The sequence below is a fragment of the Anas acuta genome, chromosome Z (genome assembly GCF_963932015.1).
Source record: "Anas acuta chromosome Z, bAnaAcu1.1, whole genome shotgun sequence".
Taxonomy (NCBI): Eukaryota; Metazoa; Chordata; class Aves; order Anseriformes; family Anatidae; genus Anas; species Anas acuta.
In genome coordinates, this window is record NC_089017.1 from 10,949,317 (window position 1) to 11,015,914 (window position 66,598).

Consider the following 66,598-nt stretch of genomic DNA (forward strand, 5'->3'; position numbering starts at 1 on the left):
GGGATCAGATAACAAAATAATTGAGGGCTACCTTTCCCTCCTTACACTAATTAGGTAAAAACTTGTGAGCTACTGCATTTTGAGACTGCATTTTATGATTCGGTATATAGACTACAAAAAGATATTATTCTGAGGGTTGTTTTAGACAATTCATACTCGCTACTTTTCTTAAGAAAAAAGCAGGCTGAATTCTCCCTACTCTCCCTTATCTTCCTAGCTTCCCTTGAGTTAATGACCATTATCTTATTCCCAAAAGAAGAAATTGAGATATTTTCTAATATCCAGTAATCTAAAGTTTTTCCTTCTGTCTTTCATACAGGTTGCTTCATCCCTACCTTTACAAATACAGACAGCTATTTTTGGTAGGTGATTTTTTCAAGTATGTTCTGTGTCATGTATGGTGCTAATAGGGTATATATCTGCTGACTGTCGTGCTTCTGACTGAGGACTAAAGCTACAGAAATAACTGCTTAGCATAGTCTATGTCTGAAATACTGTAAAAGAACCTTTTCATTCTCACAGAAGCTGGACCTGAAATATTATGATTTAGTCATCTCTTACCTAATTATGATGTATGGAAAAAAAAAGGGGGGGGGGAAACAATTTTTCATTAGTTCGGTCTATTATCTGAAACACCAGAACAATCCTCTTACTTCCTGCTTTTTACCAAAAACCTAAGAATAATCAAAGGGTATGTCTAGACTGTCCTCAAACCAGAGAACATGCTGCGGTTCTCTCTTTTACAGTGCATCCATGTTTTTTTGCTTGGAAGTCATAGAGTGGAGGGAAGTGACACAAATAGGAATGCATGGAAAATCCACCTGGCCTCTGGAGCTGGAAGTGCTCTGCCACTGACTCATGCTGTCATGAGTCACAGTGGCACTTGTGTGTGAAAACCTCATGTTTGTATGTACAGACCAACTCTACAGACATTTTCTGGTCTCTGCTTTCAGGAAATGTTTTCACTGATTGTTGCTGTAGGTTCCCCCCATCTTCTTCCCCACACCGTGGTTCAACTCCTAATCAATTTTCCCGACTGATGCTGCTTGAATCTGCTTGGAAAGCCAACGATGAGAAGAACAGCAGCATAGCTGGTGGTGAAGACTTCAGTGAACTGGGAAAGAAGTATCTAATAAAATGGAATAGCAAAAGGCTTTATCCTGTAAGAGCAATAGTGTTCTCAGTGCTAGTGGAGCTTGCCATTCAGCAAGGCTTGCAATTCAACACAACTTCAGTTTCATACTTGACCAGCTTTAAAAGTTGTTTATTGCTGTTCACATCATTGTTATGCCACATGAATTGTCTTTCATCTCCAGGTTCAGGTTTTGGATACATTTTCTTCTGGATATATTTCAAAGTCAGTAAGCCAAAGGCTTATAGTGTTGAAGAGGTTAGTCATAGCTTGGTCCAACTTCTGAACAATGATTAAGCTTATGATTTCTGAAATGTTTATGTGAGCTGTGTCTTGTATTGTTTATTGCTGTTGTTGACACTAACACGTATGGTCCAGATGACAGAATAAGATCTGCATTTGAGATTATGTGGTGTATTGTAAACTCAACTTTGCAGATGTACTTCTAACTAATCAAAGACAGAGGAATTGCTTTGAGTCACATGTTGGAAAGTTAATAGGGATGTTTAATGCAGCTCTTCCATTTCCAACTTGGAGAAGTTGACAGGCACAAATAACTTGAGGCTTAGTTAGACGTTTCTGAAGCTACTAACAGGCTCCTTTCTTTGGAAAACCTTGAGTGCAGCTGAAAGAGAACTCTACGGATTATTTACAAAATAAAATAGTAATTAATACCTGCTGGTGGGAGCAGACTTAATAAATACTGAGTGTTCTGAAAAGTGACCTAAACTAATTCCCTCACAAGAGTCCAATGAAATACAATAAATATGTGACTACTCCCATGTTGCAGCTGCGGAAAAAGATGCAGACTTTCATATCATGGGGACATAACTAAGCCTGGAGCCTTGTTACCAGAATTTCCCTCTCAGTCTGTGGGGAGAGCTAAATCCTTCCAGAACATTACTCAGTTCTGCAAAGGCTGAACTACAACCTTCTCCAAAGAGGAGCACTCTTCACCCCCTGTTGACTTCTGAGGGAACTGTGGTCTCAACCAAGTATGTTGCATTAGTGTTAAAAATGCTAGAGAGGTGGGATTTTAGCACTTGTTTAGGTGAATAAACTGGTGCTTAGGAGTTGGCATCAGACAAGCTAATCATTTTAAGTAAAAAGTGGTCGGAAAGCACAGGCAGGGCCAAAACATAGTGCTCCTGTATTGCATCACGTTCAGCCAAGAAGGCCTCAGGGCAGGAATGAAAATTTGAATCTGCTCTTGAATTTTCACTGCTTCTCATATGTCCACTTCATTCACACCTTCTGTTGGGACTGCCTTACTTGGCATTAGCTTTTACTTGCAACTTAATTTTACATTTTAAGTTTTACTTACATGATCACAACTGTCTTGTTAGCCAGCTGCTAACTGCACTGAATCAGAGCACAGTCTTATTAATGGCGTTGAAGTATCATTTCATCTGTGTCTATCATTTTTTAACAGTGTCAGGGTACTATTGTACCTTAGTTATTAATTGCAGATTTGGAGTCTTTCAAGCTAATCTGAATCTACTCTAGTAACCTTCATAATTTTGCTTAATTTGAAAAAGCTCGAGTAGTAGCTACATAACTCTAGGAAGCAAATAATTTAAGGATGAATGAGATGAGAATGGGACTGTTTTTCTCTGAGCAGTACCAACAAAGAAGTAAGTAGACTGGATTTGTGTAAAAGGTTAGGATTGGCAGTCTGGTGTGGTGATTGCATCATACTTGAGAGGTTTCCATCCCTAGTTTCCTGTACAGCTCATTTTTGTTCTAATCTGTCTATTTCAGGCGGCTGCTGGATGTCCTCTGCATAGGCAGGTGACTGGTGCCTGTCGCCCTATTTTTTTGCTATTTCCGTGGACAGGGAACTGTTGAGACTTCCTGTTATGCTAAGCTGGTTGTTCCACAAATTGCAGTTTCATTAGACTTTTCTGTCCTTTTATTGTCCTCTTGAAAATGATTTATCTGTGATAACATCTGATGTGATTTAGCACAAGGAACATTGTATCTTTATTACGTAAAATATCTAATCTCTTCAGCGGTACTAAGTGCTTTGCACAGGCAAAACTCTTCCTGTTTTCTACTTATCTTTCAGCTCTTTAGAAATGATATACTTTCAATGTCAATGCTTTTTTAATGAACAAAGTGGTCTGCACGCCTTTGTTCTGGTGTTAGAAGAGATAGTCCTTTTTATGATGGCATCCAATGTGAGTAATTTTTGTTTATAAACCACTTTGCTTTTCAATAAATTGCAAATGTGGTTTATACAGAAATAAACCACAGACTAATTACCTACAAATGTGGTGCAGCTTTGTTTCTTATGGTTTTCGTTATTACTGCAGTATTGATAAACCATTAACAAACAAAAAGAGCACTGTTTTTTCTTAATAGTTAACACAAGTTTTACATGTGTTTATGTGAAAAGAAGTAGGTGTTATGAATGATCAAACAAAATAAATCTCAGTAGCAAAAGCTCTCAAAAGCCAAATGTATACTTCTTGTCCACACTCAGGCATTTTGATTTATGAATATTTTAACATTGTTATTCAGAAATAACCAAATATCCCCAGGTGCTAATGTATTTATTAAATTTAGTTTCACCACAATAAACATAGAAAATAGAACTTCATTTGGATTTGATTTGTATTGTTTGAAATATGACCTTGTAAAACTGGATCACATTTCACCATTTATATTTACATATCTTCCCTCCAATATAAAATTGAATTATACAATCAGGCTACGTGAAACACGTTGTTTTAGTACCAAAGCATTTCTCTAATCTCTTTTGCTCTTTAGTATGATTCATTTTGTAAATATTTACAAGTTTGTTTCTACAAACAAGAATTTTAACTGAGGTAGGAAAGACAAACACAACAAAAGTAACAAATCAGGAAAGTATTTTTTCTTGGCTACAGAATGATTGGCTTCAGACTGATGAGTGTTGCAACATAGCAATTGCATAGAGGTGGGGGTTCCCTTTTCTCTTTCCCCACAACAGCTAACATTGTACTTGTGAGACTTTTGCATTGTTGTCAGCTCATCTTTACATTTAAACCCATTGTACACTACCTATTTGTAACTAGGCTGGAACAGCAGAGCTCTGATATTTCTCTGAACTTTCCATTGTTCAAATTCAAATACACTGACCTTTAAAGGACAGTTTGACCTCCTGTTTTGAGAGAAGCCTTATATAGTGATTTTTAAATCAATTTCTCTAGAAAAGGGTTTTATTTATTCAAAAATTTACATTTGATTTATACCCATATCATTTAATTTGCATTAAGACCTTTTTAATAAGAAGAATTTTCCTGCACAGTTTACTTATTGTATTAAAAAAATGGCTAAGAATGTCTAAGTGAGACAGAAACTGCATGAAAAATAAAAGGCCAAAGTCCTCTTAGAACTGCAGAAAGTATTTGCTGGCATGGGGAGAGCATGGAAACCTTTTGCTGAAATGGGGTTGTGGTTGAACAGAGCTAGGTGAATGTTGCTTATGAATATTGATTTGACTCAAAGGTGCAAGATTCATTCCTTTCCTCTCTTGCAAGCATTTTGTGTTGGACTCACCCTTTTTGTCATATAGGAAGTTTATGTAAACCTGTTTTGAAAGCTCTTCATTTGTTTGAAGATAGTGCAGTCAAAGGAAGGATGATGGTAAAATCAGATAAACCACACAACCAAACCCACTGAATATTTTTTGGTCAAGATACAGGGCATTGTCATTATTTAATGACCAAAAGGCATGATATAACTATCACTTATGTTTTAAAATGGAATAATTGACAAATAAAAATGGTATAAAGGCTAAAGTTTTTAAATAATATTTGTATGTGTGTGTGCCTGAAAGGAGAAAAAAACTCCTCCTGGACTGCACTGCAGTCATTTATTTGCTATGCATCCCTGCTTAGTAAACTACAGCCTTTTAATGCCAACTTCACAGAAGCCATCTCCATCTACCATGCTCTGTTCCACTAACAGCTTCTATGTCTCTGGAGGCACACCTGATGCAGTCTTTCTCTTCCACAAGTGGTTTAAGTTTCTGTAACACTAGTTTTACACTTTAGGTAAAACTTGCAGGAGCATTTAGTCTAATTTTTTCTTTGATAAATCTCCAGCCTAATTTTCTGAAGCTCCCTCTCTGCTGCTCCACCCAACCCTGAGTACAGAGCAGGTTTTGTAGTGCTGAATCTTCAAGCTTGGCAGTATGACTTTCTCAGCCAAGTGTCTTTGCTTGCATATGTTTTTCTTCTTGACAGTCTGCCGGAGACAGAGTCTGGGGCACAAAGTTAGGTTGTTTGTTTAGTTTAAGGCTGGTTATTTTATTTATTTGTTTAACTCAGCATTCTGTCTGACAAAATGAGAAGATGGTAGCGAGTGTTTTTTCAGGCAGCAACAGCTGCCCGATGTCACCTCTTAGGATGGTTAATTTTGTAAACAGGATCCCAGTTACTCTGATGCTGTGCACTAGGAGAGTTAAATATCTTCTGAAAGACTTGATGTACAATTGCAAACAGAGGTATCTGGGTTGCCATTAGCTCACTTGTAGTATAAAAGTAAGTCTCCTTCTATCTCTTCATCACTACCCTCTTCAGAATTGTTCCTTTCCTCCAGTGAAGAGGAAAATTCAGCTGTCTTTAGACCTTTTGCCAGGGAACGCATGGGTGAAATGCTGTGTAAACTAACAGATTCAGGAGATCATTACATTCAATCAGTCTCAGACCAAACAAACTGTAGGCTCTGGAAATTCAGCTAGACTTGCTTTGAACCCATAAATAGGTGAGCTTTTGGGTGAAAGCCTCAGATAGAAACATATTAGATTTAATGTTTGCCTAGAGGATCCTCCACATTATTGTTGGTTTAAGTACAGTTTAGGTACAGCTGATCCTCCTATAAAAATAGACTTAATGTCCTCTCTTTCAGCCCTATTATCTAGGATTTCTTGTTGATCTTTAAAGAAACGATCGCAGGATAGCTTCTAGGAGAGTGTTAAAGTGCTTTCCTAGTACGTGCTTTCTCAAGTACCTAGTATGTTCTTGAGCCCACTCAAAACAGTTACATTTCAGCACTTTGAGATTATTGATATTGTCTCAGCTCTGCCTGGAACATGGGTGATTTATTATTATTATTATTATTATTATTATTATTATTATTATTATTATTATTATTATTATTATTATTATTATTATTATTATTATTATTATTATTATTATTAATCTTATTTCATAACCACTTTATAGAGCATAAAGCTACAAATGCATTGCCATTAGTTTCAGAAGCTAAGATTTGCTGACCTGGGATATCTTCCTAGTGTTATGGTTCTCTGATAACTGGCATGGAACCAAATGTGACAGTATGGGAGGAAAGAAGTAAACATACACATTCTTTGTATGGAGAAACCCCTCGGGGATATACTTGAACTTAATTTTGTATAAACAGAAGTAGCTAAGAAGATAAAATAAGTGCAAAGAATACCACCTGCTTCCCAAGATATCGTACATTCCTAGGAGGCTTGGAAGCAGCAGAAAGCAGCAGGAAGACTACATTTAGGGTTACCTTGAAAGTGTCTATGTGGGGAATCTATCAAATTGTCCACAAAGGTGGAGCTGCTGAGGGAACAGGTGTGGAGGCACACTAGGAACAGAAAAAGAAAGACAAGCTCCAACACCACGTGGTGAAACAGAGGGAGCCTGTTTAGGTACAAAATAGGAAAATAGAGAGACGAGTATAGAGTTGGGTCAGTGAGATGAAAGATTGATCACTCTGGTCATTGTACTTGAATGTGTGGGCAGATAATGCAGCTCAAGTTTGTGGAAACAATCTGGAGGTAATCTCTGGCTATGCTATTTTCAATAAATGCCACCAAATATTCCATAGCTTTAGATTTGCCTTTCAGTGATGGAAAACTAGATGGTGGATGAATAAGTGAATACGACAGAAGAACATGGCAGAATAGATCACCTCTCCCTGCTCACATGAAAGCAGGCAACTCTCAAAACAGGCATGATGATCATTCCTAATACCCACTCTATGTTTTGTCCACTCTAAAGAGAAAACAGTGGTGGCATGGCTCATGTCCCTCAAAACACTGTTCATAAAAGTTACATGGCCACATTTAGGAGCAAAGAGAAGGATATGTTTGGCTTTCACATGCTTCTCTGTATGCTGACCAAAAAGGAAGACAATTGGAACTGATGATCAGTGAGGCCAAAGAAAGACAGGCAAGTTCTTCTCTTGCTCCTATCTTTTTTATTTTCCTGAGGACAAAACTCAATTCTAAGATCTGCCGAACATATCTTCATTTTCACATTCTGCTCTCTGAGTAGACACAGAAACATTACCGTAAATATGGAAGTCATGTACTGAAGAGTAATCTGCAAAGCCAGAAAAGGGAAGAATGTTGTAATGACTCAAGAAGGATCATTTTAGGAGGTTACTACAAGGATATTTTCATATTTCACAGTCAATATGAAAGGAAAAAATGTTACAGCTTTGTTTAGGTATAAACAGTTCTTTTGTTGAAATAAATAAAATTATCTCATTTTCTGTAGGCCAGATTAGTATTGTTTTCAAGCATCAAGTCTGAATAAACAGCAGACTGTTCTCATTCAGAGGTGAAATCATAAATTGTTTTCCCCCCTTAAATGTCCCCGGACTTTTTGAAATGACATCACCTGCGCATTCATCAAAGCTCAGTATTTGGCATATTTTTTTCTGGTTTGGCAAAAATCAAGCAATGACTTGAATATGGTCCAATTTGTAGAAGAAAATTACTTTAAAAAATACATGTGTTTTAAATTTGTTTTGGAGGCTTAGTAGCGCAAAAGTTTTTATGCCATTATTTCCATACTTCTTTCCCCCCTCTATTTTTTGGAACGTGGATTGTGTAGGATCAGAAATGTTTTCATATTGAGCAATCTGCAAACCAAGAGAATAAACTGTCCAGAAATATCCATGTTTTCCTGATAACCTTGTCTGAGGAAAAGCATGTTTGTCATGGCCATGCTGTGGTTTCTGCCCAGTGGGTAGGTTGGCTGTGCCACGAGTCTTCCTCTGAGAAGCTCTTGAAAAGAGCATGGCCAAAAGGTCTCTGTGAACACCCCTGAAGCTGGTGAGGGGTGCCACCCTTGGTGTTGAATTGGTCCTGGTTCATAGTGTTAGATTTTAGAGTGGAAGAGTGGCCGTGTACTAGCTAACCAGGCAAGGCCTATTCCCTGGTGTCATGCTAGGAGGAGTTTTCCCTCAGAGAAGCAGTAGACTCCTGCTGGATGTCCCTCTCTCTGCCCAGAGGAATCTCCCTCAGCTGACAGTGTTTGCAGGTAGGAGGCACAGCACCATCCCACCTTCTGGTGCCAATGATGGAAAGTATCAAACAATTAATTAGCATAAATAAATGTCAAGATTAACTTTTGGGTGCCAATTTAGCCTGATGTAGTCCAAACTTTGCTGCTAAGTTTTTCTTGGTAATTAGATAATAAACATAGGCTTTTATTTTTCCCAATTACTTTTTAGTTTGTGTAACATTGCACTGGACAATAGGAGACAGACTGTGGGCAAGTAACATTCCTGTATTAAAATAATTAAGGAGGCCAGGCTGGAATTATGTAATCTTCATTCCTCAAAACTGAGAGCTTGGTAAAATAATTAATTCTTTTCATAGCAGCTTTAGATTGGACCCAGAAGGCCAGCTTAGTGCTGGAGTTAATGAAAACAATATCATTGCTCTGTACTCCTGTTTAAAGTCAGCAGGCTAAAAGCTGTGGGTTCACTGGACCAGATTTTTCCTCTTGCTTACACTTTATAACATAATAGCTGCTGCAGTAGATTAGTGCAAAAGTCAAACTAGCCAACTATCATCCCCAGAAGTGCCTAGGACCTCATATTTAACAAGAGGATAGGGAACTGATCATGCTAGGAAAGGCCTTTCCTTCTGCAGTTTTTAGAGCTTTTAGAGTTTTTAGATAAATCCTGGGGCCAAGTTTGGGCTTTGTCAAGGTTCTGTCAGACAGTAAAATTTAATAGCAACCTACAGAGCTGCTTTTAGCATCTCAGTTACACCATGAACTTCACTGGGTTTGCTCCTGCTTCTAGAGAGAAATGCCTTGGCTGCATGTAACTGCAATGATAGCAGTTTGCTGTTGGGACAGCTGAACTAGCTTTAAATGAGCCAGTTCCTTGTCTAGAACTCAGAGTGGCCTTCACCATCACTTAAGTGTAAGAACACATGGATACAGTGCCATTAAATAACTGAAGAACCAAAACACTATTTTTGATAGAAGACTTTGGCACACATGGTGAGCTTTATATTTAGGTATTTTCTTACTCCATAGGCCTGTATATTCTTATATTGAGATCTGCATGTGCATTTGTGATAGTCTAAAGCACCTTTGCATTATAAAAAACAAGGCTTATTTCTGGCAGTGAATTAGCATTACGGCAACTTTGGTTGGTGCATGTTTTTCTTCTGCTTTTCTTCATTTTTCTTCATGTTAGGGAGGAGAAAAATCAACTTCAGGTATTTGACTTCCAAGAGGTCAAATTCCTTGTAGTTAATGGAAACACAAAAGGTCACAGGAGTGTGGGGATGAGGTGGGAGTGGCACAAAGCATCTTAGAGATAGTAGCTCATGGGTTCCTTTTGAATTAGACTTTCTTCATAGCAGATATGCCCAAGATGTTGCATTTGGGTGGGCAAATATCCAGGACAGACAACAGATCTCTGGTTGAATGATGACCTTTGACAAGAGACGGTTAACCCATGGGGAGAGTTATCTTCTTTATTAAAAAATGTCTGTCTGTCTTAATGGCTGAATGGGAAAAGGTGAAATGACATTTTGTTTTTGAGGATAAAAACCATGTACCTGATAACCTGGCTACATCTTTCACTTGTTTGTTGTTTAGATTCACTTTTATTTTAATAAGATTGAATTCTACATGAATACTATCCTCTAATTATATTTGCACAATATGAGGTTTCATTCTAGGGTGCTGTTGGACCGTGGTGTATTGGACTGTGTACATATGCAATGTATACCCAGCATGTACTGCTCGTTGTTTATCAATGCTCCATAAGAGTGGGGAGGTTGTATATCAGCTCCACAATAATGGAGAGCTCCACAGGAAGCTTTTGCACTGAAATATGCAGAGGTCAGACAGTACTTGCATATTGCAGTAAATATATAAAATAATTGGAAGAATTTATACATATACTTTCCTTTTGAATTTATCTTACATTCTAAAGAGAAACTGACTCATTATTTTAGAGTTGACATCAACAATTTGTTCTTTTGTTGTTGTTATTGTTATTTGTTTGTTTTATTATTTTTTTCTTTTAAGCATTATGTTCCTTATTTTAGAACTGGACACTAAGTGACATGGGCATTTGGAAAAGATTACTATAAGGAGGCAACTGGTCAATTTTAAACATACTAATCATGGTTATATTTTGTAAAAACAAACAATATGATTCTTGTTCTCAGTAGAAAATATGAAGAAAGTGCTAAGACATGTGCTGTCAGTGATTTCATAAACCCCAGATTAAATTTAAAAAATGAGAAGCACAAGGGGAACATGGAAAAAAGTAAGTGCATAATGAGCAAGAGGACACAGAAGCAGTGCTAACTGGCACTGCAGCTGCTGAGAAAAGCAGGCCAAGAAATAACTGGGAGCGAAAAAAAGGACATTTGGCAAATATGAATCCTGGTGTAGGATAAACAAGGATATGTGGCATGAAGCAGTTGTCAGAAGCTAGTCAGATGAATAAGAAGATATATGAAAGAACAGAAGAAGATAAATTAAAGGAGTAAAGGCTGTCTGTTAAAGGGAATCTCATAATAGAAAACTGAACCAGAAAGAAGAGAGTATTTAGAATACAGTGTGGTCCTGAAGTAAGAGCAACAATTAGATTATGAATTAAGTCTTCATTTCTTTTGCCCTTATTCTTTTTTATGTGTTTTTAAACCTGATTTATCCACTTAATAAAAATTGTTTTTATTTTTTAAATGAAACAGATGCTTTCAAAAGCAAAAATTTAGAAGTAACACAGTTTTTTTTTTTTCCTTTTTTTTTTTTTTCCCTGTAATAGTAGTAGACCTTTTATTTCATGTGTTAATTACTATCTTCTTTGAGATGTTCTGTCTTTGTTAATCTTTCAGTTCCATCTTTTGCCTCCTGACTTTGCCAGTCCCGTTGGGAGAATCCAGAGAAGTTTGGAGAAACAATTCAGATATTTTCTCATTTTTTTAAAAATTTTTTTTCCCCTTTAGAACTTAAAGTCTAATGAAGCACAGATGCAGTCTCTTTTATAAGGTTCTAATGTGAAATCAAAGTATAAATAAGGAAAACATCTAGTAAGTGGGGAAACTATGTACTTGTGTGACCATCACTGTCAGAAAGTTCTGCTTTTGAAAAGCATTCATGCATGCTAGCCTCTGATCACAGAATCATAGAATGACTCAGGTTAGAAGGGACCTTAAAGACCATGTAGTTCTACCCCCTCAACCCCATGGCAGGGATCAGGTTGCCCAGGACTTCATCCAAACTTGTCTTGAACACCTCCAGGGATAGGGCATCCACAGCTTCTCTGGACAACCTGTTTAAGTGTCTCATGACAAGCTGAGTAAAAAAATTTCCTCCTAACCTCTAATTTAAATTTCCCCTCTTTTACTTTAAAACCTTTTTGCCTTGTCTTATCATTATCTGCCTGAGCAAAAAGTTGCTCTCCATCTCTGCCATAAGCCCCCCTATAAATATTGAAAAGCTGCAATAGTGTCACCCTGGAGCCTTCTTTTCTCCAGGCTGAACATCCCCAGCTCTCTGAGCCTTCCTTCATAGGAGAGATACTCCAGACTTCCTCTGATCATCTTCGTGTCCCTCCTCTGAACCTGCTCTGACAGCTAAATGTCCTTCTTGAGCTGGAGGCCCCCAACAAGGATGCAGCACACCAGGTGGGGCCTCACAAGGACAGAGCAGAGGGGCACAATCCCCTCCCTCCACCTGCTGCCCACCCCTCTGTTGATGCAGCCCAGGACGCAGTTGGCCTTCTGGGCTTGCAAGCACACACTGCTGGCTCGTGTGGATCTTTTCATCCACCAGAACCCTCAAGTCCTTCTCTGCAGGGCTGCTCTCAATGAGTTCTTCCAGTCTGTGCTCATGTCTGGGAGTGCCCTGGTCGAGGTGCAGCACCTTGCACTTGGCATTGTTGAACCTCATGCAGTTCACATATGCCAAGTTCTCAAGCTTGTGCAGGTCCCTCTGGATGGCTTCCCTTCCTTCTGGCGTATTGACTGTACCACTCAGCTTGGTGTCATCTGCAAACTCAATCCCAGTGTCTGTGTCATTGATAAAGACATTAAACAGCACCGATCCCAGGACAGACCCCTGAGGGACATCACTAATCACCAGTCTCCACCTGGACACGGAGCCATTGACCACCACTCTCTGGGTGTGGCCTTCAAGCCAATTCCTTATGCACTGAATAGTCCACCCATCAAGTCCACGCCTCTCCAATTTGGAGAACAGGACAGCATGGGAGACTATGTCAAAGGCCTTTCTGGTAGATGATATTAGTCAATTTTCCCTTGCCAACTGATGCAGTCACTCCATCATAGAAGACCACCAGCTTGATCGGGCATGATTTACCTTGGTGAAGCTGTGCTGGCTGTCTTGGATCAATTCCTTGTCCTGCATGTGCCTTGACATTGCTGCCAGGAGGATCTGTTCCATAATCTTCCCAGGTACGGAGGTGAGCCTCACTGTTCTGTAGTTCCCTGGGTCCTCCTTTCTACCCTTACTAAAAGTGGGAGTGATGTTTCCCTTTTTCTGGTCACCAGGGACTTTTCCTGACTTTTCAACGGTGATGGGGGGAGGCTTGGCAACTCCATCAGCCAGTTCTGTCAGGATCCTGGGGTGTGTGTCCTCTGGCACCATAGACTTATACTTGTTTATTTTCATCAGGTGGTCTTGAACCTGCTCTTCTCTTACAGAGGGAAGAACTTCTCTTACAGTTCCTGCAGCCCTCCTCTATGGGTTCAGGAAATGTGAGATGTGGGAAGCCTGACTGTCAGTGAAGGCAGAGTCAAAGAAGTTGCTGAATTCCTCCAGCCTCCATGTCTGTTGTTACCAGTTCTCCCTTCTTGTATATCAGAGGGGATATCTGATATCTCTTTTAGTTTATCTCTTTCTTTTCTGCCCAAAGCACCTACAAAGTCCCTTCTTGTTATTCTTTTCATCCCTTTCCAGGCTCAGTGCCATCTGTGCCTTGGCTTTCCTGATCTCATCCCTGCACATCTGGACAGCATAATTTGATCTGGCTATCCTTCTCCCCTTTTCTCTAAGTGCCTACATAAGAAAAATCGTTTGAGAATAGCTGTGATATAGTAACTAGTAACTTACGTCCTGCCATAATTCAGTTCATAGAAAGGTGTCTTCCTCAACCAGTCTTTGTACCTTTGGTCACCCTGATGTGATCATTGATTGCAGTGCTGCTCCAGAATATTCAAGAAAAAAGAAATTGCTTAAATCTGTGTGAAAAGCACTAATGAAGAAGGTGGCTGCAGGTAGGCAGAATGAGAATGGTCCTCTACCCTCCCTAGGAGCTTTTCTGTAGTTAGTGACCAGCTGAGGATTTCATGCTTCTATTTCTGAAACATCCAAATTAACGGAGTAGTTTCAGTGTAGTTGCCTGAAAATTTCAGTCTAGAGAGATGTATATTCAGATTGCATAAGTTACAATAGAATGTTCTGCTTCTATTGCCACCAGAAATGGATATAGAACTCCTTACAGTTTAAAGAAGCCATAGGGATTAGAATGTAGTAATTCTCTGAGGAAACTTCAAACTAAACAAAACAAAATAGTGTGCAAGTCCTGTATATACCTTTGAGACTTCTAAAAACCATCTATCCCTCACAAAACTTACATATTCAAGTTATACTCCTCAACAGTGCATGGGTGTCAGGCTGAATCTTGAAAATCCAAATGAAGGAAAATATTTTAGTAACAGGCAGCTAGTTGAGCATTTGGACCACATCAGTATCCTGCCAGGAGCTTGGCAATGACAAAGAGCAGCAAAATCACTAACTCTTCATAGTAAATCGAGAAGGCACCAAAGTTGCCCAGCAGCTAGCAACCAAGGCAACATTACGTATAACCACACTAGCTAAAAGCTGAGAGGATGCCAATTATGTGGTATTATAACCACAGTATCCACAGTAGCTAATGAGTAAGACAGCAGCTGTAATGCAGCCTCAGATTGTGCTGGAGTCTTTTGATTGCCTGTTGGCATCAGCTATGAGAAAACCAAAGATATGGAATTTCTTAAACAGCCTGTTACCTGTATTGACTGTACAGCTGTGTAGATCTATATCTCTTGTCAGCCACTGAGGAATGGTGCCTACAACATATATAACTAGGGCTAAAACACTAAACTGTATGTGCACAAGTGTATCATGTAGATTTTAGTGTTTAAAGTCCAGCTTAACGTATTTAAGAGAAAATGGTTAGTTAAAATTTTCTTCCTCTCTATATTTGAATGACATAATTACTTCTGTTACAAGTAAACATAATGCATTCCAAAATATATCGCATAATGAATAACTAAAAAAAAAATCATTCATGTGATGTCCTCAGTATGGATGCTACTATAGAAGCTGTGTCTGGTAGAATTTCAGATAGAACTGCATCAAGATCACATTCTGAGAAATGTAATATCACACAGAAAAGTCAAAACTTCCCATCTATTTTTCTTCATTATTATTTTTTGTTTTCAAGATTCAGTGTCCAGTAACCTAGTTAACAACTGCAAATAGCACTTAAGCATAGAGAGAACTAGAAAGAAGTTACCGTCAGTCATTTGGCTTAACAGAATTTATACAAAATGATGAAATTTTGTCTGCTAATCTCTAGTAGGGGTTACTGAGATGTGGAGTATCTTTTCCCTGGGGTAGCCAAAGGAAAATAGGGAAGACTACAAGAAGAAGCTGGGAATTTTTTTTTGGATGAATATTTCATTCACTTAAAAATCAGATACAGTTTCAGTTGGAGCTACTTGACTTTATGCAACAGTTGGGGAATAATTTTGGTTGAAAGTCTTTTTTTTTTTTTTTTGGAAAAGCTATATTTCATTTCAAAATTTTCCAAATGAAATGTTTTACTGTTTCTCTTTGGAAAGACATTTTGTTTTGAAATTTGCTTCTAAAGTTTTAAACCTAAAAACCCCAAAAAGCTCTTTGATTTCCTTGTCAGAGAGGGAGCTTGCATAATTTTTTTTCCCTTCTATTTTGAGCTGCTTTAGATTTACTTTGAAATATTTTGTTCAGTTTGACCAGGAAAGGGAGAGGTCAGCTTGTCACACAGCTCAGCTTTTGAGGGGACTAGTGTGGATATTGTAATTGTTATAAAATATCATTATAAAGAACACAGTAAAGAAAAGAAAAAAAAATACTTTACCAGAAGTACAGAAGCTATTTTTATCTTGTGGAGTGTGACATTTGATTACGGCTATTTCATTGACTGTTTTTGTGTCTGGGAGTACTCTGTGACTGAAGGTGCACTTTCCTTACATAAAGCTGTAATGTCACGTTAAATGTGCATGCTGTAGTAAATACTTCATAATGCAATCTGCCAAGACTGATTGAAAAAGCAACGGTTCAAAATGAGGTTGAGAAAGTAATTCTGACCAGGATGTCCTATTTGCTGGTTAGAGTGCTCTGATTGAAACCGTCTGTGAAGCAACAGCCTTTGCGTGATAGGCCCAGACACAAATTAATAAGACGACAGCATGTTGACCTACTAAGCAAAAAGCACAACAGTCCAATAACTACAAACAGACACAGTTATTTTACTGCTTAGTTAAAAACTCCCCCTCTCCTGCCCAAATTGTTGTGCAGTGGCTTCTTCTGGCTGTATGTATATTCCCCTGTGAAAAGTTAAAACAGCTCAGGCACCTCCACCTGAAAATGACTTTTTGCTTTAACCCTGAGGTTACATTTTCTCATAGTTCATGAAAAAGGACCTTTTTTTTTTTTTTTTTTTTTTTTTTTTTTTTTTTTTTTTCTGGTTAGTTTTGTTTTTAAACCAGTTCAGTGGTTATATTATATAAACCAAACTTGATACAAATGAGCTTGATCCCAACGGTCATATCTTTAATGAGCATACACCAGTTTTCTTCTGTTGGAGACCTCCGATTGTTATTTTCCACCTCAGAAGTATGCCAAGCATTATGTTAGGGTTAACACATTGATCTTGTAACTTGAACAAAATTACCAAGATAGTTTAAGGACACTGTACCCCCAAAGTAGTATGGGAAATATACTTTTTATTAACTAACACAGAATCATTTACAGCACCAGAGTAGCTGGTAATTTGTTCTAGTGTGCCTATGGTAGAGGAACCTAATATTGCCTTTGTCTCTGCCTGAGACGTTATAAGCCTGCTGTTGGCTATATGGACACTCTGGCACTCTGGAGGTCACATGTTTGGCAATTTACTCCAGTGAACTTGAACAATGTTTTTTTCATTATCCCCGTGTTTTACTAAAGTTTTGTATAACACTGCCTAATCTGTCTCATAATGATATTTACAGCAGACAGGGTATATCTCAAATGCCTTTTTCCAAGATAGCTGAACACCTGGATAGTATCAATCTTTTAACAGAAATACAGTTTTTTAACTCTTTTGTTCCTATCTGTTTTTTGAAAAACCTAATCAGGAGAATTAGACTAAGTACATAAACTACTGTGAGAGTTTCCATGAACTGTTTTCTAAAGTTATATATGCACAGTACAGGGAATCAAATCAAATAGCTTCAGGATTTCAATTATTAATCTCATTATTAAATAATTTATTTAATTTATAACTTATTTTTTCAATTTCTAAGTTCCAAATTCAATTGGGCTAATAGCTTCCATATTGAACGTAGTTTCACAGTATACATAGAGAAGGCATTTTGCCATGAAAAGAACACACTAAATACTTGAACAGCACCCACCACACTTGATGGAAATGGGAAGGCACACCCCTGGCTGAACACAGAGGTCTTACAGCCATGTGCCTGTGCCACACAGGACAGTATGTGCCAAACTGGTTGGTGCTCATGATGAGTCCCAAGGCACTAACAAATATGACCACAAAACCATAACCTCTGTGAGCAGTATGTGAGTGAACAGAGTATATCTTCTATAGCTCAGTTAAAACCTGACAATTTTTGAATACCAGATAAGGATATAACAAGTGGCTATGGTTTGAGATACCTGCTTCCTACAAACACATTTTGAAAGGATGTGCTGGAGAGAACAGGCTTTTATGTGCTCTGAGGGAATTATACGTTCAGACTTTCATTCATAGTCATTCATGTTAAATATAGAAAAGAATGTAATGTAGAAAAAAAGAGTTTTAATATGTATGTTTCTGTAATTTCCTAGGATTTGATATTATCTGGTTGATCACTTGTAATATAAACAAAAAATATAGGAGAATAAATAAAGCAAAAATCAAGATAATTATTTTTCAATATTGTTTTTAGCTACTTTTCATTTCGAAAGTTGCTATAAAACCCAGAAGTTATTTCAGTTCAGGAAAAAGAAGATTTCAGATGATGAATTGCATGTACTTTTGTTGGAATATACGTTACTCTACAAATTGAAGATACTGCTACTGTTGTCACTACAGCAGTAGCCTATGAGTTAGAGCTACATTAACTCATTCATCACATGCATTTATGATATTAATGATGCATTCAAATCCTCTATCTGACTTGGAAGAGAGATTTTTTGTCCTGGACCTCCCATATTTGAAGACATCGTCTGTACCTCTGAATTGGAAAACAACTTTCAGACTCTTCTGGTAAGGCTGTTTTACTTCTCTAAAGTTACATAAGAATTAGTTGGGCCAGAAGGAGTGTGGTGATGACTCTGTTTACAGTGGTGATACAGACACCCAGCTGGCAGATGCACTGACACCCAACCAGAGCAGCAAAAGGGTTTGGAGCAGGATTTCCTGTGTTGCAGATACCCTTGTATCTAGGTAGAGGACTAGCTCCTTTTTACAGCTAGGTCTGATCTGATGTAAACTGCCTAACGCTGGGATGTAAGTAATTTCTGATAATGTAGACAGGCTGCGAGGTTAAATATGTGGCCTCTGTAGGAAGATGAAACTATTTCTTTGCATTTCTTAACTAAGCTCTTTGTTCAGTGTAGGAATTCCAGTTCTATGTTCACCGCTCACCATTCCTGGCTCAGGCTTGAATACCACTCAGGCTTGAATACTGCTTTAACTGGATGATGCTGTGATGCTAATCCTGAAGCCACCTTTGGCAACCAAATCTCACTGATAGCTTTTAAAATGTCTTTCATTTCATAGAAATGAAAATGTTGACAAATTCCAGTGATAAGCAGAGCAGAGTTTTCAGCAGCATCTGACCATTCATCCAGCTCTATACTTTATGTCACTTGTGACTGAAAACTTTTGCAGGTAAAAAGCACAGTGGAATGCTCATGGTTTTCATTTTGAACTGATAGACCTTAACTCAAGCTTTAGTGTGATTTCGGCACAGGATCATAGGATCATATGATAAATCAAGTTGGAAGGCTTAAAGTTAACTGCAAGTTTAAATTCTTTGTTGTCTGTAAGCCCTTAACATGTATGGGTTGTGGTCTAAATAGTGTTCTGCAGTACCAAGTGTCTCACAAACACATATTAAAAATCTTAGCTTCCCACAAGACCACCACGTTACAGAACAGGAAAGCAGGGTCTGGAAAATTTATGAGAGTAGCTCGGATAACACAGGAAGCCATAACTAGAACTTAGCTCCTGGCCTTTAATGATACTGACTCTTGACTCTGCTCCTGTCACAATACTATCCATTGTATTGGGAATGGGAACATGGATTTACCAATCACCAAAACCAGGCTTTCTTTTTTTTTTTTTTTTTTTTTTTTTTTTTTTTTTTTTTTTTTTAGTACTTGCTTTAGTTTAGGTTGAAGAATCATAGATAAAGGGATGTTTTAAGCGTGAATTGCTTTTAATTTCTTGCAGACACATATGAATTTTAATGGATATATATATAAATTTAGTCAAACAAATCCAAATTAAATTCAAACAAATAAAAACATTCTAGTCTGTGGAAGCATGGTGAGATCTTTTAGCTATGCAGAATGTGATTATCTCTGCAGAAAGTCTTTCCAACACAGCAGGACTAATGTATATTCTTACTTAGAGTGGTGGTGTGACATTTTTCATGCCACAAATAAGCATTACATATGCATTATATGACAGTTGAAATATGGTGCTTCCAACAGTCTTGTATTTCTACTTCTGGCAATAGGTTGACATTAACCAAGAGAGGAAAATACATCTTCCTGTAACTCACAGGCTCTCTTATCTAAATTTTAATTTGGCCAGAGTCCAGGACTTAGTTTATGGCCTCTGGTGAGTTCAGAGTACAAAGTAGAAAAGGCACACACTTCATATCCATATTCTTATACATTCCCCTTCTATTATATTACTTCTCACTGTTTCTGTAACTTTCTGAGCTTCTGCTAACATTGCACAATTTATTGGCAATGCCGTTTAATTACTTGCTTTTATTCACAATTAATTGGTATTGGAAATCCATGCTCTAGGGACACTTGTAAATGGAAATTTTAGTTTTAATAACTAAGAAAAAATAACAGCATGTAAGTTGAACTCTTTTTATGTGGCCTGTTTTGCAAGGGGGTTTGCCTTTCATGTATCATCAACTGCCAGTCAAAAAGTATTTTATAACATTAATAAAATGTAAGTGGAGAATATCTGATGACAGGAATTATATTCCTAAACCATAAGCTCAATTTGGTGTTTTAATATCATCACCTGTGGTGGGTACATTAAGACACCTTATGCCTTTTCAATTTGCATGCCAAACATTATTTTGTCTATTCCCTCTTTTTATTAAAAAAAGACTCTTCAAATTTAATCCAAACTAGTATGTTTTTTTAAATTACCTGAGAGACCTATTAATCCATGGTAGTAGAGAGTATCTGAGTTAGCTAAGAGAACTATTCTAAATTAGCATTTTTCAACACTGAGGTGATGATTTCTCTGGAGAGAAGGTGAGGTCTCATAATAGAAGCTCAAGAAGGACCAAGGAAAATGAAAAAAAAAAAAAAATTCTTATTAGGTCTTTTTCTTCTGGGACCTACAAATGGCTGAACTGTTTACTGAATGAATATCCTGTATGCATTTTGATTTCTGGGTCCCAAGTGCAGGAGAACAGCTGGCAAACTGTTATGTTCTTCCTGGGGTGCCTGAACAGCACACCTGCTTGGTGAGTTGCTCTTTTAGTTCTCAACTGGGATGGGTCTCTCCTGCCTGCTCTGCATGGTGGACGGACACTTGGTGGTAAGAGCAGGATGGCTCAAAGGCCTGGGGAGGGGCAACATGTTGAACATATCAGCCTTATGCTATAATCAGTTAAGCGGAGGTTCACGCAGCTACTGTAGCGCAGGACTCTCATTCAAAATGCTGGAGATGGGGATAGTTTTCATTCTATATCCTCTCTATTTGCTAGCATGAAAAACAATTGCAAAGATGGCTTAGTATATCAATAGATGCAATTTCAACACCTTCTCAGTTCCTATCTGTTTCCTCTCTGTTGTACAGTACGGCTTTTGGTAGAGCCTTTTCTCTGGCTGCTGTGCAAATGTCTTTGGACATGGCCAACCCATACTATATTCCTGTCAATTTACCAATCACCTTAATATCTGTTTTTGTGTAAATTTACGTTATTTCTTCCACTGCTGCTGCTAGGCAAATACCCCATTGAATTTCATACCTATTGTGCTACAGACATACTGGGATTTGGTAGGTTCCTCATAGGCTTCCCTAAATAAACAGAGCCTGTTTTTTGCTTGGAAACTTGCATGATTTAGAATAAATTTTTCTGACTTGGACTGATTTTTTTTTTTTTTTTCTGACTAAGGACTGAATTATGTCTGATCCGTAGATCAGGTTTGTATCTTCTCAGAAACCCCTTCTGCATCTCCCGTGTTACTGCCTAGGAAACAAAAAAAAAAAAAACAAAAAATCCCAAGGTGCATGTATATCCCTGAATGTTTACTTGTTATTTGAAGGGTAAAGCCACCACAAGTTACGTAGCAGGGTCAGAGTGTATTACAGCCTGTGGCCAAGCAGTCAAAGTGAAAGGTTCTTGCCCTTGACATTCTCAAACTAGAAGCAAACAAGGACAGAAGTACTCATTTAAGCAGTGGTAGCAGCAAGCAACATGCTCAACAATGGAAGAGGAAAAATGGATGCATTAATGCAATTAAAATAGATTAAACAGACATGGAATGTATTAGTCATGGAAAAATCCCAGCTTCCAGCTCTTGAGGAGACAATTTCTGGAAGGCTATTTTTGTGATATGATTGACTTTCAAATGGAATCCACAATGCTTTGATAATTATCTGGAGGCAAGACCAGCAAATGCATTCAAACTGTCCTAGATCAGTGTTGGGAATAGTGACAATTTGTAAATAGCACTTCTAATGTTTTCATAAATGTCCCACTACTTTGGAGCTCCTGTGATTACTTTCTGTTCTGCAGGCTAAGAAAATAGCCAGTTTGTTTTTGCACCTGGCATGGGAACAGCAGGTATGTGCAGATGGGTTTGGCATGATGTCAAGGAAGAAAAAGGAATAGGCCAGATGAGACAATAAAAATAGCAAGAAATCTAAAATTGAAAGTACAGCCAATGAAGACATGCACAAATCTACTTCAATAACAATGAGGTGATGTGAGCTTTATGACTATGCAGCTTTATCTCTCCCCGTTAGTCAGAGTTGCATCTGCTGCTACCTGAGTCAGGTTGCTGAATTGTATTGGAGGTTTCCTTTCTTTCTCTTTCTCTATTGGAATCTCTTCCATCTATCACATCATCTGTTTACTTGGGATTTTGGGGAGTAGTGGAAGATTTGATTTTAATGGATTAACTGATTTTTTTCCATTGGGAAATGGTTTCCTTTGTTATGGTTAAAGTGGATTCAAGTAGTAATAATAATAATCCTATGTGAATAAGGAGCTTGACTTTTCTCTGATTAGAGTTCCATGCTCATCAGAGCCTTGAAAAATGTTTTAACCTGTTGTATGTGTGTTGCTTTATAAACAGAGTTCACGCTCAATGATTACATGATTCAAAGAAACAGATGTTTTATAAACAGTTTTAACACTTTTGGAGGGAGAAAAATACTTTAAACAACACAATGAAAATATCAGCCGTTATATGTCCAAGCCAATGGACTAAATTAATATCATATTGCTCTCTTTGTGAAAAATAAGAGGCCTGACTGTGAAACAACTTATTAGATATTCAACTAGTGTAACTCTTTTGGCTTTATCAGAATTATATGAGATTAATACGTTCAAGGTTGAATGATATATTAACTTGTGTGATGAGAAAGACTAGGAGAGATGAAAATTTTTGAAACTGATACACTTTTTCAGACATCTTAGAACAAGCAGCAAAATTTAAAAGCAGAGATGTTTATTATGAAGTTTCCAAACTTATATTGCAGGGTCCTACCAAAAGACTTTGAAACTATCAACATGGCCCCTTATAAGTTTATTACTTGCCTATGAACTGGCATGTGTTTTAGATTTGTTAGAGGAAGTTTTCTAATGTACACTTTCAGTGTTTCTCTACTGTAAACAACTCTTAAATACAGAAAGTTGTACTGTGAGCCAAGCTGGACTTTTACTGGTCACCAGGGTCAACTGCAGAACCAAGTCTGACCTCCAATCTCTGACTCCAATTAGTCACAGAACTAATTTATTTTTCATTTTCCAGGCCATTTGTCTTCTTGGAAACCACAGTGACTTATACGATTCCAAGATTTGCACTTGGAAAAAATTATTGTAGGGTGTTCGTCTGTACTTAGTTTTAACACGTGTTCATACCAGTGATTTATATATTACAAAAGGTGCTAGTTTATTTGAATTAGAAGACTTGGTGGCTCTGTTAGTGTTTGTGTCTGGAATATGTTCTTTTCAAGACGAATGTGGTTTGATTTTGATCTTTTTATGGTTTCCTAAGGATAGGTACTGTGCTCCAGTGTAGATATATATATGTGAAGTTGTCATGTTTTGTTTTAGTTATTTGTTCAAATTTTCTACTGCTTTATATTGTGAGCAGCACAGCTGTATTTTTTTTTTTTTTTAATCCAGTTTATACAAATTTTCACTAAACTTAAATGTGTCTCTGTTCAAGGAAAAAAAGTTTTCTTTGTGCCTATTGGAACTACAATGGCCGTATGATTTCCAGAATTCAGCAAATCATAGGCTGTGGTATACCAACACTATTTTTTCACCACTGAAGAAGAATTATATTTCTTTTGTGGTACAATACTATGTACACAGAATTACCATGAACAATAACTAGAATTATGCAAATTGTTCATCATAAAGTAGGGTGAATAATCATCTCTAAATCTTTCTCTTCAAATTTCAGGATGTTCCAGTGACTGGCATCTTGCAACCATACTGGTTCTTCCAGGTAGCCTGCACTCAGCTTGAAGCCCAAGCAGGTGTTATTTCCCTCCTGTCCTGGGTCACACAGGAAGAAAACCAGGACACACAGGTCAGGGGAACCCACAGCATGTCCCTGAAGTCTAGACATAACCTCACTCCTCCAGCTAACACAGCTGAGCCACTACAACCTGGTCTTAAGATGGCCCATCTTGAAGCAAGAAAGGAGTAGGCTGGAAATCATGCCTGCCTGTGAAAACACTGAGCTTGATTTCTTCCTATGGCTGAGGTGTCCTGACCTTTTTGAAGGTCAAATTTGCAAATGCATTTCTCCTTTCCTGATTACAAATCTACAGTTCTGATACAAACATACATACACTAGCACACTGTATTTTTTTTTTCGAAATCTATTAAAAATATAATTTGACAAAACATCTTCTTAAATGGCAGCAATTTATACATTAATTATATTTCTGTCAAGCTATTTAAGCTTTTTTGTCTTCTAGTGCTAATCTTAGAACACAATGTCCACAGAGACAGACAAAGGAAGAATTTTGAGGCTGACTTCTAAAAGCATCCCAATTTATCTGTTGGTAGCTGCTGTGGGATTTTTTGGAAGCTGTATGGAATGCGCTTTTTACAGTTTTCCAGTGAAACGTCCAGTATGGACATTCTCAGAGCCCTTACATTCTGTCTAGATTAGCAGCCAAACCTTATGCCACTTTGATATTTAAAGCTTACTGGAGCTTCATCTGGTAGCTGCAGATGACATTGCATCATAGCACTTTAAGTTCCTTTAGGAATCATTATATGAAAAACACACAGTACTGCTTATGTTTTCTTAAGGAAATAGAATTAAAAATAAAAGTTATTTGTACACGGTAGCAAGTCAGTGGGAAGAGGAGGCTTAGAATTTCTTCAGATGAGCTGCAGAAACAGGCTAATTATAAACTGTCAGTGAAAAAACATTACAAGATTTAATACTTTAGATATGCTGCAGAAAATGGAGGCTCAGAATCCTGGTAGTGATCCAGCATCTTCAAAGAGGCCCTGAGGGATTTATTTTCCATGTAGACTTTTCCATTTACCACAGCGCAGGCACTGTGGTAGTCTAATGTGAAGAGGTCTCAGAGGGTCATTAGCAAGCTCTGATGTGAAAGGCAAGCAGAGATGGAGCTGAGACCAAAGAGCCTGTTGTGGTTGCACCGGAGTAGTGAAACAATCCAGAGTCTGGGAGACATTAAGGCCAGTAGGGAAATAGAGATGCCTGACATACCTGTTCTGAGATGTGAGTAACACGTAGTATCTGGGAGGTCTTGAGTCATCAGAGTAGTCTGAAGGAGCTTGCTCATCTCATTTCCCTTCTTGCAAGTTGTGTTACATATACCTGTGTGATGTGTGTGCGTATGAAATATATCATCTCCATCTATTGCGAGTACATCTCAGTTCACTAGACTTAAAAATAAACTAACAACGATAAAGCTAATAAGTAAAGTCTCCTGCTAGACTAAGTAAGCAGGAAATGTATGAGTAGATGCAACAGAAAACAAAACACACAGAGCATTTTCAGCTATAAGGATAAGAAAAAATAATGAGAAATTTTGTTAGTCCCACTAACTCAAAGAAGCAGCTGGGGATGAAAAATCTCATGGATGGCTCAGAATATTTAGAATTCCGGAATTGCAGGACTAGCAAATTGGTATTTGATGCAAAAGTCAATGTGAGAAAATAAAATGTCATATGGATTTCCTTTTCAAAGTAGAGCTACACCTGAACGTTGCCTGAAGGAGGACTTCAGATGAAAGATTCTGAGAATTCCTTTTTTTTTTTTTTTTGTAACGCAACACAGAAACTTCTGGAAAACAACTTCTAAAAAGTCATTGTCAGCACCAGTGCTTTTTTTTTTTTTCCTTTTTTTTTTTTTTCTTTTTCCCCTGAAATATACCCCTAAAAATCTAATTAAAAGGTTTTGCTCTTTCCACCTTTAGATCAACATTTGTGGAAGAGATAATGAAAACACCACATTTTTTATTTCTAATGCCTTTGACATATGGATGTCCTTTCACTCCATAAATGTCTGAATCCATATGTTGAGCTTCAGTGTCCAAGGTGTAGAGGCTACTTTCTGTGCTTTAATGTTTCACCCACAATTATTTTTTTTGTGTGTTTGCTTTCTCTGTTCTTACTATCCTTATTAACACACCTTGTGAGGTCAATGGAGTGCAAGATACAGAGAAAAGGAATCTCTGGTTGATTCCTAAAGATGCTAACCACCTGTTTTGCCACAAATATAAAAGGAAATATAAGGATCTATCATATTTCAGATAAGGACTCATTAATCTTATGCCATTTGCTAGACTACTGAATGGTGTCAGTCATTTACCACACAGTTATGCTCAGTCAAGCAACTCAAAATAAGAGGAAAATAATAAAGAGAGAAAAAAAGAATGGACAATAAAAAGGCCTTAAAAATTGTAAATAGAGATGCAGAACAGGAAAAAAAAAATCCAAAGAAGAATGAAAGAATCAGAAACTTGGGGGAGTTTTTCAGTACAGGAATGTGTGAATATGTGGAGGAAAGAGAACCATTATGTATAGAAATTGGAAATGCATACTAGGCAGACGCACAGATTTGGCTAAGCAGCAAGACAGCCTGAGGCCTGACTCAGTTTTGGATTCATATACCTCCCATATTGCTCAAAACTCAGACCCTGAATTTACTAGCTCAATCTGCATTTAATATTTAAGTTATCGAGACTGCAACAATGAATTCTCTTATTCTCAAACCAGACACAGAGCTGTGGCACAGCTCTGTTCCCACTTAGCAAGGGAGTGCAGTCATGGGCCTAGTTTCAGTCCACATAGGGATGAGATCAAGTCACTAAGTTTGGAAGGATATTTTAGCTCATCTGTACTTCAGTTCTGGATCATTTATATCCAGAGTTTTAGTTAGTGTTCTGTCAGCTTTTGTGTGTTCATTGCCCCTCTAATTACTGATATTAAGTCTGGGGATTGGGCTGGATTGGGCTTGAGTTGGGTGGCATCCATACTCATTTCCATTGCTGGAAAACCTTTAATAATTTCTCTCTCCAAACAGATGGAAATATTTGTTTCCTACAGTCTTATGACAGGGATCTTACAGAAAATAAATTAATTTTACTTTAGAGTGAAAGCATCACAAAAGCTTGTGCTAGTAGGAAGAAGAGTAGACATCAATAAAAAAAAAACCTTCAAATTGCTTCCAAAAATGGTGCTATATTAAAAATCCACAGGGGAGTGGACTGCTTGTTTTTTTTTTTTTTTTTTTTTTTTTTTTTTTTTTTTTTTTTCAGGGTAAAGAGAAAAAAATAAAAAAAACCAACACACAACACCTTTTTCCACAGTTCCATTCACAACTTCATTTTCCCAAAGCATCTTTTACAGTTGATTTTCTTACTCTTGTGCACCAAAACAAGGATCTCAGAATTAGGAAGGCTTAAAAAATTGTTTAAAACTTATTTTGCAATTGTTAATTGTTTCTGGGACTGATCATCAGCCACAGAAAAAGTGTATCAGTAAAATTTCTAAGCCTTCTTGCTTATTGTATGGTGTAGAAAGGGCTGTGATTTAAGTTGCTATAAAACAACGCACTGACAATTGAAGGAAATGATTTTACTCAGATTCCATAGAGCTGCTAACTTAAATCTTCTCTGTAATATACATTTTTCCTCTCAGTTGCTGGAGCAGTTATGGATAGCAGACCTAAGGTAGTATCCCTGCAGATAATAACTGGGCTAGGGATAATTATGTAGCAGAAAGATTCCTCTGAGACTTATATGTGGGATGTTGTTAAAGTGGATTTGTTACTTACAGAGTAAGCTACCAGCTATTCTGTTTTCTGTTAGCTCACAGGGCTATTGTTTTCAGAGCAAAAAAACCTTTATTTGCATTTACCATTAGTCTCTGAAATAAAACAATTCCAGTTACTTACTACTGTTGTTGCTGCTGGCAAGAAAACTACTTTTACAAGCCATACAAGTAACTATAATAGTAATGTCTTCCTGAGGCTTGTTGTTCAGCACACCTTTACCTTATTTAACACTGGGGCAATGCCAATTGGGACCACCCATTCTTGGAAATATAAAGGACCAGCACAAATTGGAAAAATGTTCAATGTTGAATCATGGTGTGGAATATCCAGTTCCAGTTCCTCAGGGCTACACTTACAGCAACCCATACAGGATGCTGGGTCACATAGAGAAGCTCTGAGCCTGTCTGTGGCCCTGATTCAGGAAAACATTTTTATTCAGAAATGGTGCTTAAACATATTCTAATAGCTAGCATGTGTTTAAAGCCTGTTGACTTCGGTAGCTTCTAGACACACTCAAAAGATTTCTTTTGAACTAAGGTCTAAGCCAGTAGACACTGTCTTCAGAATAACTTTATGAAGGTTATGTGACCCTCAGCCAGCCTTTCCCAGCTGTTTAATTTATGTTACTTTGTCTTACTTACAATTCTGCAGCAACAGAAAAGTTACTACTGTGTGTTCAATTAAGCAGATATAAAAGTGTTACAATTGATTTAATACTCTGTTGGAAAGCAAGTAAGTTTACTGACATAAAATGATCCCGATTAAATGGGTATCAATACAACTTTTGGTTAAAATAATCCCATTCATCTGAAAAGCCATCTCATGACAAAATGTGTGTGTAGACCCAGCAAGGCCTTGGTTTCAAGCAGAAATTATGAGGTCACTTAATTGGATTCATAGACTTTTCACTCCTGCTGAGAATTTAATAGAAAGCACCCTTCTCTGGTTTAGCTTTCTGGTATTTTTAATGGGTTCCAGCTCTAGAATAATTAGCAACTCTCAAATTACTTAATATGTTATCAGGGTATGATGCTACTTAAAATTATGTCAATCTATATTAATGAATGCAGTATTTGGGTATTTGAATTTGATCTACTAGATGTAATATATGGATACAGCAAAATATCTGACAGGAAGAAATCAATAGATTAATATGCCTGTGCTACATTTAATAAGTACAGCTATTTGGAAGGAATTTATTGTTTACATAAAGTAATCCAAGGAAGATAAGAGTGATGCTCATTCCTGTGCAGAAAAGGAACCACTGTCTCCCAAAGTCATGTAGGATTTGTCTTGGTCAGAAAAGCTGCTTGGAAGTGCTTTTCAGAGTATTTCAGGCCCTTTTCATAGCAGTGTTCATAACAGAGACTACTGGGTTTCTGATTTTCTGTGTGGTTATAAATTTCTTCTCCATTCTGTCTGTAAGTTTTGTGAAATTGAAAACCTGGGATTTCTGTAAATGTTTCTTGGTCTATCTAAATAAGGATTACACAGAAAACAGCAGCACAATAATAAAATATTGTAAATCTGCACAGACTTCAGTGATAACCAGGAATTCTACAAAACTCCCATGGAGCTCTTTTCCAGAGAAAGTCAACGTAATAAAGCACTGAGCAAGATCTGGAAAAGTTCTGGACACTATATGATGTTTGAGAACTTCAGAGTTACACCTGCTAAGGCTAACACATTTTGAAAGGACTTACTGCTATGTTTTGATGCATAAACCATTTTCCAAGATTAGGATTCAAGATGAAAGCTAACATGACAGATGATTACCCAACACCTGCCCATGCTGAAATTTATACACCTTTCTCTGGTATTTACAACTACTACAAGATAATGTATTGATCTCAAAGTCCGAATGGCAGAACAACTAAATGACAGATGTTGGTCGTGCTTTGAGATAGTTTATAATAATTATGCTTTTAAAAAGTATTTCCCATGGTAGTAGGTATGAGTTTGTAGGTAGAAAAAATGAGTGTATAACTTAGCTATTAATCTGTTGATTTTTGAGATTAATTAAACTGAGATTAATTTGAGATTAATTAGTAGGTATTGAATCTTTATCTTCAGTTAACTGAGATAATGCTATAAAGAATACTATTTGCCATAGAAGCATGCTTGGTTTTGATTAAAAAAATACATATTCTGTAGGATAGTGGGTCTTCTTTTGCTTGTTCTTCTTGGCATGATAGTACACTTTCATGTGACTGAAACATATGTATTCTTTAAAAAAAAAAAAAAAAAAAAATTAGAACTAGTGAGAATACAACAAATATGGAAAAAATACCCAAGTCACTAAATCATATTGAGTTCCAAATTGAGGATTTAAAAAATGGAGTCATTCAAAGATACAGTCATCTTTCTGAAGAGGAGATGGTCTTCACGCCTGTGATAACACTGCAGGGATTACCCCAAGAGGAAAGGAGCCTTTGCTGATTTTTCTTTTTTCTTGTTTGTTTCTTTGTTTGACTAAAGCAACCATAATGTGAGCAGCAACAGCATTCAATTAGAGAGTTCCAGGTAATGGTGAAGAGGTACTAAGGCTGTGGATGTACAGAAATCTTGGGCTATGGATTGCAGTTAGTATAATTTTGTAAGTCAGAATTTATGTCAGCGAAAAAGACTCAAGAATGTATATGCGGTGTGTATCATGTCTAAGGGACACATTGCACATTTTGCCTATGTGTGCTTGAATTAGTTCTGCAAATCTTCTTTCCTCCATAAATAAAAGTCCCTTTAGTCCAAGAATAAAAGGCAGCAGGAGACAATGAGGTATTTTATTATTCTCTCAGCACCTTAGTTTTCTCCCTGTATTTCCAAGGAAACAATTCATGTGGAACAAACATGTGCAAAGAACACAAGATCCACATAAAAGGGCACCAAGCATCCTGTTTGTGAATAGTTGTCATGTAGTTGCAGCCAGCTGCCAGCATGTAATGATGATTTATGCTTTGGCTACCATTTGCTTGGCTTACTTGTGATTGGCTCTTAATCCTGCCTAGATGGAACGATTGGGCTGCTTTCAAAAGACATGGTACTTGAAATGGAGCAGTTGTTAATACTTTTCCTAATCTGTCCATCAGCTGAAGAGCTCTAATCAATGTGGTTCTAATACTGATCAACAAAACACAGATAGTAAAGGCTAACAGTAAGAGGCAGCAGCTACAAGGTGCGTACTTGGGCTCAGGGAGCAGCAGCCATGCCAGGTAGTCATACCAATTTGTTTGTTGTGCACAGAGCAGCTTCGATTAAAGGAGAATTTGAGAAAGATGCTTTACCTTGCCAAAGAGCATAACAGAAAGTACAGAGAAGAAGGAAAATTCTGGTGAAGAAGATGTGTCATTGGTAATTGAGGCTGGGGAACAATGAAATTTTGACTGTTTGCATGAGGCCTCTGCTTAAGTGGCCAAAAATAGTTCTATGTAATTACCAAGTTTTCAGCTGAATAATTTGGCAGGGTTATGAAACATGTGCAGAGGCTTTCCATCGCCTCATGTGGTCTTTGTGCTTGTGAAGGGTGAGAAACACTTAAACTGAAACAGTCCTGATGTATGGGTTCTCTGCTGGACCAGCATTTTTAACTTAGTTTCCAAAGGTCGATTACTTCTGAGTTGGGAAGTTGTGCTAATTAATTTCTAGCCAACATGGCTTCTCAGCTTACAAAAGCAAGCAAACAAAACAGGGACAACAATAAACCTTCCTAAGAGGAGTGTTACAAATTAAAAACAAAACAAAACAAAACAACAACAAAAAACAACCCTTTAAAATGCCCTATAAAGTCCAATTGTTTTTCTTCTGTGAGGAAAAGGCAAATTCTGCCCATGCAGCACAGCAGCAGTGTATGTCTATGTATGTCTATTACTGAACTCTCTGTGACCCAGGCATAAAGTACCTAGAATACAGTACTAGTCAATCTGACCTAAAAATAACATCTATAGCATGTATAATACACTTTAACTGTGATCTGGAAATGTATAGAGAAAAAGTACCAATGCTCCTTTTTATTTATTTTTTTATTTTTTTATTTTTTTATTTTTTTATTTTTTTTAACATGGATAATATAAGAATTCCTCAGAGTTGAAAATTAAGATTTTAAAGGCTTCAAGATGTCTCACTAAATTTTTCTTCCTGGAAATAAACCAAACAACATGAGTGGTTCTGTTTTTTTAAGTGTATATAACCTCCATTTCCTTAGACTTTTTAATTCCCTCATTTTCCCATCATTTTAAAGTAAAAAGTGCAGAATCTTCCTTCTCTTCTGTCCCCAAAATAATTATAAAATAGCATAGTTTCAAATATCACATCTCAGCTTCCTATTACAATTAAATAAAAAGTTATAAAAAATCAGTATAGCATCATTATTTCCAGACAAGTTTCTAATCTGAATGTAGCAAATTTGCAGAATTTCCTCTGTGTGTGTGCATGTGTGTATGTGCATGCGTGTTGTGTGTGCGTATTCAGTGAACAACTTCAGTGGTTAGAAGTGTCTGCTTTGCATGTAATTTATATGTTCTCTGAATTCTTTTTCCATAAACCACTGAGTGACCTCATAACGGGAAACTTCCAACACCATTTCTTGGGCTAGTGCTTTGAGTTTCGTTCTGTGTTAATCAAAACTTGCAAACACCCAGGCCAGTTTGGAGCTTAGGAAGAGATTCCATTTAAAAAAATCATTCACAAAAACTGTACGCATAGGACTTATTCTAAAACTAATTTAATTTAGCTTTTTTGAATATGCAAAGAGACAGAGTAAAGGATTTAATTAAGCCACCCCAACCCTATCCCTTGACCCTGAAGACCTGCTTATGATTTTCTCAGAATTCTAATGCATTGGGGAGGATTTTTGGTTTTGTGTATACATATATATATATACACACAAACACACAGATGTGTATATTTTACAGTTGCAAGTGAAATTACTTCTTTCAGGAACTGAGAAAGCTTGTGTCATTTGCAGTGATTTTGAAGTAAGCTACTTTCCCTGGCATGCACTTAACTACAGGGCTCTTTAAAGAAAAAAGTAGAGCAAAACACGCAAAGACAGGAGTACTTCTTTGCAAATGGCTTATATGAAGCAACCTGGATATATCACTTGAGTTTCTCTCCTGGGTGCTTTCTTGCAATGTGCGAGAATGGTGAAGCATTGCAAGAAATCAAAGTAGATATCATATGTAATATTTACTTACTGTAACTAATTCATTAGTCATAATTCTTTCAAGTCTCAATGATAAGCTAGAAATAGAATAAGATCTATTTGTTAATAAGATTATAGTTAAAAACATAAAAAATACTCTTCATAGGAAGTGTAAAATAAAACCAGCATGCAACATCTGAGTGAAAATTCATTATTAAAAGCCAAGAAAAAATAGTGTATGTGCAGGAGTGGTGTGACAGAATCAGACAAAGGTAAATCTCACAGAAAACTAGATTGAAAATATTTTTGATGTTGTGCTCAATTGTTGCAGTTTCAGAGAAGGTCACTATGAAAAGATTAAAATGCTGTTAAAGTTCTCATCCCCTTTTCCAGCTGGAAAAGATAAGGAAAACTGGAACAATTATTTTCCAGCTTTATTTTCCCTTTTTTATTTTCCCCTACTCTCTGTTCCCAAAGAGTTCTTCAAAATAGTACAGGAACAACTATACTGGCTCAGTTTATTATGAATTTAGTTTGAAAGTTATGGAATGATTTTTGCATAGTATCATTGCTTTCTGGTGAATTTCCAGACAGATGGATAAGATAATAAGAAAGTGAAAATTCAGAAGATACTCAAAGTCTCAAAGTAAAATGGGTTTTCTGTATTTTTCTCTTTTATTAGGAATAACATGAAAAAATTCTTATGAAACAAATATTTTATTTATACTTTAAAACCACGTAAAATATTGAACAGTACTATGTAACACCTCTTTATAATCTTGTACTGGTGCTAATGTGTAAATCTTTGTTTTGCTTTTAGCCAGCTCAAAAGAAAACAATCATTTCAGCTCATACAAAATCAATTGCTATTTTTTTTTAGCAGACCAAAGATACATGCATGCATTTTCATTCATTTATTTAGATTTTTTTTGTTGTTTGTTTGTTTAACCAAAGTGCTCAGGGAAATTAAGATGCAGTCCAAGTCTTTTTTACTTTGTAACAAATATTTCAAATATTCTTCTTTCCTAGAATTCTTTTTTTTTTTTTTTTCCCTTGAATTTTTAGATGGTTCTTTGATTTTTGGACAAATAGCTATTTGAATTTCCTGGTGGCTTCTTGGTAGGATGTTCCAGGGTTTTATAACTGGATTGTTTTCTTGGGACATAACAAGCTGTTTCAGACTTGCAGTCATGAACAGCCTGAATGGCCAAAAGGCAATTAACTTCCTCAAGATGAGAAGGTCTTTTTCATTAGCATTTAAAAACTTACCAAATAGAGATAATTAACTTTCATCTTGCTGTCAAACCACTTGAACCTAGGCACTAGCTTAGGCTCTTAAAATAAATAATTGTTCTTGTTGATTGCTTCTGACTAGATGTACAAGAGGAGTAAATTTGCTCTGTGAGTAATTACTCATAATCACTAGATTATGAGTTATTCATTTGAATTCAGTAGATGCTCACTCTTGGTGTAGCCTGGGGAACTCCGGACCTACAAAAGGCTGGCACTGCTCAAAATGATTAAGTGTGATAGAACTTAAGAAGAATGATCTGGAAGAATGATCTGGATTGCAAAGATGATATGACTTTATCTAAGTTCCTGAAGTACATTTTCTTTGCTTTGGTTGAAACATCTGTAATATATTGGCACAGAGATTTAGTACAAAATATCTGTATGTGAGATGGCAGATCTGAAAATAACAGAAAGAATAAAAAGAACAGGTTCCTATAGGGTATCTTTCATTTCAAGGACAGATATGTCCTCCCAAACCTTATTCAGGTGAGTTAGAGGATGAAATTAAGAGAATAATTGGATTTTACTGTGAAAAAAATGGTGCCAAAATGATCTAAGAAGTAAGACTGTTCAAAGCTGGTAATTTTTAAAATAAAATAAATATTCATCATCACACTGCTGTGATCAGTGAGATTCTTCACTTCATTTCCATGTGTTGCACTTACGGTAATATTCCTAAATTTCGGCCTGATTCTGCAAGCTGGATAAAATCCTGCTGTGAAGTATTACTATCATGTGACACTGTGCGAGGAACTGATAGCCCTAGTTTTCCTACTGAGCTTTGCTTCTGGTCTATTATACATCTTTTGGTAAAGTGCTTTAGCCCTTCAAGCCATTATTTCTCTTCCTACACATTGCTAATATGTTCAGTCCCTTCTTAGGCATTCAAACTGCCAATAGGCCAATGGGGTATATGGGTATTCACCGTACCTTATGCAGTTTAAACAAGAAATGTATGAAGTCTTGCATCACCAGCAACAATACTAGTGAATATAATGATCACTGTTCACTGCATTTGGTAGTATACATAAAACAAACTGCACAATCCAATCTTTCGAATAGTTCCAAGTTGTATCTAGTGGGAACACTTACACATGTGAGTTTGCAGGATTACAGCTCAAGTCTGTAGAGCCAGTAAGTCTGATTGCAAAATATAAAACAAATATGCAGCCAGAATCCTCTATCCATATCCCCTATGCAGTAAGTTACTAAAAAGGTTTTCAACAATTATTTATTTTAGAGATGGCTTTTAAAATACATTGGCCTCCTTTTAGTGTTTAAGTGCTTCAGATATCCCTTGGACAAGTGCAGATAATTAATTAAAGCAAAGATTTCCCAGAGTCTCATGAAAGCACACTTGTCAGGCAATCTTTACTATTATTTTAATCTCCATTGTTTCACAGATTGTTTATGTTAATCTTCTCCTGCCCTTTTTACTGTTCCAGGCGAATTTGTGGCAGAATTGAAAGTGGAGGAGGCTGAGACAGACAGCATGAGGCATGACAGCCGCTTGAGCTCTCCTAGTCTGCGTATGGTTTTATGTGCTTCTAATTATCAATGTGTGGGAGTTTTGTCAAAAAAGCTGGGCGTGTGGTTCCTTTTGTTCTTCTGTGTCTGTTGTGGTTTACATTTTAAATGGGACACAAATGTGATTTATAGTGCGTGGCATGATGCAGTTAGGGAAAATTGGTCTTTTCCAGGCAACACAAACATGAGCAGGAGAAAGAGTGCACGTGAACAGCATGTTCCTCTCAGTCTAGAAGGAACACTCCTGTAAAACTCAGAGATGGAGAAGAATAAACAACATACAAGAAGTCCTCTTCATAAAAAAACAAACAAACAAAAAAAAAACACCAATGGCCTACTTCCACAGAGTCTAAAAATACATGCCATTGAAAGGCAGAACTGTGAGAGATCAAAGATACGAGTCTTTCAGCAGAATCACACTGAAGTGTGAGAAGCACCTTGACAGCATGGAAAGTGCAGTACACTTACCAGCAAAGCATGCACCAGAACATCAGGGGTTATCTTCTGGCCAGCCCAACTCTGAGTAGCACAGGTCAAAGCAATCCTGCTATCCTGCTCCCCAGTATTTTTTTTTTTTTTCTCATCTTGCACAGGTCTTATTGCAGTCACTTATCAGCCTATTAGACAGGAGGACACAATACACAAGGATGAAAATACGGATAAACTGTGTGGCCTAGAGAAGGTAAAGCATAATTAAAACATGCCTACTCCTTTAAAAATATCGCTACATAAACAGATGGAAGATTCTTATGATTTATTTGTCTTGATGGGCTGCTAATAAAATACACTTCACATTTCATGTAATGAAATTAAAGTATGCAGAAATATATTTGAGGATTTGTTCTTTGTAAGACTGCTGTTTATTGATAGAACTCAGAACAACTGAAAAAAATTAGAACGAAAACTAAGGGAACAAACTGCTTTTCCCCTCTAATTAAATTGGAGATTTTTTTGGACTAAGGCGCAGTATCTGAAGTACAAGCTTCTAGTGCAGAGGTGATCATTCCAAGCAAGGGTTTGGAAAGGGCCAGCCTTCTCTTGCTTCTAAGGATGCACAATGACTTTAAACTCCATCAAAAAGACATAACTCAAGCTGCTTATTTTACTACTGGTAATTATAGTAATAGACAACGTATGAACCTGAAATGAAACACAGAGATGATTTGTGAAAAGAATGAATACATGGGTATGTAATCCAAAAGACAAAGATAGGAAGTAAAGATTTAATTAAAAGCAGTTCTTCTGAAGATAGTACACTGTAGCAAATGCCTGAACTCTGCAAAGCTCGGTCAGTGGGTGGTAGGTTGTTTGAAGAGGTGCTTTTTTTTTTTTTCCTTTTTTTCTTTTCTTTTCACTCTGCTTGATGAAGTCTGATCTTCCAATGGGTTAAAAGTGGGTGTTTGGTTTCTCATTGGACTGCCTGCTTGGGAAGGACGAGACTGACACTATTGATAACTCCTAACATCCTGGAACAATGTAGCTTACGGTTGCTATACATTTGAGTCTGTCTTGGGACTGGTGCTTTTCAATATCTTCATCAGTGACACAGATGATGGGATTAAGTACACCCTCAGGAGGCTTGCAGATGACACCAAGCTGTCAATCTAACAGAAGGAAAAGCTGTCATTCAAAGGGACCTGGACAATCTTGAGAAGCAGGCACATGCGAACTGCATGAGGTTCAACAATGCCAAGTGCAAGGTACTGCACCTGGATCAGGGCAATCCTGACCATAAGGACAGACTGGAAGAAGAACCCACTAAGAGCAGCCCTGCAGAGAAAGACTTTGGAGTTCTAGAGAATGAAAAGCTTGACACGAGCCAGCAGTGTGTGCCTGCAGCCCAGAAGGCCAACTGTGTCCTGGGCTGCATCAACAGAGGGGTGGGCAGCAGGTGGAGGGAGGGGATTGTGCCCCTCTGCTCTGCCTTGTGAGGCCCCACCGGGAGTGCTGTATCCTGGGCTGGGGCCCCCAGTACAAGAAGGATGTGCGGCTGTCAAAGCAGGTTCAGAGGAGGGACACGAAGATGATCAGAGGTCTGGAGCATCTCTCCTATGAAGGAAGGCTCAGAGAGCTGGGGTTGTTCAGCCTGGAGAAGAGAAGACTCTGGGGAGACCTCACCACAATATTTCAATACTTAAAGGGGTCTAATGAAAAGCATGGAGAAAGACTTTTTCCTTGAGTAGATAATGATAGGACGAGGGCAAATGTTCTTAAACCAAAAGTGGTGAGATTTAGATTAGAGGTTAGGAGGAAATTCTTCACTCACATGGTGGTGAGGCAATGGAACAGATTGCCCACAGAAGCTGTGGATGCCCCATTCCTGGAGGTGTTCAAGGCCGGGCTATCTGGGGCCTTGGCCAGAGTGATCTAGTGGGTGGCATCCCTGCCTATGGCAGGGGGCTTGGAGGTAGATAATTTTTAAGGTCTCTTCCAACCCAAGCCATTCTATGATTCTTCAGCTCATAAATAGGGGAAAAGAGAATAAAAAGAAATAGGTGTTTCCAAAATAAAAAATTATTTTTGAGTATGGCAGTAAAAAGAGCACGCAATACATTGTCTGCAATCTGTATTATTTTTGCATGAAGGAAAAAGCAAGAGAATAGCTTGGTGTTCTGAACAGGGAGGAAAGTGAAAACCCAAGTAAGGGAAAAGAAGTACTTTTTCAAGTGACTTTGGCATATGTTTTGTGACCTTAAAAAGAGCCCCATTCTTTAGTAGCAGAAATATTTGGAAAGATTTTTCAAGATTTTGCCCTGCTCCTCATTTCAAGTGTCCCCTACCTCATTCCACACACACATTCACAACAAAATGCTGTGCCATGACAAGAACACTAAAAACACTTTTGCTTCAGGGTATGCATGCTTTACTTTACTGGATTATATTGCTTCATTCCTGATGTTTCATCTATTTACTTATATTGTTCAAAAAAACATTTGACTTGTGTACATTAATGCAAAACACACTCTACTGGAAGTTTCATGCATTTTTACTCTCTACATTTCAGGTATTTACTGTTTACAGCTCTGGAAATTCTGTATTTTGGCACCTTTCAATTGTGAGGTTTAACGATACTTAGACTTTAAACTGACTGATTCAAATGAGCAGGCCTGTGATACATACACATTGTTAAGGTAGTTTTGTCTGGAAAATTTACAATCCCAATTTTCCCCAAGTCTGCAGATCCTCAGTTTGCATAACTTTCCTGAACTTTTAAAGTGGGAATGGAGATAACTTGCCTTTGCAGAAATGCCACAGAATCCAGTAAATTCACACATAGTTTCAGTGGGAGCGAGGTTAGCCCACAGTTTTTATACCTTTTCTGAATTGTATGTGTTGGGTATTTAGAGGGAATCTAATATTTGTAATATTTGCAGCAGTGTGGTTTGTTGTAACAGCAGTGTTGCACTGTCTCCTGATAATTTCCTCTTTCTCCTGCTGAAATTTCAGTCAAGCAGTGTGCTGAGGTAACTTAAGTCTCATGTTTTCCTGAAAGCGAGAAAACCCCAATGGAGCTTTTTCAACTCCAAACTTATGTTTTAAAACAAACCCATGCAACTGAGAAAAATGCAGAACAGCAAACTTTTAAAAAACATAGCTGTGTTGGGAAAGATAGGGAAACATTTCTCCACAGGTTCTGAGTTTGTGTGATGGGGAGCAGAGGGAAGATGGCTCGATGCCATCATGTTCCCTGTCCAGGAGCCAGGACCAGCTTCCCAGGTGACAGTGACTGCTGTCCAGCCTCCTAGTGCCCTGGGGACAACCCCCTCTCTTAAGGGCTGGCTTTGTGGCTGCTCCCATGTCCTTGGTGGCCTCCCATCAGCATGGTCCTGATCTCCTGGGTGCCTGCAGCCCCACCAGGCTACACAGAAGCCCTGACATGGCTTCCTCCTTCTAGAAGGTTCTGTGGGGCCTGCTGTTGCTGCCACCAGGGCAGAGTCACTGGGGTGCTTTCTGCTTCTCTTCTTAGTTGTGTGTTGGGTTACATGCCACCATGGAAATCTGTCTCCGCTATGTGTCTCTGGAGCTCCTACAACCTGTTTTCCACCACCTCCATATCTGGCTTGTTCTACCTGTAAGGCAGCACCAGCCAGGGAATGACACCCTCACCTTGCATTTTGCTGCATTCCTGTGGAATCACTGGCTGTCCATTTGGAGATGTGGGCTGAGCAAAAATGATGTTTCCAGGAGGAGAGAACCTTGCAGAACAGTGGCTTGTTGGGGCTGACACTTTCCACACTGTCTGTGCTGAGTTTTGCAGCCCCGAGGACACTGAATTCAGGTCTGCAGTGGCAGCTCCACAGATCCTAAGGTTTCAGGGAGCTCTGAGCAAGGGCAAGTCAATGGGATTTTGGGGTCTCCATTCACCTTCACTACTCCCATACGGTCTAATCTTTGTGGGGCCCATGGCCCTTCCTTGGAGGGATCCAGCTGCCCAGCACAGCCTGGAGGACAGACAGGAGCTGTGGACTCCTGCTGTTTGGTGCCACCTGCACAGTGGAAACCTGGTGTAGAACACCCATCTCCAGAGCTGCTGGGTGAGGAAAGCTAATGCTGCGCCCCCTGGAGGGGCTGGGTTTTGCAGACTCTGGGTTTTTGGGTAGTGAAGGGCAAGTTCGCCTGCCTGACCTCTTGCCCTTCATAAGCCTTTCAATTTCACCTAGTTGTGCCCATATGGTGCTCAATAATTACTAATAATTACTTTAGCAGAGCTAAAGCAGAACTTCTCCTCAAGAAACTGGCTGCTCTTGGCTTGGACTGGCGCCTGGGAGTGATGGTGGACAGTCGGCTGAATATGAGCCAGCAGTGTGCTCAGGTGGCCAAGAAGGCCAACGGTATCCTGGCTTGTATCAGAAACAGCGTGACCAGCAGGGCTAGGGAGGTGATCGTCCCCCTGTACTCGGCTCTGGTGAGGCCGCACCTCGAGTACTGTGTTCAGTTTTGGGCCCCTCGCTACAAGAAGGACATTGAAGAGCTTGAGCGGGTCCAAAGAAGGGCGACGAAGCTGGTGAGGGGTCTGGAGAACAAGTCCTATGAGGAGCGGCTGAGGGAGCTGGGCTTGTTCAGCCTGGAGAAGAGGAGGCTCAGGGGCGACCTTATTGCTCTCTACAGATACCTTAAAGGAGGCTGTAGAGAGGTGAGGGTTGGCCTGTTCTCCCACGTGCCTGGTGACAGGACGAGGGGGAACGGGCTAAAGTTGCGCCAGGGGAGTTTTAGGTTAGATGTTAGGAAGAGCTTCTTTACTGAAAGGGTTGTGAGGCATTGGAACAGGCTAACCAGGGAGGTGGTGGAGTCACCATCCCTGGAAGTCTTCAAAAGACGTTTAGATGTAGAGCTTAGGGATATGGTTTAGTGGGGACTGTTAGTGTTAGGTTAGAGGTTGGACTCAATGATCTTGAGGTCTCTTCCAACCTAGAAATTCTGTGATTCTGTGATTCTGTGATTTATACTTCATTTGCTTTATTCGTGTGCATTAATGAGCATGGCACAAAAGTTTTAACTGAATCCAGTGCATGGAACTGCTCTCTACTGTGTTGTGATAATTAGATTACAAACACACTAGCTACTGCTGCTCTTGCTGTTTTCCTTTGATGCCTCTCTCTCTCTCTCTCTCTTTCTTTCTTTCTCTGGCTTTCCCTCTTTGGCACACACCAAATCTGTTTTGTCCTCGATCAGCCATCTGGTGCCTATCCATTATCACCTTTTGGGAAGATGCCTGTTTCCATTGGGCCAGTATCTGTTTAGTTTGAGTTCTCTGTAGAATTCCTGGAGCTTGAGCTAGTTCAGGGGTTTTGATTGCAGTAACTGAGGAGTCATTTTGAGACCAGTACTGAAACACGGAAAGCAGAGTAGTTACATATAAATAGGATGGATCATACACTTAAATCCAACTTTTAAACATTTAACCTCTGCTGGAGTAAATATGTGGTGTTTTTCAATGAATACATAAAATACAGATGAAAACTAACATACAAGGAAATCTGCAAGGCAACAGTCTGAGGATGATTGTGTAATAAACACGAAGCTAACATGCCTCTTTTTGGAAAAGCTCATCATGCTTTGATCCACCATCATGTTTATCTCAAAAACATATTGTTTATGTAGCAGATTATGCTGTTGCCTTAAACATATTGTTTATGTAGCAGATTATGCTGCTGCCTTCTGAGGTAACTGTCATATGGTGAAAAGTCCAGTTTGCTGAGAGTAGAAACATTAGGAAAAACCTTGTAGGTCAGCCAGTGTAAAGCAGAGAGTTGAACTATTGCACACTTTCTCTGGAATAAATGACTAGTTACAGGTCAACACGTGCTTGAGAATTCCTGGCAGATAGTGAAGGTCACCATCTGTTAAAGGGAAAGAAAGTCCAAAATTAAATAAATGAGGTGAATCACCTTTTCTCAGGGGAGCTCAGTTTCCCTTCAGAGCATTAATGGTAAAGTTTAGAGATTACAGAAGACTGCAAAGTAGGGACAATCTTGCATTTGCATGAAGTGAGCAAATAGCATGAAACACAGGTTTTAAAAGCCCTTGCTGAAATAAAATTAAGCATAAAACATATGAATAACTACCTAAAAGGCTTTTAGGCATCAGTGGAAGTTAGGAAATTAATGGATGGACTAATTTGGCTCCTTCTGAGCCAGTCACAGCTTTCTCAAGGGAAGGTGATATCCTCTCAGGAGGATATGAAATGCACTTAAGTAATTGGGTTTAACTGAAGCTCCCATTTGTATTATGCCTGTCATTGACCAGAGAAATAGCCTAAATATTAACTATCTTTGACCTCAGATGTTTAACAATTAGACATCTAACTTTAGGTGAGATGAATCTGACCCTTGATAAAAGCCAGGAGATGTACTTGTCTACATATTATGTGTCTAGAGACCTGTGGAAAAAAATATCAGTAATTTAAAATTACTATTGTATAGTGTAGTACTACAACATTGCAGCATAGTATTGAAAAAGTGCAACTGTTTTTACTGAGCTCCACTGGACCTTTGTTGATGTCACCTGGCTTTTTTGCTGGAGTTACTTGTTTCAGATAAAGTGACCTGGAGCTACTAGTTTCAGATAAAGTGACCCAATTCACTTTAGTTCCTTTACTTCCAGATAAGAACCTAAGTTTATTTTATATCATAGAATCATATCATAGAAAGGCACAGATTAGAAGGGACCATAAAGACTGTGTAGTTAGAACCTCCCTGCAACGGCAGAGATGCCACCCACTACACTACATTGCCCAGGGCCTCGTCCAACCTGGTTGTGAACACCTCCAGGGATAGGGCATCCACAGCTTCTCTGGACAACCTGTTTAAGTGTCTCATGACAAGCTGAGTAAAAAAATTTCCTCCTAACCTCTAATTTAAATTTCCCCTCTTTTACTTTAAAACTTTTTTGCCTTGTCTTATCATTATCTGCCTGAGCAAAAAGTTGCTCTCCATCTCTGCTATAAACCCCCCTATAAATATTGAAAAGCTGCAATAGTGTCACCCTGGAGCCTTCTTTTCTCCAGGCTGAACATCCCCAGCTCTCTGAGCCTTCCTTCATAGGAGAGATACTCCAGACTTCCTCTGATCATCTTTATGTCCCTCCTCTGAACCTGCTCTGACAGCTAAATGTCCTCCTTGAGCTGGAGGCCCCCAACAAGGATGCAGCACACCAGGTGGGGCCTCACAAGGCAGAGCAGAGGGGCACAATCCCCTCCCTCCACCTGCTGCCACCCCTCTGTTGATGCAGCCCAGGACGCAGTTGGCCTTCTGGGCTTGCAAGCACACACTGCTGGCTCATGTGGATCTTTTCATCCACCAGAACCCTCAAGTCCTTCTCTGCAGGGCTGCTCTCAATGAGTTCTTCCAGTCTGTTCTCATGTCTGGGAGTGCCCTGATCCAGGTGCAGCACCTTGCACTTGGCATTGTTGAACCTCATGCAGTTCACATATGCCAAGTTCTCAAGCTTGTGCAGGTCCCTCTGGATGGCTTCCCTTCCTTCTGGCGTATTGACTGTACCACTCAGCTTGGTGTCATCTGCAAACTCAATCCCAGTGTCTGTGTCATTGATAAAGACATTAAACAGCACCGATCCCAGGACAGACCCCTGAGGGACATCACTAATCACCAGTCTCCACCTGGACACGGAGCCATTGACCACCACTCTCTGGGTGTGGCCTTCAAGCCAATTCCTTATGCACTGAATAGTCCACCCATCAAGTCCACGCCTCTCCAATTTGGAGAACAGGACAGCATGGGAGACTATGTCAAAGGCCTTACTGGTAGATGATATTAGTCAATTTTCCCTTGCCAACTGATGCAGTCACTCCATCATAGAAGACCACCAGCTTGATCGGGCATGATTTACCTTGGTGAAGCTGTGCTGGCTGTCTTGGATCAATTCCTTGTCCTGCATGTGCCTTGACATTGCTGCCAGGAGGATCTGTTCCATAATCTTCCCAGGTACGGAGGTGAGGCTCACTGTTCTGTAGTTCCCTGGGTCCTCCTTTCTACCCTTACTAAAAGTGGGAGTGATGTTTCCCTTTTTCTGGTCACCAGGGACTTTTCCTGACTTTTCAACGGTGATGGGGGGAGGCTTGGCAACTCCATCAGCCAGTTCTGTCAGGATCCTGGGGTGTGTGTCCTCTGGCACCATAGACTTATACTTGTTTATTTTCATCAGGTGGTCTTGAACCTGCTCTTCTCTTACAGAGGGAAGAACTTCTCTTACAGTTCCTGCAGCCCTCCTCTATGGGTTCAGGAAATGTGAGATGTGGGAAGCCTGACTGTCAGTGAAGGCAGAGTCAAAGAAGTTGCTGAATTCCTCCAGCCTCCATGTCTGTTGTTACCAGTTCTCCCTTCTTGTATATCAGAGGGGATATCTGATATCTCTTTTAGTTTATCTCTTTCTTTTCTGCCTAAAGCACCTACAAAGTCCCTTCTTGTTATTCTTTTCATCCCTTTCCAGGCTCAGTGCCGTCTGTGCCTTGGCTTTCCTGATCTCATCCCTGCACATCTGGACAGCTTCCCTGTACTCCTCCGAGGGCACATGTCCCTGTATACACTGCCTATGTAGTTTCTTCTTGTGCCTCAGTTAGACCAGCTGGTCCTTGCTCAGCCATCCTGGTTTTCAGCCCTCCTTGCTTGCTTTCTTACTCAGGGGGATGGAGAGTTCTTGTGCTCCAAAGAAAATATCCTTAACAAGTTGCTACCTCTGTTCAGCGTTTTTGTCCTTATTGTCAGTGTCCCAGGGCATCTTATCCAGTAGGTTTTAAATAGCTTGTAATTTGCTCTTCAGAAGCTCAGGGTTCCTGACTTAGATCTTTGACAGGCTCATATTCCTCGAGACCACAAACTTAACCTGGGTATGGTCACTTGGTAACACTTCTCTTCTTGTTGTTTGCTCTAATACCTGGCCCAGGACGTTATCCTCAATGTCCTCCTGGATATCCAGAGTATCCTGGATTGCTTACAGCCTGTTGTGTTGCTTTCCCAGTAGACATCTAGGTGGTTGAAGTTCCCCACCAGAATGAGAATATGCAAGCATGATGCTTCATGTATTTGAAGCCAGAAGGCTTCATCAACAGGCTCCCCTTGGCTGGGTGACCTGTAGTAGTTTTACATAAATTATTTCTATTTGTGATATGTATAATGAATGCATATGATATGTATAATCATAATAATAACATGACTGCATGTTACCTTCTTGGTGGCATCTAAGCAGACAGAAATTGTAAGTATCCTACTTCATCTGAGTAGTTCAGATGTTCCTTAGAATAGTGGTTTCTCCTTGTTAAGAGAATTATCAGCAGGTAGATGAATTTCTCATGGAAACAAATGTAATGGAAGTTCCTTAAAGGCATTGAAGGTATAGACAATATTGTTTGTCGGAACACAGTTGTGAGATTTGAAGATTGCTCTTATCATAACTATAGTCCAGTTAAGTAATCTTTTTGGAAAAACTAACAGAGGATACCTGATGAGAACTCTCTCTGTCTTACACTGGAGTAATGAAGACTACAATTTAGAATATTATTGTTGTCTCATGGAAAAATGAACCACTATATAGGATAAAAACCACAGTACACAATTAATTTATCTTCTCAGAATTCCCATGTAGAATTCTGAGTTTTGTTCAGCATTTTGTGTTCATAGTTAGTACATTCCTGACAAAACCATTTGTTCTAGTAGGCTAAGTTTCTAAGTTTTGCTAATGTTATATATCTATATCATCTATATCTAATCTATATCTATCTATCTATATCTATATCTATATCTATATCTAATCTATATCTATATCTATCTATATCTATACCATCTATATCTATATCTATCTATATCTATATCTATATCTATATCTATCTATATCTATATCTATATCTATATATCTATATCTATATCTATATCTATATCTATATCTATATCTATATCTATATCTATATCTATATCTATATCTAATCTATATCTATATCTATATCATCTATATCTATATCTATATCTATCTATCTATCTATCTATCTATCTATCTATCTATCTATCTATTTTTTTTTTCTCCACAACTGATGGAGGATGGTTTAGTGTGTGATCAGCATTTAGTATGTGCACAAAGGCCCCTCTTACTCATTGTCTCCTCTGCTTTGAGGAGAAGGCAGTTGCAGGGTTGGGGAAAATTGCTCTTCAGCCTAGTCACCACTAGGATTTTGGTAGCAAGCTTGGGTGCTGCAGGAATCTGTTCCACTGAAAAGTGTTAGTAGGCAGGAGCAGAAGAGAGCAAACAACAAAGGCATACACATGGCTTTTCCTGAATGCTGATAGGAATAGTGGGGATATCAGAAACTCAAGTAAAAGGGGCAGGACTCCTGTGAAGCATGTCCTTTAGGAAGGGTGAGATGAGTAATAATCACCACTATGCACATGGCAGAGAAGGATATGGTACCACTGAGAAAGCAGTCTAAGGAAGTCAGTGACCATTGACCAGTGACCTATCTGTCTATGAAAAACATCCGTGTTCTCTGCAAAGGAATGAAGCGTTGACTGGAAACTACCAGTGTTTCTGTTCTGTTCATTGCTCAATATTAGCAATGAGAGTTTGTTGCTTAATGTTAGCAATGGGATATGTCATATTTTTCCTAGTCTACAGTTTGAATTTCTTCTTATATGCACTTAAAACACTATTTATTTATTTATTCACTTATTTTTTCCACTCGTTTTCTTTTTGAATTTCTGGATGGAGCTGTTGTGTCATCTGGTGAATGGTATCGACTGTGTTTGAACTGTATTACACTTTTTTTTTTTTTTTTTTTTAATTGAAAGACTGATTTGAAGGATAATTACTGTCCCCTTTTGGTGAATCATAATCACCAACTACGTTTTCATTATCAGTTGTGGATACATCAATATGGTTATCATTAAGTATCTGTGACTTTGTGAGTCCTTATCCATGTAGCATCTAACAATAGATATTTTGGATCAGCTCTGGTGGGTACTAGAGTGACATAACCTATATTATTACCTGGGTGTGACGTCCAGGAATTTCTTGTGAATGTAATGTTTGCATTTTTACTCCTAGTATTATTGCCCTATTCCTTCTTCAAGTGCCTCCCAGTGTTCATCTCTCATTTTTTTGTGACTTCCATTTCTGGAACAATAGAAAAGCTTTTATGGAAATTAGCATTTGTTCTGGTTCAGCCTTTAATTCTGTAGTTCTTGTAGTGCTAAAATTGGAGTAAAGGTCATCTCCACTTTGATTTGCCTTGCTTACTGTAAGATTTTCTCAGCTAGCCTGCTGGACTGCATGCAATAAGGGCTTTCATTATAGGTATGAAAGAGAAATCCTTTACAAACCTAAAAATCCCTCAGTGGCCAGTTGTAACCTATTATCTCAAATTAGTTCTTTCCAACTAAGAGGCTATATGAAAAGAAACCCTGAAGCTGCAGCAGTTACAACAGTTATTTTCCTGCTCTGTTTTAGTGATGAACATTATACATAACTCTGCTATTCACTGTCCAGCCCTCCAAAAAGCTCTGGTTTATGCAGTCCTAGATTCTGTGTCCTGACATCTGTATCCTAGTGCCTATAACCTCCTGGTCCCATGAAATTAATTTACATTACTCACATTGCTGTCAGGGAGATTTCACACAGTCTGAAATAAGATTTGTTCCAGTAAAAGTATTATGAATATACGTTTGCTGAATCTCTCTCTCTCTTTTATTTATTTATTTTTCTTTTACCTATGAATATAAACTAAGACCTATTTTGAGCCATTTTAGCTGCCACCACACAGAAAATAATCAATATTAAACATAATAAAAAGAGCTCCTTTACATTGTCGTTGGTATTTGAGTCATAATGTCTGAATTCCTGCATGGGAATAGATGTGTGTTTTCTGTTCTGTGTGGTGAGAAGACTAAGAAGTAATAGAAAATGATACATCCTCATAAATCAGATCAATTACAAATTCTCAGTTATGACGCATATTGCTGGAACATTTTGTTTAGAATCAGTTGCTATAATCCCAACAAGCAGAACTGTGGAAATACCACTCCCCGCCCCTGAATACCTTGTTCATATTAATGAAGTCCATTGTTTTGTGACTAAATGAACCATGCAACGGTTTTGAGGCACACCCTGTTCTTTAGGAACCGACAGATCCTCTGCAAACTTTGGCAGGATTTCAGGTAATTTTGTCTCCCCATCACTTCCTGCACTGCAAGATTGAAATGTGGTCATTTTTTTATTTTTATTTTTTTTTATATTTATTTTTAATTTCCAGCCTCCAGTTCTTTCTCATAGTATTGGAGTCACTTTTATTAGAGTGTAGCTAGGCTTTGCTCCAGGAAATGATAGCTATTTTGCCCACTAGAAACTTTCAGATGACATGCTTATTTAAAACAGTTTTGTCTATATTCCAAAATGCTTAATTCTTTTGAACAGCTGAACTTTGAAAAGCAAGTTGAAACATAGTTGTGTTCCCCCTCTCCCCCCCCTCCCCCCCGCCCCATTTTTTGTCTGTTTATTCAGTTTGTTTTCAGATTTTGTTCTTAAGAATATGGGAGTTGCTGTATGTTAGACCCTTTCCCAGCAGTCATTGTGCTCATTTTCATCAGGAAGCTGTGCTGCACAGCTGCAGCAATTCAGCTTTGTGAATCAGGAGTAATTCCACTGGAGCTGTTGAATTAATTTACCTTAGTTCTGTTTATAGAGGAATAGATCAGGCCTGACTATTGAAGGCATTTTGACAAACATGTAAGACATTCCCACAAGCAGGTTTAAGTTAGACACAGCACCTGCTGGAAACAAGTGAAATGGCAGTGCAAAATACAGGTGCAGTTTCTGTCCTTTAACTATTGGTTCTGCAATTCTAGATCAACCAGTAGGCTGATCCAATTTTGTTTCCCTCTAGCAAGAAACAAATTATTGAGGAGAAGTCACAGGAAGCCTCAGAAAAGATAACAGCAATTAGAGATGGACCCTCAGTACAGATGGCATGTACTTGCCCTTCCCAACACAGAAGTTGTCCCATTTATGCATCATCATAAAAGAAATGGTCCGGTTTTTGGACCATACCAAGTGTTTTCCCACAGATCAACCTGTTGGCAGCCTAATGGATTTGCACAAGTTAGAGATTTAGTGCCGTGTTCAGTAATCACACATTTCATTATAAACACCCATTATAATTAACTGTTTACTGGAAATGTTGCATATTAGAAAAAAAAAAGTCTAATAACTAGAAAATAAGTTTGAGCTAGAGATCAAAGTAATTCTATTTCCTTGGCCCCAGGTTGTGCCAGTGGCATAAGCAAAAGCCACAGAAACATAACCCAACAGACCCAGCTCCTGGTTCTGATAAAATCTTTTTTTTGCAGTCATAGTTATGTCTGCATGTGATGATGCAGCAGTCTGCAAGAGATACCTGCGACTGCTTGATCAGAAAGCAGCTTCTTAATGTAGGGAATTAATATCAGCAGTAAACTTTGCTTTACATTCTTGACATTTAAATGTAACTAGTACTATACAGGCATTCCTTTGCTGACCCAAATGGAAGACATCTTCAAGTGGTTGTATCTTAAGACCTTTAATGTGGATTTCATCTTGCAAATTGAAACAACTCCAATTCGATATTCATATATAGGTGTCTTCATGTGAATTATGTATGCTTATGCACAGCAAATGGGGCTCTGGCTATCCAGGAATGTACCATGGCATACTGTTGAGGTGACCCTCAGCAATTCAAAGCACAGCATAGCTCATACTCTTCAAATATCCTTTTAATGCTTACCTCAGTTCCTCTGCAATTTCAGCTCATGCCCCAAAAGTTTTCCTTTGGTCCTTCTCAGGCCTTGAACCTGGATACAGCTTATATGCTATGAAAATAAAGGAAAATATGAAGGATTTTTTTTTAAATTATTTTTATTAATGTTTAATTTTCTTTCAAGCTTTCTTTCTCAATTATTGCTCTTTCAAACTTTTTTTTTTTTTTTTTTTTTTTTTTTTTTTTCATTTTGAATCATGCAAATTTTAAACAAGTCAGTAAATAACTGAAACGTTTTGGAGAACATTTTGTTCTCCATGTATAGTATCCATAATATTTTATCATAGATTGAATTTGCACTTAAGGAAAGGCTAAAACCTTTGCATTATCATTGAGAATGATTTGGAGCAGCAGGTTAGTAAGCATCTAGAGCTTTCACAGAAACTGCTATAGTATCCCTTCTTATTAGATTAAATATAAAGTGAAATATGCTTGACTGGAGCATATATGCTTTGACCATAGTGCTTGAACCACATCGCAAAGGCAGAATTGAAACCATACGTTAATGGAATGCGGATATTGATGACAGGAAGGATGTTCTCATAAACAAAGCATTGGGAGCCATATCTCCCTCCTCCTCCTTGTTTCCATCTGCTAGCCAAGTACATCTCATGACTCAGTCTGTATTAGTTACATGAAATAAGTCTGAGAGTACAGAGGACTGCAAGAAAGGTAACCGCTTAAGCACAGCAGCAGCAGCAGTTGTGAATTTATTAGCGCAAATGTGAATTTGAACAAAATGGGTCTCCTGTGTGAGTGCAACCCTCTATTATCAAGGTAGAAAACTTCTTTGTGCCAATAGACATATTTTTGTGCTGTGACATTTAGTTACTGGCAGGAAGCACGTAAGAAAACATTCAGTGTCAAGCAGTTAATCTGTCTTCATATTGGTATATATCTGTATAATGTATATTTGATTGGTTCAAGACAATACTCATCTGGAGCTAAGAAAATGGTTGCTGTGAGATGAACTCTGAAAAACATTGTAGTCCTTATAGTGCAGACAGATGCTTTTGCAAAACATACTTACCTTCTCATAATCTACACAAATTAAATTAGTATTTATTTTGCTGCAACGGTGCTGTTACAAGCAATGGAATTATTTTGCATCAAACCTCTTACTCATCAGAAAAGAGTAAAGGTGACTGGTGGTAAATACATTAAACATCATATAGGACTCTTAAACATTTTAGAAAAAAAATAGTGAAAGGTTTTGCATCTCTGTGGCCCACAACATTGTCAGTTGGCATTCTTGTAAACTTGACAGTACTTTGGAGCCTTGCACAGGAAGGCTCTGGAGGATCTTTATGATAAAATAATTGTATGAGATACCACTTCTTAAAGTGGTTAAAGTGGAGGCAATCAATAAAATTTAACCATGATAGTTAGAGGAGCCATATATTCAATTTGTTGGTGAGTCTTGACCCTGGAGATACATAATATGATTGGTCATGATTTGAGTTAGTGTTGACATCTTAGCTTGATTAGAAGACTTGCTGGAGTTAGTAAAGGCTTTATCAGGGATCTGAGGGTCTGTAAAACAAACAAACAAACAAACAAACAAACAAACAAACAAAAACCACCACACTATTGTATGGCTTAAGCACTGGGATGCTGTTCTGGAGAACCGTCCCTGCTTCTGCCACAGAATTACTTTATGTATAAGCAAATACCGTAGTATCTGAGCATGTCAGACTTCACACACACTGGTGATATACTTGGATTCCTCATTTTCTGGGTACCCAACTTAGCACCAGTCAGGCTTGGTATTTCTATTTGCAGCTAAAGTCAAAAAGCAGTGTAAGGCTAACTGTTCTAAAAAAGAGGTGTAGCTCTTACATATGCTTATTTCAGCACAGTAGACATATTGGGCTTTTACAGCTGGTGAATTCTGTGTATTCACCTCTTGGGAATGGGAATAATAATGCCAGTCCTCTTAGGTGGATGTCATAAAAAATAATACAAACACTTTCTCCAAAAAGATTAAGACTAGGTAGTTGACTTCATATATGTAAAGGGCATTCTTCTGCAAATGTTCTGCCTATAATGCAGTAGTAGTACACTGTTCAGAATAGATTAACCAATTTTACCTTTGGGACATTTTTAATTTGATTTGATTCCACTTTTTATTATTTCTTATTATTTATTTATTTTTATTTTTATTTTTATTTTTATTTTTATTTTTATTTTTATTTTTATTTTTATTTTTATTTTTATTTTTATTTTTATTTTTATTTTTATTTTTATTTTTATTTTTTATTTTTATTTTTATTTTTATTTTTATTTTTACTTTTATTTTTATTTTTATTTTTATTTTTATTTTTATTTTTTATTCTGCTTCTTTGCACCTGTCCAGATAATTCTTAACAGATTTTTTTTGGGGGGAGTGTCAAAAAACAGATAGGTCTAGTGAGAATATTTGAGGAAAAATATTGATAGCCAAATCTTCAATATTTAATGAGTAAAGATCCTTGTGAAGAAAACTGAAAATTTTTGTCAGTGTGCAGTGTGGATTGTGGATGGATGGAGGCATGTTTTAGGTAACTCTTTAGCAGAAAGAGAAAGAGTAACATCGCCAAGAAACGCAGAATACATCTAGGGAAATAACTTAAACCATGAGCTGGAATTTGGATGAAACTTTACCAGATTACTTTCTTTTGTCCTGTTCATTTTGCCTGTTTTTATACGCTCCCTGTTTGGCTTTTTTTAGTGCTGTTTTCTGCAAATTTTAATGCTGTTTTCTGTAAGTACACAAAAATAAGCAGTTGACACAATCTTAACATTTGCCCAGATAGTTGGAAATATTGCAGGAATATCCATTGCATTAAGACATGAGAAGTCATTACATGCATGTCTTTCTTTTTTTTAAGCATCACCGCTCAGTGCTACCATGACAAGTAAAAATTAAATGAAATAGCTCAAGCATTTCCTTCACTGAAAATAGCTGAGATTCCTGCCTGGATACATTATGTGGAAGGGATCAGAGGATGTCCCTGTCCCATTACCCAACCCCTGAAAAAATCAGGTCCTGAAAACCCCTTGCAAGTTAGCAACAGCAAGACAACTGGGAAACAGCACATCGCTCAGTGGAGTTTGCTGGTGTTGGGGAACCTAAATCTGCTCAGTTTGCAGAGTTGAGCAGTAGATATTCCTCTAACGGCTTTGGTTCATCCATAAAGCACAAACAAGATTTCAGCTGATTTGTAAACATGAATGCAGAGGATCCAGCTGAGCAAGGAAATGACTAATAAGGAATGCATGACAACTTGACTTACTGTTGACTTCTTGAGTGACCAGTTCAAATAGCCAGAGGATGTGTTAACTAAACCAACAACCAGATTCCAGTGGGTGGAGGTTATGACAACATTTGTCTTTCCAATCCCATGCCTGCTGACACAGACATGGGGCAGATTTTTTTTTTTTGCTTTTTTTTTTTTTACTTTTTTTTTTTTTTTTTCTGAAGACTCTCTGACAAAGGGAGCAGCCTTGAATTTTTCATAGCTCATTTTACCTTTAGATTGTAAGAAGATATAGTATAAAAACAGTGAGAGGAAGTGATCTATGCAAGTGAATAGTAAATAGCTCTAAAAATGTGTTGTTTTTATAGATTTCATCTTGGTTTAAATGCAAACTTAAAATTGCCAAAATACAAGGAGATCTATTTTGCTATTCTTTGCTGGTTTTATCACTTACCAAATGCAGAGATTGTGTTGTGATCATGCACATTAAGGACAAATGCTTTAAAATGACTTCTGAAGACAGAACTTTCATTCTGTCTTCCATCACTGAACTTCAAAACCCATCGTTTCACTTTTCAAATTATAAGAATGAAATTTCCTTTGACAAGAACACAAGTAACCGTTTTCTTACTTATTCTGGTTATTTTTCCTTCAGAAAAGGCCTTTGGAATACAGACCAGTTATACAGATACCTACAATTATAGCAAATCCCTGACTCTGAAAATTCATTTCAAAATGGCAGCTTCAGCTGTGTTTAAAATAGTTTGAATCATGTAGGAGGAGTGAAAATACAGGTCCTGTTCTATGTGGATTTCTGTTTCATTACCCCAAGCACAATTTGTTCAGCATTACAATATTATTTCTGACAGTCAAACTCATAGATGTACCTCACTAAAATATAAGATTGTCTTAAAAGACATAACATTTAATAAAACATCTTCTGGGTTTAATGTCTTCTGCTGCTTGAGTCCTCTGACTACACATTCTCATGGTTTTTCTGTGAAGGTATGAATATTAAAATAATTGGTAAAGAAAAAAACAAAACTCACCCCTTCCCTTAACTTTCTTTAACAGTGAGTCCACAACTGAGAAAGTGAAAACCAATAGTGCAAAACTAACAATGAACTTGTAATTGGGACACAATCTGCAAGGCTGTAGAAGTTTAATTTTTAATATAACTTTGCTGTATTTTCATATGTAAATAATAATTACACTGTACAGGGAGCAATGACCAAACGCTTATAAATCTGTTCTTTATTGCATAGTTAATACAGATTTGAAAGTGCCAATGGTTTAACACCAAGATATTTGTATTTTAAAAAACAAATATTATCTTAGCATTTTACACTACTGTCATGGTTTAACCCGGCCGGCAGCTAAACACCACGCAGCCGTTCGCTCACCCTCCCCCCTTCCTCTCTGGGACGGGGGAGAGAAATGGAAAGTGAAGCCCGTGAGTTGAGATAAAGACAGCTTAATAAGACAGGAAAATAATAATACCAAAAATAATAATAACAATAATAATAATAATAATACAATGGTGATAATAGGAAAGTAATAATAATATGTACAAACAAGTGATGCACAATGCAATTGCTCACCACTCGCTGACCGATGCCCAGCCTAACCCCAAGCAGTCTGGCCCCCTCCCCCCGGCTAGCCACCCCTATATATTGTTTAGCATGACGTCAGATGGTATGGAATACCCCTTTGGCTAGTTTGGGTCACCTGTCCTGGGTCTGTCCCCTCCCAGCTCTTACTGCACCCCCAGCCTGCTCGTTGGCAGGACAGAGCAAAAGGCTGAGATGTCCTTGGCTTAGTATAAGCACTGCTCTGCAACAATTAAAGCATCGGGGTGTTATCAGCACTCTTCTCATCCTAAGCCAAAACACAGCATTCCACCAGCTACTAGGAAGAAAATTAATTCTGTTCTAACCGAAACCAGGACAACTACAAATAACCACAGAAGCATTTGGTGGTCCTAGTTTCCATTGATGAAAGTTACAGGTTGTTCTTTTGTTAGTTTTCATGTAAACATAACCATTGCTTCCAAACTATATGTGGTTTTCCCTAAAACTTATTTGCGTATCTGAGCTGCCCCTGTCTGCCAAACTTATTGGTGAGCTAATGACAGTCAATGTTTCTTAGCACTAGAATCTAGACCATGATCAAGTATACTTACCTTTAATCCCTCCCGTGTTCATCTTCTTTTTCTTCAGTGTCATATCTTGCTTCTAAACTAAACTGAATGGACTAACCTTGGAAATACATTCAGACAATTATTTCTTTTTGTTGCTTCATAGTATAGTTTAAAATGGTCATTTTTTCTTAAAGCTTTTGCATGTAAAGTTATCTGTGATATCTGTTAGCTTGCTACATGTGTAGCAATGGATACCTAGGCTGAAGGGTTTTTAACTGGTTCAGTGAAAAGAGCCTTTCTTTACATACCAGAATATCAGATAGTTTCCTTAAAATAATGTCAAAAATAGAACTAATCATATTCCATAATCCCTTCTGCAATAGTTTTCTGTTAATGGAAGTCCAGATTATGGATGTACATCTGACCTATTCTGGGGAAACCTGAGAAGGAATCAGCTTCCTCTTCCACTGTCTTCATGCACAGCCACAGGGAGAAAATTAGAACTAATGTTCTGAGGTGGCTTTGTTACCTCACTTCCGAAGGGAGGAAAGACAAAGATTTAGGTCTGTCCCATAAAGTGGTACTGTCTCTTACAAATCCTTTAATCTTTTCTCTTATGTTGCCTATTCTTAAGTGGATTAATACTAGTTCCTGTGTGGGCCTTGCAGAAAGACTTCCTTTTCAGCTTCCAAGGTAAGTAAGAAAACTATCCACTGATATGGAGAACACAGGAAAGAAATTAAAGCTAAAATCTGACTTCCTACATAAGTTACACTAGGCATGGATCTCTTACACAATAATAAGGAACAATTTGCAAATGGAGCAAAGCATTTACTATAGGACACCTCTGTAATTATAAAGAAACCACTTAAATCATTGTGGTTTTATCAGTGAATTTGAGTGTGCCTTGAATAGAAATTATTGTGAAGTTCATTGAAGTTCAAGTAAGTTGTGACAAGAACGATTATAGCACTGGGTTGGGAGTACTGGCCACACTTAGGAAAAAATGAAACCAAATGCTATAATATGGCTGGTAGTTATTGTAGTACTTTCTTGACAGAGAAAAAGGAACTATGTTCTGTTAGAACTTAGATTTCCTTTTATTAAGTCATGCTTTATACCACATTATCGTACCTTTCCAGGTGCGATGGGGGAGAGAATCTGAGAGGTAAAAGTGTGAGAACTCATGGGTTGAGACACGGACAGATTACCAGGTAAAGCAAATGCCACATGTGCAAGCAAAGCAAACAAAGGAATCCATTCACTGCTTCCCATCAGCAGGAGGTGTTCTGCTACTCCCTGGTAAGCAGGGATCATCATGCATAATGGTTTATTGGACAGACAAATGCCATAACTCCAAATGTTCCCCCTTCCTCCTTCATTACCCCATCATGGCACCACACAGTGTGGGACACCGCTTTGGCCAGCCTGAGCCAGCTGTCCTGGCCCTGTCCCCTCCCAGCTCCTGGTGCATCCCCAGCAGGGCAGCACGAGGAATTGAAACATCCTGGGCTTTATGCAAATGCTACTTGTCAACAGCTAAGATGTTGTGTTATCACCACTGTTTTTATCAAAAATCCAAAACACAGCATTCTGTGAAGCTCTACATGGAAAATTAACTCTATCCCAGACAAAACCATGACAGAATTTTATCCACTTCTCCCTACTGAGGACAAAAGAAGACTTCCATGTTTAGAATACTCAAGGGATATACTTAGCATTAAAAGCACTTTGGATGCTTGGATGCTAATTAGCATAGTGATTAGAAGAGAATGAATAACTAAAGTCAGAAGCAGGCTTGTGCACTTTGAGTTGTCCTGTCATTGTATTTTCTAGTTTGAGCTAAAATCAAACTAGAAAAATATGAAAATCAGATGTTCCAATAAATCAGAAAGAAATACATTATTTTTGTCTGTCTCTCCAGAATCAAAGACATGCAAAACCTTTAGAGAAAGCCTGTCTTCATGTGATTTTTGCAATGAAATCTAAGATGGAAATTGATTTTAGAAATGTAAAACAGTAAAAACTAAATTAGCAAGCCTGTTAAACAAATCTCTTTAAGGTTTGAAAAAGTTCATATTTTAGGTAGCAGTTTGGATTTACTGCTGCTTTATCTGATCTGAATGGCTATTTCTAGGAGAGCAAATGCATCTCGATATATTTATACTTCTGTTTCATTAACATTTTACTGAGCTATGAAACAAAAAACTGAAGAGAAGCAAAGTTTTTTTAAGATGTATAAACATGGCACCCTGCATCTATTTTTTTTTAGGTGGAAGTCCCAAGTTACCTATCGCCTGCAACAGCAATTTTGTATTCTTTTTCTTTCATATTTTATCTACAGTCTCTGTTTTTCATATTTGATGACATCTGGTTTATTGTGCCCTATGGGAATCAGACAAAAGTAAAGAGTCATAGTGAATTTACTAATCCCGGTGGTGTGCTTACACCCAACTTTATGTAGAAGGTATGAGAAAGTCTGCAAAAATCAGTGGAGATTTTCTTATGTGTGGAATCAGACATAATAATAATAAAAAAAATTATGGATACTGATCAGGTTTTGGCAGAGGTGTGGGGAGAAGGTGGAGCTCAAAATGTTGCAGTCATCCCTCCCATGTTGCCTAAGTCAGCTGCTGTACATTGAGGGTTAATCACATCTCTGTTGTTCAGTAGTATAACTTCCTTTGCTTCATTTACAGCTGAAAAAAAAATAGTATTTTTTAAGAGGAGAAAATGGTTGTTAACCTCTGAGTGCTGAATTTCTTGAACCCAATATACTAAGTTGTCTAATGTCTTTTAACAGTGACTGGTATTATGGCAAGGGTATTTTGAAGACTGGCAGGACAGCCAAACATCTGTGATATAATTATTTGATTGCAAGGTAACTGTACCTCTTGTTTCCCCTCTATTCACCTAGCATTTAGTGGCTGTGATACAGCAATCCAATATATCTTAGCATGAAACTCTTACCACTTAGCAAAATCTGATTCGTACAAAATACTTCTCTTCCTTAGCAATGTTATTATAAACACACATTGTTACACAATTTAGAGACATCCTTATATGTAAGTTGGAGAGATATGGATTTGAAGGGTAGTCTATTTGGTGGATAAGGAATTGGCTGGATCGCTGTATCTAGGGAGTTGCAGTCAATGGCTCTATATCCAGGTGGAGAACAGTGATGTGTGGTACCCCTCAGGGCTCCGTACTGAGAGCTGTGCCATTTAATATCTTTATTTATGACATAGATATTTGGGATTGAATGCACCCTCAGTGAGTTTGATGATGCCAAGCTGAGTGATGCAGCAGATATGACAGAAGGATGGGATGTCATCCAGATGTACTTGGTCAGGCTTGAGAAATGGGCCCACATGAATTTCATAAAGTTCAACAAGGCAAGGTGCAAGTTCCTACATCTGGACCAGGGTAATCACAAGCACAAATGCATGCTGAGTGTAGAGTGAATTGAGAGCAGCTGTGAGGAGCAGGACTTGGTGGTGCTGGTGAATGAACAGCTTGATATGAACCAGCAGTGCATGCTTGCAGCCCAGAAAGCCAACTGTATCCTGGGCTTCATCAAGAGCAGCATGGCCAGCAGGGTGAGGGAGGTGATTGCCTCCCTCATCTCTGCTCTTGTGAGACCCCACCTGGAGTCTTGTGTTCAGTTCTGGTGCCCCCAGCATACGGACATAGACCTGTTGGAGCAAGTCCAGAGGAGGGCCACAAGGATGGGCAGAGGGCTGGAAGCACCTCTCCTATGAAGACAGGCTGAGGGAGCTGGGCTTGTTCAGCCTGGAGAAGAGAAGGCTCTGGGGAGACCTTATAGTGGCTTTCCAGTACCTAAAGAAGGCCTACAGAAAAGCTGGGGAGGGACTCTTTGTCAGGGAGTGGAGTGATGGGATAAGTGGGAGTAACTTTAAACTGAAAGAATGTAGGTTTAGATTAGATATTAGGAAGAAATTCTTTCCTATGAGGGTGGTGAGGTACAGGAGAAGGCCAGAGGTTGCCTGCAGAAGCTGTGGAGGTCCCATCCCTGGAAGTCTTCAAGGTCAGATTGGATGGGCCTTTGGCTAACCTGGTCCAGTGGGAAGTGTCTCTGCCCATGGCAGGGAGTTGGAACTAGATGATCTTTAAGATCCCTTCCAACCCAAGCTGTTTTGTGGTAATCGGAGTTCTCCTGTCCCCTTTTAGTCTTTTTCCTGATAAACTTAGAATGCCAGTCTTTAGTTAGAGGGTTTAGGACACTCTGGTTACATTTATCCTAGTAAATTAAAACTGGCCACGGAGGTTTCCAGGCACTGAGACCATTCCCAACCAGCACCATGTGACCCTTGTCTGCATTAATAAATTTGTTGTAGCCCTAAAAGTAACGCAGTGACATGCAACCTGCCTTTGGTCATCTCTGTGCTGTTCTAGCTGCCAAATTATGCTCAGCGCTTACTTGAAGGCAGCTATTGGAATGGGTCTGTTCATGCCAGGGAACATACTGACAGTTCACTAGCACAGAGGTTGTGTTTTAGTGACTTTGCTTCTTTAGGTGCAGCCTCAGTTGTTGGGACTAGGGTAGTTGATGACCTCCAAAAGCTCCAGGATGAAGATCCTGGTTGCAACTTTTGAACCTGATTATAAAGAAAAAATCCTTTATGTCGATTCTCTCTCTCTCTTTTTTTTTTAAAAATTATTTATTTATTTCCAGAAATGTGTCTGTAACAGACCAAAACTGCTGTGATCATCACATAACTTACATAATCACAGAATATTTTGGGTTGGAAAGGATCATCAAATTCCGACCCTGCTGCCATGGGCAGGAACACCTCCCACCAGACCAGGTTGGCCAAAGTACCATCCAGCCTGGCCTTGGGCACTGCAAGGGATGGGACATCCATAGCTTCTCTGGGCAGCCTGTTCCAGTGCCTCGCTACCCTCATAGGAAAGAATTTCTTCCTAATATCTAATCTAAACCTACTCTCTTTCAGTTTAAAACCAATACCCTTAGTCCTATCAGTACGCTCTTTGATGAAAGTCCCTCCAGCTTTCCTGTAGACCTCCTTTAGGTATTTTAAAGCCACTATAATGTCTTCCTGGAGCCTTCTCTTCTCTGTGACTTCTAATTTAAATGCCAGACATCTTCCTTTGACCTTCATTTTTCTAGTGTATATCAAGATGTATATGCATGTGTATTATAGGATAATACACAAATAATTTCAAACCCAAACAGTCTACTGCTGTGACAGGAAATGACAGAAAAGCAGACATAAGACAGTGAATTATGTTTCTTAATGCATTACTGAAAAATGCTCACATATAACACAGTAAGTCTGAGTAGACCAACTTCTAGTATTTATCAGGTGTATTATAGCTGAGGTGAAATGCCTGTTTTCGACTTGTGAGATATGCAGCGTAGGTTTTTGGCAACCTCCATCTGCAATTACTTTAAGACCATGGCAGTAAGGTAGCTCATTTAAAATTGAACAATTTGCTTTGGGAATTCTGTGTGGTATCATATCATTCATACTAGCACAAGCAGTCTTGAATCATAGCTTACAACATATTTGAAACTTGTAGTTTTGCACTGTGACTCTGAAATCACGCTTTCCCTTTTTGTAGAAGTCCAAACAATGGTCAGCAGGTGACTCAGGCACAGCATTACTACAGTCTCTGAAGCTTTAGTTTCTTGATAATGTGCCAAAACCAGAAAACGTTTCAAAATTAAGCAGCAAAGTGACTTCAGTTGTATGAACCCACTGTTCCAAGCTTTGGCAAACAAACAACATTCACTTGTGTTGTTTGTATGTTAGAGCAGTTGATATAATAAATACTAAGAACTTAAGTGCTTTAGAAAATATGATAACTTATTGCTAAGAATATGGGAGATTTTAGCTAAAAAAATCCTGAGGTTATTATAAAGTATGAGTTGCATCGTAAGTATAGCAAAAGCACGGGCTTCCTCCTGTTTGTTTTTCTTCCACCTATTTGTTTTCCATTTGAGTTTTCTTTGCTCTTTCTTTGCTCTGCGTCTTTTCATGTTTGTTTTGTTGTTCAGCCTATTTTCTGTGAGTCAGTTTTAATTCACTTTTATAGCAGGATTGTCTCCCTCTCTCATTCTCCTAGAAAGAAAACAAACATGATAACCACAATGTTTGAGTGGACTCACAATTAAATAAAGAGTTCTTCCATCCTTTCACAAAACACAAAGTACTGGACTAACTGATCTTGGCTATGCTGTCTGTAACATCAAGATTTGCCAGTGGGTACTGAACACTTTGTGTATCTGGATGTAATAATGGTTACCAACTTTTGTGTGTGTGTGTGTGTGTTTTGACCTTTTCCATTCCTCCATTCCTGTCAGGCTCAGTTATTTTCAGGTTTAAATTTTCTGCAAGTTGTTTTTTTCCGTTCCCAGTCTGAGATTTTCTCATACTACTCTGCGAGGTAGGATGACAGAAGCCAGTTGTTAATTAGAGATTAAAGGTAATGATGTCAAAGAATCACAGAATTGTAGGGGTTGGAAGGGACCTTGAGAGGTCATCAAGTTCAACCCCCCTGCCAAAGCAGGTTCCTTAGAGCAGGGAAGAGACTCATGGAAATAATGTGTTCATCCTTTCATATATTATTAAGCTAGATGTTCCTTATTAGTTAAAAACTTTAATATTGGACATCGATTCTTAGGAAATTGAAATCAATTTATTGCTTTCATGATCTTAAGCAAGCTGAAGAGCTGAAGACCCCCTAAAGCCACTTCACGATATGTAGCTTTTAATTTAGCCAAACCTGAGTGATTAAATTATTACATGTGATGTAAGACCAGCAGTGAGTCATCCAGCAAGTTAACTGAGCTAAAAATCTGTTGTGTCATTAAGAGCAGGAATACAGTCCTTTACTTCAATAGATTCATTCTCTGGTAGGCATTTTGCAGATAGTCTGCTATACAGTTTTGGTGGACTTGTATCATACTAGTCTGCAATATTTTTCTCCTTGCAATTTAGAATCTATAGTCACTCAACTGAAAAAAAAATAAAAAAGAAAAAGAAAAAAAAAGGTATTGGAATAAAGGAAGCAATTGTTAACAATATACTTGAGATTTTCATCAAACAATTTTTAGGAGCCTGTGTGGGATGTCTCTATCATACTCTATCTAGAAAGTGTGTTTGGCCAACATATTTTACCGTTTAGCAGTGGGACTGGCAACTGAATTTTTCAATGCACTTTTAAGAGACAAAGGAATAGGTCAAGATGGAAATAAATAATATATTTTATTGTAATGGCTTACAGTCCATATCCACCATTCTATTAAACATGCTTTCACAGTCTCCTGTATTTTTGTATACTGTTATTATATTTTCAATCAGAATAATATGCTTCAATTTTAATTATCCTGTATAGAGAACCTCAGCAGTATTGAAAACTTCCATAGGGCTATATGTACACTGTGCTGAGAACTGCAGAGTCCCCTATGAAGCAGAATTCTATATAACACTATTAAGATGTTCCCATGATGTGTTTGGCTAACATTAGGTAATATACAGAGTAGTACTGCTCACTAAGCCTGAGGACACTCCATAAAGGAAGACTGACTAGTTGTGATTATTTAGACTTATCTAGAAAAGTAGACAGAAATACCTAAGTATGTTATTTTAAAATCTTAAATATTATTAACAGTATGGAATTAGACCCTTCTATAAATCAAATATACTATTTATGATGCAGTTTCTAAAAGTAGCACTTTTTCTTTTTTTTTTTTTTTTTTTGAGATAATTCCAGGATCTCTGTTACTGAATGCTTTACAAATCAGGTCCAAAAAGCATCATTCAGGAATGGTAAAGGGGGAAGAGTTGGTTCTGACGTAGACAGAGGCATAGACTAGATCAGGACTTTTGGACTGTACCTGTCAGTTTCTGTAGCAAAGACCATGATTTTGCCTCAATGTGTGTGTATTAAATTATTAATACTATTTGTAAATATGTTTGAATGTACAAACCTAAACACTGTTTATGACGTTTCATTCTCTGAACATTTTTATTTCTGAAGCTGCTCAGTTTCAGCTAAAGATTTGGGATGCTCTATAGCAAGTGGAAATCTGATTTAAAGTTACATTCTTTGCATGAACAAAATTTCTGGAATGATGCCTGCCCTTCAATATTGACCCATTTTTTAATAAAATAGGCAGATTTTTTTTTTTGTAGTTTTTATAGACTAAAATAAAATGAAAGTATTTTTCTCACAGTGCTTTATATAAAACATTTAGCCATGATCAAGAACTATTTATTCTGCTATCAAGAACCTTTGCTATTTCTGCACTTCAGATTTTTAGACAAATTAAGAGCAACTTTAAATACTTTCTTCAGAAATTCAAAGTTGCAGTACTTTCTTATTATACAAAAATCAACTACACTATTTGGGATTTCTTGTTTCATTCCTGTATGCACTGGCTAAAACCTTCAGAAGTGTGAATCATCCAACATACACTGAACTGAGTGGTTCTCTTTTGAATATTTATGGACTGAGGAATGGCCATAAATATACAGATTCCATTCTTTTTCATCTACATCTTTTCTGGGTCATTTTCCACAGGGAAATGCTAGGAAGACCATACGTTGGTACGTAGAATGAAAAAGAGGATATTCCATTTTTAAAACAATCAGTAGTCTGGGAATGGAGTGTATTTTGTTTTCTTCCTCTCTTAAATTCTGTTTTGCAAATTCAAATAACTTCTCCAGTTATCAAGTTCAGACTGAATTCAAATCCCGACCTGTGTCCCTGTCCCAACATATATGTGGAGGGTTCACTGAGATAGCTGTACTTTGCAATGCAATTTTCAAGTCGTTAGTAAGTATAACATATGGTAGCAAGCTCAGGACAAATAACAAGCTTCCTTGTGTGACCTCACTTGAAATATTTTTTCATTTTTTTCAATGAAAGACTGATAAATATTTTTATCTTTAGGAAACCAGCTGAGGTAGTTGCCAATCCACTCTCCAGCATATTTGAAAAGTCCTGGTAGTCAGGTGAAGTCCCTGATGGCTGGAAAAAGGGAAATATCACTCCCAGTTTTAAAATGGTCAGAAAGGAGGACCTGGGGATCTACAGACAGGCAGGTGAGCCTCAACTCTGTGTCTAGGAAGATTATGGAACAGATCCTCCTGGAAGCACTTGTTAAGGCACATGCAAGACCAGGAGGTGGTAAGAAACACAGCTTCACCGAGGACAAAGTGTGCATGATCAATCTGGTGGCTTTCTGTGATGGAGTGACTGCATCAGTTGACAAGAGGACTGACTGATGTCATCTACCCAGACTTCTGTAAGTCTTCAGCATGGTATCACATGACATTCTGATCACTAAAGTGGCAAGATACAGATTTGAAGAGTGGACTATTTGATACTCCACCCCTGCAAATTTTCAAGACCAGGAGGGATACGCCTCTGAGCAGGTGGTCCAATGGGAGATGTTCCTGCTCATGGCAGGGGAGTGGAACTAGGTGGTCTTTAAGGTCCCTTCCAACCCAAACCATTCTATAGGACTAGGATTCTATGATTCTTGACAACTACTTTTCAGTGAGTATAATATATCTGTGCTGGATGTCATCAATATAGCTATTTTGTTCTGTTAGTATTTCTCAAGGTTTCATCTGTGAATGTCATGTTGAAGTACGTTAAAAATGTTATCAAAGCCAAGGTTTATCAAATCTGCAATACCTCCACTCTGCAATAGGTCACTTTGTCAAGCATGAAATTCTTTATTTATGGGGATTGGTAACAGTTAATACTTTCACTGTTTCCACTATAAATCTGTACTTTCAGGGAATTACAGTGTGGTTGTAAAAATGTTTTCCCAGTCTAACACTTAGGTTTTGAATCCAGCAGCACATTTGTTTTCATAATATTTGAGAAATCCATTTGGTTATTTTTCAAATTACAGTAGTGCAAATGAAAAAAACACAAATAAAACTAAAACTTAAAAAAAAAAAGGAAGTTACTGCTTTCAGATGTTCTTCCACACATATCTAACTCAAACATTGCATTGTTTTTCAAACTGAAATTTTGCAAGACCTCTCAATCCACCCTGTAGTGGTTGTGGACCGGTATGTTGGCTACGTGGGGAAATAAACACTTTAAAATAACTAAGTGCATCATTTTGGAAAAACTATTCCTGCACATGTTTAGCCACAACTTAACCAACCAAAAATGTCAGACAGCTTTAAAACTGGAACATGTGGAAGTTGCACTGAGACATACAATAATAAGCCACAACAAGAGTGTGCATTAGCAGATTGCTGGTATATTTCTTGGATGTGATATGAGCCTGGAGACCAAAGGCTGAAAGATTTCAGTATCTTCAGAAGTTGATTAATAACATGCTGCTGTACATCTTGACATGATTAATTGATTTTAAGTGCAGCTTGCTGCTAACATATTTCATTTAGCTCTTCAGAGTGTCATATACTGTGTCTTTTCATTATGAACAATAAAGACCAGTAGAAAAATGATTGAGATTAACTGGGGTTTTGAGTTTACTCTCTCATTTTAAACCACTTTTCTTCTTTAGCTTATTGGCTTATTCAGTCTATTTTTGAGGAATGTCTTTGCCATAAGAATCTGGACTGTCCTCCCTGCAGTAGTTAAATATAACAGCAATTATTATCAGTAAAAGTCATAATGCAATTTCAGATATTGAAGAGACTCACTTCAGCTTTTTCATGTGTAAATTTAACTGTCTATCAATGCTCACTCTTATTATCTCTTACTGCTATATTTAAGTGTAATTTGCATGTTAGAGATTTAAAACTGCCTTACATCTAAGACTGCAAATGAATCTAGTAGATTTAAGGTGCTGCCTATTCAAATGCTGCATAACTCTGAATGGGCAGAACAGATTTGGCAGTCTCATTCTTGGGACTCTGCTTAAGCTACAGTAACCATAGGAGTCAGATTTTAGTTTTCAGAACGGATACATACGATACATGCATAGGAGTGACTTTCATAAATGTACCCAAACTGTACACATATCAGAGGTATATTCTAATCTCCTTTCCTCATTGTCTTTATTCTCAGTTGAAGAACTCTAAATTTGGTGTGGAATTTGCATATGTAGTTTCCAAAAAATGCTTCCCAAAGAAAGTATAGAGGTGAAATTATGCATCACTTGATTTCAATGATTTTTCTTTGTTTGTGGTCACAGGGGTGTCCATAGGATATCTGACAGTGTACCTGAAAGTATATCTTTAATTTTGTTGAAAAAATAAGGGTGAGATTTTTCTCACCTATTCTCTTAGTCTTAAGATTCCTTCTGAACATCAATGGAAAGAGATTGTCACCACTGAAGGTAACCTTATACCATCCTAAAATAAAACTATCTAACTCTGTACACTAACTAAACAGGGGCCCCAGCTGCCATTTAGATGGCTAAAGATAAATCAGATGAAAATTTGGTAAATATCTATAAATAACCATATATCACCTGACAGCAAGGAACAAGAAGTGTCCTTCAGGGAAGAGCTTCCTATGTAACACACTTTATTTAA

General features: G+C 38.0%; 1 long non-coding RNA gene across 1 annotated transcript; it reads right to left on the reverse strand.

Annotated features, from left to right (window-relative positions):
- Positions 1-40,854: 40,854 nt before the first annotated feature.
- Positions 40,855-54,585, reverse strand: LOC137848309 (uncharacterized). Its single transcript, XR_011091271.1, has 4 exons — positions 54,541-54,585; positions 49,668-49,752; positions 46,901-47,026; positions 40,855-41,234 (listed from the first exon to the last, which is right to left on the reverse strand). It is a non-coding gene; the product is annotated as an uncharacterized lncRNA (long non-coding RNA).
- Positions 54,586-66,598: the final 12,013 nt, after the last annotated feature.